At 39.6% G+C, this 72,089-nt stretch overlaps 1 protein-coding gene across 3 annotated transcripts; it reads left to right on the top strand.

Annotated features, from left to right (window-relative positions):
• The first annotated feature begins 28,723 nt into the window (after nucleotides 1-28,723).
• Nucleotides 28,724-58,068, top strand: CAX11 (cation exchanger 11). Of its 3 annotated transcripts, XM_089420501.1 has the most exons (4): nucleotides 28,724-29,921; nucleotides 39,968-40,044; nucleotides 54,687-54,754; nucleotides 57,194-57,530. In XM_089420501.1, the coding sequence occupies exons 1-4, from the start codon at nucleotides 28,890-28,892 to the stop codon at nucleotides 57,328-57,330; spliced, it is 1,314 nt and encodes a 437-aa protein (XP_089276627.1). In that variant the 5' UTR covers nucleotides 28,724-28,889; the 3' UTR covers nucleotides 57,331-57,530. The 3 variants fall into 3 exon arrangements, with proteins under 3 accessions (XP_089276627.1, XP_089276628.1, XP_089276626.1); XM_089420502.1 differs by lacking the exon at nucleotides 54,687-54,754 and having other exon boundaries at nucleotides 28,725-29,921; nucleotides 57,194-57,462; XM_089420500.1 differs by lacking the exons at nucleotides 39,968-40,044; nucleotides 54,687-54,754 and having other exon boundaries at nucleotides 28,725-29,921; nucleotides 57,194-58,068.
• Nucleotides 58,069-72,089: the final 14,021 nt, after the last annotated feature.

Below are 72,089 nucleotides of genomic sequence, written 5' to 3'. Positions count from 1 at the left end.
CAAGCACTGATGCGTTGTGGTATTTAGCGCATCATGTTTTTTCTTTTTTTTCTTTTTTTTCTTTTTTTTTTTTATAAAAATAAAAAATTGTGTTGCACCATGTTATATGTAGCACCGGTGCTTGTATGGATAGTAAAGCATCGGTTCGTTTGTAGATTTTAGACGCACAGTCCAAAAAACATTCGCCCGCCCACCTCCGCTACAAACGAATTTTTGGGCTATTTTTATAGGGGCTTCTGCAAAAACCTCTGCTAAAAGGTCTTTTCCTTGTTGTGTATAAACTACCAGTTCTTCATGGGGATAACTGCATAGCTCCTTTTTTCCTTTGTATATCATCATATTGAGTTTTATTTCTTCCTATATGTTGTAGATCCATCTTCTTTCTTTGATATTGTGAAAGGATTCAGGCCATCAATCTTGCATATCACTTTTCTATGGTCATCATCAATGGAGGCATTATATTGAGCCTTATTAAACTTCAAGCTAGTCATAGCTCCCTCTAAACATGAAAGTGATCTTTGTTGATGTAGTAACATGAACATCAGGTTATCTTCTTACACTGCTACCTTCTAATTCCAAGATGATGATATAAACATCTTGAGTTCACAGTCCTTTAAGGATTAACAAAAAAAATCACTCAATTCATATGTTCTTTGAATCAAGTTTTTAACACCAACATTTGAACTTGCCTCCACTGTCATTATTTATTTCTACAACATCTTTCAAGGTAGCAAAATGATATGTTAGCCAGATAACCAAAATCAAAATATTAATATTATACTTACCTTATCATGATGGCCTCTTACTTAAATCCTTTGAGATCAACATTCTTTCACATAATCCATCTCCATAATATTTTTTCTCCAAGCATTCATTTTAATCAGGGTGCCCATGGATCGAACTTGATTACCAAGGTACAACATATTCCTTGGAGTTGTCATTGTTAACTCCCTTTCTTTCTTCCAGAGACTATACTTGATTTTCATCAATATTTATGCCATGCAATCTTGTGAGAGAATCTTGATCTCCATCCATTCAAAAGCATATCAAATTTCTTATTTCAAACATCATGTAGCCATATGAAAGACTTACCGAGCACACTTTTATATCCAACTCTTTTTTTAAGGTTCTTGTAGATATGAACCTTACCCTAGAGAAGAGTTACTTAAAATATGCATACCTTTACTTCCATACAATCATCTAGCCATCCTTTCTTGAACGAGCTTGCTTCTTGTACTTGTCGAACATAGGTCTTTTCCCAGGAGTAGAAATACCTTCATTATGCCCTTGATACAACAATTTGACCATCTGCATTCCTTCATCCTTCAGAAGTATTGTTTCCATACTAAATGGAAAATATACTAGTCATCTCACAATGCTCTTACCAAGAACCTTCCAAAATTATGGTTTTTATAGGATCTCATTGATCCCTCTTTGCAAAATGACTACATCTAACATGACATTAATAATATGCAATATGGTTCAAATATTCTCATTCTTTTTAAACTAGATGATCTTTCCCAAAGCAATTAATCAAGTATATTATAATTTCTCTACTCTCGTATTCTTTTATCTATGATGCCATGCTTTTACAAAAATCAAGACTCCTTCTAGAGAATGTAACAATGCATGCTACTCTGCTTTCTACTTAATAAAAGAAATACAATTTTAATAAAGAACCCAATGTAGATGGAGCTTCCTTCAATAATAAGATCCTTGGGATCTTCCCCTTTCGGTTTCTTCTCAAGTTCTCCCTTTTCTTCTGCTATATGGGCTTCACTTCTTTCCTTTCTTTTGTTATCTTTCTTGATTGGACAATCCCTCTTAAAGTGTCCATACTCATTGAATCCAAAGCATTGAACCTCGTACATATATGTATTTTTCTTGGACTTTCCAAACTACCCTTTCTTCAATTTATTAGACATTGCAATAAAGGCTTGAGACTTTTCATTTGATTCGGTGTCATCCTTTACCTTGATCCTGGATTCTTCCAAGATACATTGAGCCCATAACTCATCAAATAGTGTAGTATCCTTCTTAGAGTAGATACTAGTTCCAAAACTTCTCCAATTAGGTGGCAAAGCATTTAATACACAAATGGTCATTTCAAAATCTGAAATAATTTCCCCAAGCCCTTGCAATTGATCCCTTATGTGTGATATCTTCATGAGATAAGTGGCCATGTCTTCATCCTTTGACTTCCTTATTCTATATAGTTGATGCCTTGAGGAAATCTTTTGACCTGTTGTGCTTATAGAGTATAACTTTACCAACTTATCATACATAGCCTTGGTTGTCTTCAAATCAACCACAAAGGGAACAAGATGATCTTTTATAGATTCAACAATGATTCTTTGTGTCATTACTTCTCTCTCCTTGTATTTTTCTAACTCATGAGTCTTCTCTTTGTCTGGTACAACTACTTCACCAAGGACATATTCCATGACTTCATTTTTTGCGAGTGCCAAGTCTATCCTCTTCTTCCATGCAAGGAAGTTTGTTGATCCAACGAGTTTGTTTCTTTCCTTACAAAACGTAGCCATATGATTTGCATATTGAAACATAGAAAAAAATATTATACTTACTTGTCAACCAAGAGTCTTTCCTTTTGATGATGTCTCCAACTATCTTGATGCTTTCAATACCTTCAAGGAGACTTCAAATATGCCTTAGAATGATGACTTCTAATATGCCTTCGCCAATGTTGTCTTCGAATAACTTCAAAGATTGAATGATGATCCCAAGTTTCCTTGATGCTTCCTTTTCTTTAAGATGATGAAGTGCACTAGAGAGCCTTCAACAAGAGCTTTATTCTTCCTTTCTTCAATGAGAGCTTGATCCTTCTTGAGATAATGAGGTATTGGATATAAACTTGATGTAGTAACCCTCCTTCTAGATCAATAGGACTTCTTCTTCTTTGTGTCTTTTTGTAAATGATTCCCCTTGATAAGTGATCCCTTCTTATGTCTGTTGAAAATAGCATCAAGAAATATCATGATTTAATTTTGTCCTTGAATTATATTGGGAATAAAATAGTAATTCCACATCTCATGACAACTTGTATTAGTTAAATAAATTAATTTAACTTAGTTGGCTCAGTTAATTCAAGTCGAGGATCTAACTAGAGTCATGTAGAGCGTCTCCTACATTATAAGAGCCCTGGTTGAGTTTATTTTGAGTTGTAGTTAATTAATTTAGTCTAACTGAGTTAAAGTCAATTAAACTAGTTCCAACTGCCGGAGGAACTAGTGAGAGGTCTAGTAGTGTGGTGTTGCCTGCAGTGGATTGTGGTGCTGCATGAAGTCCAGTGGGGTGTTGTCTGCAGTCGAGTGTAGTGCTACCAGAAGTGTAGTTTGTTGTTGCCTAAAGTGCAGTGTGGTGATGCCTGAAGTACAATGTGGTGTTGCCTGAAGTGTAGTGTGGTGTTGCCTATAATGATTAACCAATAAATTGAAGATTCACTCATAATTAACTCATGCATGTCAGATCAGAGAAAGACCGAGTTGAGATTGGAGTTCAGGGGCAATGTACTATCAGTTGTATAATCATCTGAATTATACAAATGGTGCATGCAAGCAAAGGAAGAACCAAAAGGAACTGCGCAATCAAATGGAGGAAAAATTCTATTAAATAAGGGCCTAATTCCTCAGTGAACATCGCAATGAAGTAGGAGTTTGGAAGGCGGGGAAATTGGCTAAGTGTTTTTCAAAGTCAACCTAGGAAGCAGTGAGACAGATATAGATAGTGCAAAGGTTTCTCAGGCTTGAGAAAAGCGTTGTAATAATCTCATATTTTCTAACTAATGCAATATACATATAGTAGGGGTTTTTAGTTGTGGCTTTCCCAAAGAAATCATTGTGTAATGTGTTGATTTAATTCTTTCTCTTATATGCTTCATGATTTCGCGGTCGTTTAATTGTTTCTGATGATGAGTAGAGTAGATTCAAGTCTATTGTTTTAGCATATTACAATTAGTAGTTTGAACCTACAAGGAATTTCCACATGGTATTGGAGCTAGATTCATAGCAATTTCTACATGGTATCAGAGATGAAATCACAATACAAGAGAAGAATTCAAAGTTGTCCTTGTAGATTGATGGAGCTCTAGTTTAGGGCAGATCTAGAAGACATTATGTGCAGAATTCTTAATGGAGAAAAAAGGTTTCTAGTGGGTAGAACAATGAGAAAATGTTTAGCGACACAAAAGGAGTTATGATCATTAGTATTGGTAGATTGAGGAGAAGAGAGATTTCCCACGTGGAGATTGAGACTCAAAGGGAGTCTAGTTTCAGAGGGAGCAACTCTATGGAAGCTAGTGCTTCAGGATCTAGGGAGATCAGTGTAATATCCCTAGTGAAAATTCCATGTAATAAAAGTTAATAAAGGAAAAATAATAACCACGGTTGATGGGACACTTATTCCAAGTTGAATGTTGAGCAAGTCATCCTAGTGTGGGTGTTCATTAGGTTCTTAATGGCTAAGGAAATTGGCAAAGGCAATGGCTAGGGCTTTGGAAAGAAAAAATGGCATTTTTGGCACATTTATTTATGAAAATAATGGAAATTAGGAGAAAAGGTCACATATTGCATGTGAGGAGGAAAATAATGGAAAATGAAGAAAATAGAGGCCTCATTCATAAAAAGGCTTCTGAGGATCAGTACATAGACTTTTGTTATTTTAGTTTTGGAGCTCTCTCATTATTCTCTCTCTCACATACTCTTGGATACTTAGAGTTTTCTTGGAGCACTCTTGGAGGGTGTGGAACACTTGGAATTTTGGAGCAAGAAGGAAAAGGAAGACCAGGAAAGTGCAAGAGGACATTGGGATCCGAAGCTACAACGGGTTTTTCTTGCAGGTACCGAGTTGCATGTATGTTTTCCGCACTAGTTTTTGCATGCATGGCATATGCATGTGGTTTATTGGTCATGATATGTCATTGTCATGGAGGATGGTCGATATTGACAGTGGATTTGCGTAACCTTGCCATTTCCTAGATAGCCATGGTGATTGTGGATTTATTTCCTTTTTTTGTTTTGGTTGGTTCTCATGTTTCCTTAGCTTGGGTTGAGTTACTGATGAGCCTAGGTATTGCAACAAGAATGCTACAACTCCCAGGGCTACCACCTTTACTTATCAACCCAGGGTTCGTACAAACTTGGAGGTGATAGTGCTATATGCATAAGTAAAAGTGAAGGTCCTGCCTGTTGTCATTGTTCATCTGGCAAGAGACCCCAAGGGTTCCAAGCCAGACTTCTATAGGGTCAGAAGAAGCTTAATTCTTTGATGGAAGAAGAGAAAATCTATTCTAAGGGAGAGCTCCTCTACTGCAGTAATGAAGAAAATAGCATGTAATGCTAAACCACACCATAACCTAATTAACCAATTAAATAGTTATGCTAAACAGAATTGCTAAATCAATCATTAACCTAATGCTGCTATCTAAGTTGCAGAAGTAAAGGGCATCAAAACAAGATGAAGGAGTAAGCGAGGAAACTAAGATAACTTGGTTTTCAAGCGGAAAAAGCAGTCAGAGATCAAAATTGGTGAAAGGAGGACATAAGGACGCAGTAGTGCATAGGGACCATCGGATCAATCAACGAATAGAAGATGGACGATGGAGATCTTATCGCGGGGGCTTAAGCGAATAAATGGATGAATGGGGTTAATGAATAGGATGAACGATAGAAATCTTATCACGGGTGATTTAGTGAATAGGTGAATGAACACGGTAATGAAGCAGATGAATGGCGGAGATCGTATCGCGAGGAATTAATTGAATGGATGGACGAACAGGGTAATGAAGCAGATGAACAGTGGAGATCTTATCGCGAGGATTAAGTCAATGGATGGATGAACAGGGTAACAAAGCAGATGAACGGCTGAGATCTTATCGCGAGGATTAAGTCAAGAGATGTACGGAAAAGATTAACCGGAGGATGGATGGCAGAGATCATATCGCGGGAAGAAAACATGCGGAAATGATGGAGCGGGTTTCGAAGCGGTAAGTAGTTTCTCGTGCGCCGAGATAGCATCACAACTTGGGCTTAGATGCAGCAAATTTTTAACAACAAATATAGGGACTACTGTAGGTCAAAGGTTACTAAAGAAGAGATTTTTAGGATGACCATAAGCCAGGATGAATCCCTAGAAGACTATGAAGAAAGATTCCAGCTCAGTTACAAAAGTGCCAGGTGCTCATTTCCATGGCCTGACCACAGAGGACCCTGACACTTTCCTATTTGAGTTTGATGTTATATGACGAACCTATGACTATACAGATGATGAGAAAAAGTTAAAATTGTTTCCATTTACACTCAAGGATGCATCATTGCGTCAGTTCATGGGTTTACCTAGAGATAGCATCACAACTTGGGCTCAGATGTAGCAAGTTTTTAACAACAAATATAGGGACTATTGTAGGTCAAAGGACACTAAAGAAGAGATTTTTAGGATGACCATAGGCCAGGATGAATCCTTAGAAGACTATGAAGAAAGATTCTAGCTCAGTTACAAAAGGGCCAGGTGCACACTTGACCCTAAGTCACTAAGCTGGTCCTACCTAGAGGAGTAAGGGAAGATCTTCTAGATACCTTACACATGCTAGCAGGAGGAGATATCTACCAATTACCCTATGAGGATATCAATACTATCTTTAGAAACCATTATAGGGAAGCCAGGAAAAAGGGTAGGGGTATTCAAGCTATGGCTAGTACATCATCCTCCAACTTATCCATCAAGGGTGAAATTGGAAATATGTTGGAAGATTTCAAAAGTGATATGCTGCAAAACCTTGCCTTGCAATTGGACACCATGAACATCAAAAGGAAGCAAGAGGAAGCAGAGAGAGCCTTGGCCATCTTTTGTCCTAGATGCACCAGGAGGCATCCTAGGAACGAATGTCCATTAAACTGTATTAAGATTTGCTCAGTCTGTGAAGAAAACCACTCCACAGACAAGTGCCCTTCTTTACCTGGACTCAAAGATGTATATCAAGGAGCTGAAGGGGTCACTGAGTAGCTTTGCTACATCAACCAAAGGAGACCTCATGGGCCTAGACCATACCAGTAGGGTATGCAAGGGTCATCCCATGCATATTACAACCCCAACCAAACCACATCTATACCTTCTTGGGGACCCCCTACTCATCTTTCCTGGTCTACACCCCCTCCTTGGTACTATACATTTTAGTATCATTCCTAGCTAGCCAGCCAGTCATTTCAACCTTATGTTCAGCCACAACATTAGTGGAATACCCCACTCCACGAGTGGAGGCCCCAATTCAACAATGTTCCAGCCCTATTGCCTCCACCACCTACCCAACCACAACTCCTGCACTCTGCTCCACCCAAGCAACCCCAGATGCTTTCCTAGCCAAATCCAAACCCAAAACATAGGCAGGCTCAACAAGTATACAGTGGAGAGACATCATACCCAGCTTATGCTATAGAAATCCAGGAGATCAACCTAAGATCTGGGAGAATTCTCCCAGACAACCAACCTCCCTCTCCACATGGGGAGGTTGAGGAAGAAAGAGAGGAAAGCAACCTTAAAGTAAATCCACCCTTTCCTGAGAGATTAACCCAACCACTCCAGCCTACCTAGAAGAAACTGAACTTCTGGGAGAATTGAAAAGTCTATGTGTAAAGATCCCTCTTCTCCAAGCAATCAAATATGTTCCCATTTACAATAAGTTGATTAAGGAGAAGTGCTTCAAGCATCCAGGAAGAAGAAAAAGGGATGCCCCTACCATTAATGTCATTGGACAGTTGTCTGACTTAATGCTGGGGCAGGTAATATGTCCAAAATATTTGGACCCTAGAAGCCCTGTAGTAGATGTGCACATCAATGGTACCATTGTCCCACACACTCTGATTAATATTGGGGCTGCCATTAATGTGATGACCAAGCACACCATGCTCAAGCTCAACCTCTAAGGGTCATTGAGGAAGACCACAACAGTTTTGCGACTTTCAGACCGTTCCACAGTCACCCCTGAGGGAATTGTCGAGGATGTGATGGTCTCCATTGACTCCTCGGAGTACCCTGTAGATTTTCTAGTTCTCCAACCTAAGGCTAAGCTTACTAGTTACCCTCTCATCCTTGGGAGGCCATGGTTGGCCATACCTAATGCTTACATTAGCTGCAGAGTTGGGAATATGACCATCAAGAATGGGCATATGTCCAAGCAATTAGTCTTATACCCTCCTGCTCAACCTTCTCTAGAGCATGATTTACCTTTATAGTTGGAGGAGGAGGAAGAAGATGAGGTTTATTCTACCCAACTTTATGCTTCGGAAGCAACCATAGGAGGAGGACAACAAGATGAGGATGAATTAATTGAACACCTGCTCCAAAGTCCAACTCCTAGTTCATTACCATTAGAAGAAGAAGTAAGGGAAACCCAGAACAATCATCCAATTGACTTATGCTTGGCCAATTCCAACCCACTCCATGTCAAAACCATAGAGTTTGGCCGAGAGAAAACTTTGAAAATTAACCCATCTCTTTCTGCTTTAGAAGAGGAAAAGCTATGCAACATGTTGAGAGAAAACCTAGAAGCCTTCACTTGGAGTTACAAGGAAATGAAGGGAGTACACCCCTCAGTGTGTACTCACCACATATACATCAAAGAAGGTTGCAAGCCAGTTAGGCAACCACAGAGGATGAATCCAGATCTTAAAGACATAGTTAAAGAAGAACTGCAAAAACTGCTAGATGCAGGATTCATTTACCCTATCTCCTATAGAGCAGTATTGAGTATTTTTGCGGAATTAGTACATGATGTTATGGAAATATATATGGATGATTTTACACCTTATGGTTGTGATTTCCAAGAAGCCCTGACTAACCTAGGCAAAGTATTACACAAATGCATTGAAATGAATTTGTCTCCCAGTCTAGGAAAATGTGAATTCTTAATGACTGAAGGGACTGTGCTAGGTCATTTAATATCTCAGCAAGGACTACAGGTGGACCCAAATAAAATAGCAATCATCCAAAGGGTCCCACCTCCACAAAAGCAGAGAGATGTCAGGAGTTTCTTAGGGTTAGCTGGATACTACCGAAGGTTCATAAAGGACTTTAGCAAGTTGGCCTCTCCTTTGTTTGGGTTGTTGGCCAAAGATTCTGAGTTTATATGGTCAAAGAGCTATCAAGAGGCCTTAGACATTCTAAAGGGTAAGTTAACCACTGGACCAATTCTTCGAGTCCCAAACTAGTCCCTCCCTTTTCATATTCATGTTGATGCCTCACACAAAGCCATAGGAGTAGCCTTAGGTCAGGAAGAAGAGAAATTTCCCTATGCCATCTATTTTACCAGTAAGAACATGTCAAAGGTTGAGCTAAATTATACTGTGATCGAAAAGGAACTCCTGGTTGTTAGGCATTACATTACAGGCTATCAAACATTTGTGCATATTGATCATGCTACAATCAAATATTTAATGAACAAACCAGATGTGAATGTTAGAATTATAAGATGGTTTCTTTTATTACAGCAGTTTGATCTAACTATTGTCAATAAGCCTGGTAAGGAAAATGTTGTTGTGACTTTCTATCTAGGATGAATCTGCCTGCAAGTGAAGAAGGAATGGCGGATGACTAGTTACCAGATGAGCATTTGTTTGCTATTTCGGTTATCTCCCCATGGTTCGTTGATATAGCAAACTATTTGGTATCAGCACAGTTCCCACCAAACTTGCCCTCCAAAGAAAAGAGCAAGATAGTCAGAAAGAGTGCCCCCTTCACCTGGATTGGGGGAAATCTATTCAAACTTGACCTAGATCAAATCTTAAGAAGGTGTGTAAGGGAAGAGGAAGTCTTTGACATCCTTCTGACCTGTCATGATGGGCCTTGTGGAGGTCACTTTGCAACAAAGAGGACAACATTCAAAGTGTTGCAAGCAAGCTATTATTGGCCTACGCTTCATCAAGATGTGAAAAAGTACATTAGTCAGTGTGATCGGTGCCAGAGGATGGGAAAGCCTACTCCAAGAGGTGAAATGCCCCTACAACCTCAAGTGACTTTCGAGCCATTTAACAAGTGGGGCATGGATTTCATTGGGCCTATCAACCCTCCTTCAAAGCAAAAGCAGTACATTATTGTGTGCACTGATTATTTGACTAAGTGGGTTGAAACCAAGGCGATTAAGGCAACAACAGAAGAGAAGGTGTCTGAGTTCCTAAGGGAGAATGTATTCTACAAATTTGGGTACCTTAGAGAGCTAGTCACAGACCAAGGTAGCCAGTTTACCTCCAACATGATTGAAGAACTACTCAGCCATCACCAAATCAAGCATAGGACCTCCACTCCTTATCATCCGTAAGCTAATGGGCAAGTGGAGGTGACCAATAGGGCACTGGAGAACATCTTAACGAAGGTAGTGAGCAGCGACAGAAGGATTGGGCAAGAGACTAGTTGAGGCCACCTAGGCCTATAATACAACATGGAAGACCACCACTAAATTTACACCATATGAGCTGGTCTATGGGAAAAATGATTTGTTGTCCATTGAGTTTGAATATAAAACATTGAGGATGGAAGCCCAACTAGATTTGGATCTCAATCATGCACAGAAAGAAAGATTGTTCCATTTGAATGGCTTGTATGAATTCAGAATGCAGGCCCTCCTACATACAGAGATAGTTCATCTTTAGAGGAAGATCTGGCATGACAAACATATTAAGGAAAAGCAATTTCAAGAGTGAGACTGGGCATTGTTATATGATTCTAGGTATAAAGACTTCAAGGGCAAGCTAAGGACAGGATGGCTCAGACCTTATGTGGTGGAAAGATGCCATGACAATGGTTTAGTGCAAATCAGGACTATCGATGAAGAAGCCATTCCATTGCTAGTTAATGGACATCGATTGAAAATGTACAAGAGGCCTTTATCAAAACAAGAGTTCATTGACAATATCAATAAGACAATGATGATGGTGGGGCAAGTTCCAGCTCTTCCCTGATCAGGTCACTGAAAAAGAAAAAGAAAAAAAGGATTCAGGTGAAAACCTCCATGAGGCGCCTGAGTCCCATCTTTGGGTGGAAAACCTCGTGAGGCAGCCCAAGGATGAGAAAAATGAAAAGAAAGAGAAGATCCCTGGGTGAAAACCTTCCTTGAGGTGCCCAGGGTAAATATCTAGGGTGAAAACCTCTCTGAGGCAGCCTAGGTGTTGTTTTTTAAATATAATAAAAAAGAAAAAAAACATAATTGTTATTGGCAGGTGGGTGAGAAAGACAATCAAGGAGCAAAGAGAATATCCAAAGGGAACCCTGCCTCACATATATTCATCTCCTCCACTCCTTACCATGCATCCCTCCATCAATTCCATTGTTTTTCACTTCATTGCTTCAATTCAGGTGAAGATTGTTTTTCTATAGGATCCCTTGAATGGTAGATTGGTTAGGTCCCCCAAAATTCATACTAGACATGATCTAACCAATCACCTCAACCATTACCGTCATCCTTGCATCCACACACACTCCTACTCCCTCTGTCCATTCATTACAACATCCTCACAACACCAGCCAGTAACATGATCAAGAAATTCTAATGGAGACACCAAACATTGCCAAGTGGTAATCCAGAAGCTCCACAGCAACAGCAACATCAGATCTCCAGTCATAGACACCTCCAAAAGCCAAGAAACCATCAACAGACAGCAGAGGAGGAAGAAGAATGACCATGCACCAAATAGACAATGCAACACCTCTGATATTTGAAAACTGCAGCATGGCATCGAGACAACAGGTAAGTATCCCACTCACTCACTCATATGCATCATTTGATCAAAAGTTGTAAAGGTTACGAGGTAGTTGGTTTGTAAGTGAAAAGGTGGCCAGTTAACTTGGTCACCTTCGTTCAGTCATCACATACAAAGCAAGTTTTCCTCTCACACATGGTTGCAGTCAACTCAAAGAACAGAGGAGGAGTAGGACAACAAGTGGTTAACTATGGATTTAACAACTGTGGGAGTTGTTGACAAGGAATGGGAATGATGAGGTGGTATAAAGGGAAACAAAACATCGTTTGCATGCATTCATGCATTCTACCTCCTTGAAACTCCCTCACTCAAGTAGCTCTCATAACTCTGGCCACCTACTGGAAGCAAGGATCCATCGTTCTGCAAGAGAATTCCTACAAGAATAGTGTACAAGAGCGGTCTACAGGATACACAAAGGCAATCTACAGGATAGACAGAGAGGGGTTCAAGAGGGAATATCAAGAAAATTGTCCATTGTCACCATTATAAAGAGGTAGGTTCTAAAAATCCATCCCCATTTACAAGCAAATGAACTATAAGTCCTCTAAAAAGCTAGTGGATTACATACACAGGAAACTCTGTTTTCTCAAGAATTTGCTCATTCCACACTCCACACAGCAGAATCCATGCCACTGTTATAGTTAGAGGGCTCACTATAGATCTCACCCCAGAGTTCATCATTAGGGTCACCACACTTCCCCTAGGAATTGCATGGAGAAAAGAAGACAAAGAAGACAGTCGGGTGGAAAAAAGGAAATTCTTTTTAGAAGGTGAAGAACCCCCAGAGGATAAAAATGGAGTAAAGAGGGACAGTCTGCCATACCCATGGAGTGAGGTAGGCTACCAACTCATCAAATATATCTGTTGTTCCATAGATACAGTGTTGTTATGGAAACCATTTGAGAATGCTTGAAGAATTAAGACTTGGGGTAGAAACACTAGTTCACCAAAGACTCAGCATACCCTATTTCTTGATGCAATCACTCATAGACTCCACCAACAAAGTAAAGGAAGGGAATTCCCAACAGTTGGCTCACCATGGTTTGATAAGAATCCTCATTGATGATGCCCTCCAAAACCTTAGGATCCCTACAAAATGGTCAGTCTTCAGAGACTTACCAGCAGAGGATGACATCAAAAACCTCATCTATGATGTTAGTCCTTCTGTCAGAGAGGAAGAAGGCATTGAAATAGAAGGGGAAGAACACAAGGAGGAGTCACCTAGGATGTCTCCATAGGCCCCTGAGAGGACAGTTGTAGGAAAAGGAAATCCAACGAGCATGTATGGCCAGCCTCTCCTTGGAGGCCATCTAGTGTAGGATGCCAACTAAATCCTATGCTCTTTACCTCAGAGAACAATGCCTGCAATTTCAGATTAAAACACTAGCACAAAGGGGCACCATGCCATTTCAGGACTATAAGCAGTTTATTGATCTTTGTGATCAAAGTACACTAGAGGATAGGGCCAAAATGGCTGAGTTTTACTTACACAACATGGCCCTCACAGACATGAATATTTGGGATCCTAATGCCAAGCTAGAAGATCTACAATTAATGGCTTTGGCATCATCGACGAACCATGATAAGTCAACGGTTGCAGAGATGAAAAGAATATTGGCCAGAGAGCAAAATGAACCTCTTTTCATCGGAGTCGAACAATCAAATCCCATGGCCCTAATCAACACCCATAATCTAATTGCAAATGATTCTCAACTGGCACCTAGATATCTTGTTGCCCAAGAGCAAGCAATTTCACATTTTATGGATATGTTTAGGCTACTAAGCTATGATAATATACATGCCTGCTAAAGGAGGTGGAACACATTGCCACACAGCTTGAAGATCGGAGATTATCACTCCCCCCAAAGGTTGAGAGAGGCACTCAACAGGACACCTATGTATAAGCAATCAATGCAAAGGTTGAAGTGCAATTGGATACGCCTAAAACTTAGTCCACCACTACTCCTAGGGATGCTAGAAGGGAGAAAAGAAGAAGAGGAAAAGAGGTAGTGGGAAGAAGTAGAAAGGAAAGCAGGCTTCTATAAACAAGAAGAAGAGACCACAGCAGAAGCATGGGATGTCAGCGAGGCTACCAAAGCCATGAAGGACATGGACATTGACTAAGTTGCTCATAGGATGAGCAACACTTTCAGTAGGGGGGTGATGACGAGCCTCATCATTGGGTAATTATATGGGCCTTAATTAGCTTTAATTCACCTCCTAGCTTAGTCAAACCAACTATTCTCACAACTTATTGCATACTTTTGATTATATCTTTCTTATGAGAGGAGTTAGAGTTGGATATTTTACTTTGTGGTCTAATGTGCATGTAATGCAGGAATAAAGGATGAAAGAAAGGAAAAATGTAGGAATAAAAGGTAAAAGCAAAGAACTGTGGCAAAGACCTTGGTAAAAACTCGAATGGGACAAGGGAGAGTAATTATAGGAGGTAAATCCTCCTCATTTACTACCCCTCCATTCGAATATTCCTCCATCAGCTCGGAGTGCAAACAACCATCACTTTGAAGACTAGAAGACAACGGAGCAAATGAAAGGGACAGAAACCAACTTATCTTGAGTGGGGAATTGAGCCTCCCTAATGGGAAGGAAGTCATTGGAGACTTCAGATGTATAAGTAGAGAGGCTTAGGACCTCAGTAGGATTTGGATTTTTATTGTAAAACTCTACTTTATTTCTGAGCTGCAAGACTTGTGACAATTTGTTCTATAATTCATGGTTTTGATAATAAGAATGAGTTTCGTTTTGAGCCAGCTCTGAGTTAACTCAAAGGGCTAAAGCTCTTGGGTTAGGGCCCAACCTGAGTAGCCAAAGCTCCTCTTTACTGTACATGTATGCTAGCATAGATTTCTAGTTATGTTCATTTTCTTAAGTAGCTTCCTGGTTTTCTGTTCATTTGCTTAAGTAGCTGCACTTTCATTACAACAGTATAGTGTAGATTTATGGTCTAAATGTTCATTTTCTTAAGTATCTACATTTCGCTTACAGTAGTGTAGAGTAGATCAGTTGTGCTTTCGTTTACTTCCATTTGTGACTTCTTTCAGTTCACAGGTTAGCTAGGAGGAAAAGATCACCACAAGGTTGTCCACAAGTGTCTCGGCCTCACCTCCTCCCTCTGGGACCATGACTTGAGGAAGAGACCCTTCAGCAACCCCAAAAACACAGGTTTCTGGTTCTCACATGAGCTATGGAGTTTTTTGTTTGATGCAGTTACTTGTTCACCCTCACTGTTTTTTCTGTCATTTTCATTTGAAACCTCCTTCAGCACATTCTTCATGCATTGTTTCCTCACCATTTGATCCACAACAAACCTGCCCAATCACCATCCGATTCATTAGTTTATCCAACTGTCACCTCGCGTGAAGTCTTCCACCAACTTTATGTGCTTTAAATCCCCACCGTCAATCTGCCTCCCCTGATCCGACGGCTATCGCATCACCTCAACACTTTATGCACCTTGAACCCCCACCGTCGATTTGCCTCGCATGAACCGATGGCTATCGCATCACCTGGTCGCCAACTAGCTTGGCCAATCTCCACCATTGATCATCCCCCCCTGATCCAACAACTATCGCGCAATATCACGCAGATTCTTGCATGACCGTTATCCGCCCGAGAGCATGCGAGAAAAGTGGTTTTCTCATGCTACGTGTCGCACAATTAGGCTAATTACGTGAAATTTCAAAATACAGCTTACAGCTTTAAGGGCGCACGAGAAACTACTTACCGCCTTCAAAACCCGCTCCATCATTTTCGCACGTTTTCTTCCCGCGATACGATCTCCGCCATCCATCCTCCGATTAATCCTGTTCATCCATCTCTTGACTTAATATCCGCGATAAGATCTTTGCCATTCATCTCATGTTAGCCCTGTTTGTCCATCCATTCACTTAATTCCTCGCGATAATATCTTCGTCGTTCATCTGATTCATTACCCTTTTCGTCCATCCATTCACTTAATTCCTTGCGATACGATCTTCACCGTTCATCTGCTTCGTTACCCTGTTCGTCCATCCATTCACTTAATTCCCCGCGATAAGATCTTGGTCGTTCATTTGCTTCGTTACCCCTATTCATCCATCTATTCGCTTAAGACCCCGCGATAAGATCTCCACCGCCATCTTCTGGTCATTTGAATGATCCAACGGTCCCTATGCACTACTGCGTCCTTACATCCTCCTTTCACCAATTTTGATCTCCGACTGCTCTTCCATTTGAAAACAGATTTAGTTTAGTTTCTTTGCTTGCACCTTAGTATAGTTTGATGCTCTTAACTTCTGCAACTTAGATAGCAGCATTAGGTTAGTGATTGTTTTAGCAATTCTACTTAGCATAGCTGTTCAATTGGTTAATTAGGTTATGGTGTGAGTTAGCATTACATGTTGTTTTCTTCATTACTGCACTAGAGTAGCTCCTTCTTAGAATAGATTTGCTCTTCTTCCATCAAAGAATCAAGCTTCTTCTAACCCTATAGAAGTCTGGCTTGGAACCCTTGCGGTCTCTTGCCAGATGAACAATGAAAATAGGTAGGACCTTGACTTCTACTTGTGCATATAGCACTGTCACCTCCAAGTTTGTATGAACCCTGGGTTGATAAGTCAAGCTAGTAGCCCTGGGAGTTGTAGCATTATTGTTGCAATACCTAGGCTCATCACTTTCTTGACTTAAAATAAATTATTTTACATGGTAATTCTAGCCCAGATGGGTCTTATATACATGACATTGACTTTCTTGACTCATGAAAATAAATCTTATGACATGACAAACCCTTGAAGCATGAAGAACATGCTTTACCTAGAAGACTAGTTAAACAAAGCATGAAACCCATGCCTGAAAATAATATTTTTTCTTTCTTTGTTTGCTTGTTACATAAGATATACGTATTGACACGAGTATAATAAAAATTATGAAGACTGAAACTAGTTACATTTTCCAACATGGTGGCTGACGACGGAAGGGAATCTTGAGCTGCATAATCTCAACAGTTGCTTTGATAGTTTAAAGGAACCCAACAACCTCACGACGATTGATAGGGGCCTCGAATTTGGATTGGAGGAATCAAAGGTGGGGAATCCAACACCAAATGTAAGTGTGATCGTCAGCCATATCCAACAAAGGAGGTTTCGTTTCAAATACTAGTGAAAACCCTAGATTGGAAATCGGTGCTCGTAGGGTTTCGGGTTGTGGATTTGGTGATTGATCTAAAGCTGAAGGTTCAAAAAATGGTGGGAATCTCGATAGAGTTTCAAAGTATAATATATGTTGGAAAATATTTGCAAGATTCCCTTTAGCTGCATGAATATGGAATCGAATCCATCTTCATTAATTTGAGATTAAGGGGAGGCTACCTAAGATTCAATATCCCTAAGGAACCAATTTTGTTAAAGGATGTTGTGAAAAGGAAGGCTAAGTCACAAAACAAGTCTAAAATCCCTAATTCTTGTTGGTCTTTACATGGAGGAGCAAATGAATCAAGTCCTGACTATGGAAATTAACCTTCGAGAGGTTACCTATCTCTTCTCTAGCCTCCAATCACGAGCCTTTATTTGTAGATTCAATGGTTTATGACCCAAATCAACAGATCTACATGAGTGGGTTTGCACCAATTGGACTTCAAACTGTGAGATTCATTTATGTTTCAAGGGATTTTTTGTTGTACAATTTGATACATTGAAGGATATAGAGTTCATTTTAAAAGAGGGCCCATGGTTTTGGGGTAGTGCAAGCCTCTTTATGACCCCATGGTTTACATGTTTTGATGATAATACATTGGTGGTTTCCAAAATGTCGGTTTAGATTAGATTACATAACCTCCTTCTTCCATTTTCGTGTCACCAAGTTCTAGAAGAAATTGGAAATACATTATGGAAGTTCATAAAGACATATTTGGATAGACCTGCAAAAGGAATTTTTACTTTTGCGAGGATATGTGTAGAGGTAGGCCTTAGTAAAGGTTTACCTAATCGAATTCACTGAATTCATAACAGTTTTCAGCGGACCGAACCTTTATATTTTGAGAATACGACATTCAGATGTCGCATCTATCTTCAAACAAGACATTTATAAAATACGTGTCCTCAGGCCAATAAATATCCAAAGAGAAAAAAGAAACAACTCAAAAAGCCAAAGGGATGGCAGCTCCGAGAACAATACCTCTCAGATGAAGAGGATGATGAAATAATGGAGAATCCCACAAATATGGATGTCCATAATCCATAAGGAATATTAGTGAATGGAGGAGTTTAGCAAGTGGGAACATATATATATATATATATATATATATATATATATATATATATATATATATATATATGTACAAAGAGAGAGAGAGAGAATTATTTTAACATCCACGAGGTTAACGATAGCCTATGCGATAGATTGCTTCTTCATCTGGTTGATGTATTCAATAATAAACGTTCTCACCTTCTCAACAAACCCCTCGCTAAATAGAGTATCCTAAGAGCTAGCTGCCAGAATATCTGCATAATTTTATATGTTTTCTTTGAAGGCCTCACATTTTAAAATGAAATGCTTTTCTGTTTCCACTTTTCTGGAAGAACAAAAAATACATACTCTTTCCTCCCACACTTCTTTTGGCCTTTTCCAATGTTCTGTTTCACAACGAAGTCGATGAGAATTAGTCCTTAACTGAATAATAAGAATTTTGGCTCTCCAAGAAATATTGGCCTCTATGTATGATTTATGTTGATGATTATGAGTGGGATTAAACACTTTAATATAGTACCTTTGCTTTCTCCCTAGCTCCTTATCCCAAATACGCTTGTGAAACTTATCCATAACAAAAGCTTTAATATTTTTATTGTTTATGGGACACGTGTTCAAGAAAATACCCCATTTACTAAACCATTAGTTATTTTGCTGCATCCAAGTCTTCTTTCTTTTGCACAATATGTCATTAAAGACAACCTTAGGCCATCTTCCCTCTTCCATTTTTTTTAAATACCTTATGACTCGCACCATAGAAATTGCTTCAATATGAGCAGCCCCTGTTTCACTTAATAATATAGCATAAAAAGATGCACTTTTAATTTTGAATTTGTTTATAATCAAATGCTTCTAAATTTTCTCAATTTGTTTCCACTGCATGTCAGATGTACTTCTAGCCCATAGTTAACAACCAAAGAGAATCACTGGAATCACTAGAAGCCCAAAAAGAGTTTGAGTGGTTTTCCAGTCCCATAACTTTGCCTCTCTACACCTATTTTGAAAAGCATAAAATGCTTTCCAACCCCCCAAAGTTCTTTTCTTTCTACAACCATCCCAGCTTAGATTTTTGTTGAAGTCAATTCCGAGGTATATGTAATCTGTAACTTCTTCCAGAATGTTGCCTTCAAAGTAGAACTTTTGTTGGTTATGTTATATTTTTTAGAGAAAACCACTACTTTTGTTTTGCTAATATTGACTTGCATCCCCACCCTTCTACAAAAATGCTCAAGGGATAGTAAGTGCTCTTGCAAACCAAGAGCAGATTTAGCAATCAGAATAAGGTCATTTTCATACAAAAGAAGCCTTATAACAAACTTTCCCAAATGGATACCATCACCCCCTTGCGAATTTAACCACTCCTCAAGCTTGTCGATATATAAACCAAATAGGGTAGGAGACAATGGGAAACCTTGCTTGACCCCGATATTACTTCTAAAACTTTCAAAAAACCCTGCTGAATTTCTAATTTTGACTTTCACCTCTTCATACAGCCTATGTAGAACTGCTCTCAATTGTTTAGGAACCCTAAGTTCCTCCATTTTGTGCCACAACTTATCCCTAGGAACTGTGTCAAGCACTTTTATGAAATCAACAAAGCAACAAAAGGCTTCTTCCTTTTTCTCCCAAAATTTTTCAATGATGTGCCTTAAAGTTATACAATGATCAACTGTGGAATGTTTAGGTCTAAAACTTTCTTTCCCTTTAGCACACTTATCTCTTTCTTTTGCCCGCTTTCTGATTTTATTTTCTAACGTGCTCCCAAATAACTTCGAAAACAAGGGGTTTATCATTATGGTCCTATAATTAGAGGGATTATTGACGTCACCACTCTTGAAAAGTGGTATTTCCAAACTAGTTGTCCAATATGTGGGGAACCCCTATTGTATGATGTTGTTGAAAATTTTTGTAATGTGAGGTGCAATAATATTTAAGGCCCACTTTAGATACTCTGCTTGAGTTCAACTAAGTCTTTTGCTTTTCCAACAACCAACTTCTTGATATCGATCTCTACCTCTTGCACCGTGAAGAGTTTAGTATCAATGTTGACAAAGGGAGGACGGTCAACCTTAGTATCTTGCTCATAGAGTTGTCTTGCATAGTCAAACCATTTAGAAGTTGTAATATTGTTTTTAGTTTGCATCTTTCTCAGTTGGAGCTCCTTCCAAAATAATTTTGGGTTATTTTTCCGAAGGAAGATTAGTTCTTCCCTCCTTGAAACCATGAAATTGGTCTTTTTCTTTCTTAATATCTGTTTGTAAGCTTTAAGATTTATGTTATCTTTGTTTGAATCTTTCCACATTCTCCTTGCTTTTTTGCATTCCTCGTCAAACCAAGCATTAACCGGAAAGCAATTTGTTTTAGACTTTAATTTTTGCTCTTTTGCACTCTGCAAGTGCGCTTTGAATTGAATGTGTAAATTCGTGACTATGAAGACAGTGAATTGGAGTTTTCTCCTTCTCGAAGAGCCTCTCTAGCATCATTTTGAAGGTATTACAATTTTCTAGAGTCAAAAGAATTATGCCCTTTGGGAGATTTTGTTGAACACACTGAGTTTTTGACTCTAATTGCTTCTTTCTAGTTCAAGAGAAACTTAAATAAATTGGCTTGTGATATGATTTTAAGTCCCAAAGATGATCTCCAATCAAAACTTCCTCCATTTTCTCACACAAACCATGCAAGAAAATTACATAATCTACTACACTTGCTCCATTGTAAGTATTGCAAGTGAAATTACCATACTTTGCCCATCTAGTCAAACCATTACAAATGACTAAATCGAAGCCCCCACATAGAGTAAGAAATTGTTCACCAAAGAGATTGCAACCCTTGTCATATGAAATTCTTTCCCACTGATGATTACTCTCTTCTGTAACCCAAATAGGGTCGCAATATTCTTTACAACAAAGAATGCTAGCTTGCTCACTTGCAGTCCTCGCATTGAAATCACCCACTATAAGGAATTCACCTAGTTGAGAATATTTTGCAATATATGCTTTTAAGGCTGCAAAGGGATCTTTGTGTTTAAGCCCTCTACTTTTGTAGATTTTTGAAACTTGTGGCACAAAATAGCATGCTGCAATTCTGATGTGATTTCCATTTTCTAATATTTTAAACCAAATGAATTGTTTATTTGAGTCTTCTTTTTCTAACTGAATGAGACAACCTTCTTTTTCCCTCACTAATACCATGATACCCCCGTGTCCTTTTCCATTCCCTACTGCCTTGTTCCACACTGCGATCTTCCAATATCCTTCAAACAAAGGTGTTTGGCACCTTTCATGCTCATGTGTTTCAATGAGGAAAAGTATGTCTCTATCTTCCGCAATAGACCCTAACCCAGGTCCTCGTCTCCATGGCTAACCTCTACAGTTCCACCAAACTAAGCTTAAGGAAACCTAGGTATGAATTGATTGCTATTTATTTTGACATACAAGAATCACAGTTGAGTCTTTGTCCCTGCTTTCCCATACTAATCGTGCTTTCTGATTTCCTGTTGAAGAATTTGTTGCCTCTTCTTTATTACCATCTTGATGCTCTGGTTTGGAAGGAGGTCCAAATCGTGCTATCATAACTTTACCTTTATAAATCCATGCTCTTTTTCCTTTATCTCTTGTTGCCCTAACCTTTGACATTTCCTCCCTCTTTTCCTCATGTTGTCTTATAGTTAAATATTCTTCTAGAAAAAAGCGAGAACCCCTCAAGAGATGCTTCTTTCTTAAAATGATATATAAACGCAAGCTAGGCATGATGACTTTTATGGGCCTCTCTTTCTCACCGTTAAACTTACCCACCCTCCATGCTTGGCATCTTTGTCCTTGCCATAGCAACTTGTCCTTCAAGATGTCCCTTGCAAGGTCAAAAGTACATACATTTTTCCCATAGTCTTTCACCCCTTTAATAATTATGTTTGCTGCTCTATTTTGTCTATCCTTGCTTTCTCTATCTTGCATGTTGCCAACCTGAATATTTGTTTCTCTTTTCGTATTAGCAGAATTGCTAATAACTTGAGCCTAAGTTTGTGAAACTTTTGTGGAGTCTCCATTCTTTTCTTCTCTTGTTTTCTCTTCATGATTGTCTATTTGGGAAACCATTTTCCCTTTATCCCAGGATGGTTTCACATTCACCACCTCTGTACTTTATGCTACATATTTCTTTATGTTTTGCACATCCGCCTTCACGCGTTGCCATTCTATCTTCCCTACTAGGAGAGTTTCTTGTAGCAATGCCACTTGTTCTTTTAAAACTTTATTACTTTCTGCTAAAGCCTTGTTTTCAACTGTTATTATATGAATTTCATGATCTCTTTCTTGCTCTTTAGCTTCTAAAACCTCCAACCTCTATTTTGCATTTAAAAATTCTTTCACATAAAGATCAAATGACTAGGTGAGAGGTGTGGATGTAAGACTATAGAAGGAAGAATCATTAATGAATTTTCCTCTGGGCTTGTTGTTGCCACATGCTTGCAGAGGGGACTTGTTTGAATTCTTATTGCGAAGGGCCTGAGTACTTTCCCTTTGAGACCATTTTTTCCTTGTCTGCTCCCATTTTAGATGGGCTAGTCTTCGTTTTAGAATGCCCCAATACTGTTTGGCATTGACCCAAACTGATTTCCCAACTTTGGCGGATGAGGCAATTTTCACCTGTCCTAGATTATTTCTTTCCACAGGTTCTTAAATTTCTTGTCCCGTTGTCATGTTTGAATGCATTTCTAGCTGATTCGATTCTCTGGTGCTTGAAACAACGAATTTTAAAATTTTCCCCAAAAAATTGTTGAATGCATAAGCTTGGTAGTCAACAACTCACTGCACTGGTAATCAACGACCCATTGCACTGGTAATAAATACACCTTACAACTCACTGCAATGGTAATCGAACCTCATGTTATTCTGCTCATGGCTCACTGAACGGAACTCGAAGTTTATTTTGCTCACGCCTCATATTATTCTGCTCATGCTCACGACTCACTGAATGAAGCTGAACTGAATGGAACGGCTCACGCTCAAGGCTTCGGTTTCCCACACAAATCTGGAAGTATAGACCCTACTGTATGTTGATTTGTGGTAGCATCATAAGTGCTCTAGCCATGAAAATTGGTGGAGAGGCTAAAGTACATGGGATCTCCAATACCCAGAAATGGTTTGGGCAGATTCTAAATAGTTTGGGAGATATTAAAATAATTAATATTTTTAATGGAGTCCCTAAGTCTAAACTTAGGGAAAATAAAATATTAATGTGAATTAATATAACACTGTGTTAGAAGGGCCCAATAGTCATGGATCAAGCCAAAGTTAATCTTAGCCGTTGATTAGCGACTTAATATTGGTCGTTGAATTGTCAACGAGAAAAGTATAAGAGGAGGCTTGAGGGTCACTTGGAGAATACACCGAGTTGATCAAGAATTCGATTTTCTGGGGTAGGGCTTGCTGAGGAAATCGAAGGAGTGATCAGAGTTGCAGCTGAGGGGCAGTGAATACAGAAGCAGAGAGGCAGAGAGGGTATCGGGAGCATCAACACAGAAGCCGGGAGAGAGGGATGCAGAGCCAGCTAGAGGCCATGCAGAGCTAGTCAGGGCCCACGCAAAGGCAGCTAAGAGCTGCACAGTGCCAGAGAGAGCTAGCGTGGGTGACACAGAGGCTCTAGAGGGTAATGAAGTGCCTCAAGAGGTTGACGCAGGGCGAGTTGGGGTGACGCTGGGCCAGAGAGGTTAACGCAGTACCTAGAGGCAGACGCTGGAGATTTCATGGGGTAGATTGGAGTTGAGAGCTGTGGGATTGTTCATCCGGGGTTTTAGCCGAAATATCTGTCTCCAACTGAGAGGTACTACTACGAGATCATCCTATGTTGGGTGAGTCGGTTTGGCACCCAAATTGTATTCTAAAACTACTTAATAATAAAACCCTCAAATAGCTACACCGGTTTTCTCGCATTGGGTTTTTCTGGGGACATTAGTCCAAAACAATGGTGTCACTTGTGTGCTTGTTTTTTCCTTCAGTTGATGCTCTGTAATGTGTTGAGCATGTACTTGTATTTATTTTCAGTATTTACATGGTAAATAACTTGTTAATTAAACATAACAAGTAGGCAGAAATAAATTAGAAAGTACATGAAGGATTTTTATCAGTTAGAATTAGAAATTCCAAGATGGTATCAGAGCATGGTTGTAGATCACAAGAGAGTTGAGGGCATCAACTAAGCAGAGCAGCAGCAGCAGAAACAATTGTCCCGAGTGACAGAAGTTGTTCCTAGCGGAGAAGCAGCAAGGAAGGGGTGACACAGTGCCTGCGTCATCAAGTTTGAGTTGGGAGGAGGATCAACACAGTGGCAAAAGGGAGCAGACCTGACCTACGCAGTGCCTGGTCATCTTTCTCAGTCAGGAAGGATTGACGCCCGTGGCCAGGAGGTGTGGATTTTGCTGGTGCCGGGATTGCGCAGAGCCTAGAAGCTCTAACCTTCAGTTTGCTGAGGCATAGGAGGCTGTGGGTAAGTTACAGAATGAAGCAAGTGGGGTACTATGGTTAGAACAATATCTAATAGGGAAAGACCAAGGAGGAGGGAGTTGCTACCGAGGATTTCTAGCCAAGAAACCCGGATCAGTGGTGCAGCTGCACTAATGATTGGAGTGGGGGCATCTCGACATTAGCAGAGGGCTTTTCCAGGAGGGAAATCGAGGTTCAAAGGGAGTCACATCGAGAACTTCCAGAAGGGAAGTAGAGGAGCAGCGAAATGGAATTGAACAGGGTAAGAGACCAGGATAGACTGGACGGAGCCTCAAACTTCGTAGTCAGGAAGGCCAAAATCTTGTCCATTCTAAACAGGAATCGTCTCAAGCACTTCGCATTGAAGACGATAGCAATCTCAGTTGACCCGGTTGAGAACGACAAGTATGAGGAGGCAATGGCGAGGGCCAAGCATCATCCTTGACGGGGTCAAGGACCAAGTAGTAACACATATTGCCGAAAAGGAAACGACAAATGTGGTGTGGGAGGCCCTGACGAAATTGTATCAGCATACTTCCGTGCAGAGGAAGATGCTACTAGAAAATCAGCTGCGATCATACCAGATGCAGAAGGGAGAACAGATCGACACCTTCCTCGATCGATTGAAGGAGATCCGGGATCCGCTGACTTCCATAGGGGCCACACGGGATCAAGAATTGATGGTGAGGACAACCCTGAACGCAGTCTTAGAAGACTGGGAGGTGTTTGTCTATAGCATAATGGGTAGGTTGACCCTTCCAGATTGGGAGGAACTGTGGGCAGATCTTTGCCAAGAAGAGATCAAAAGGCTGACCAAGGTAGGAAGCAGCAGTAAGGGGGTCAAAATCAAGAAGGAGGAAGAGGAGGATGCTGCCCTAGCATCTGAGGGAAAGTAGGAGAAATAGAAGAAGAAGGACCTCTCCAAGGTCAAATTCTTCCACTATGGGGAACTGGATCACTATGCGAGCCAGTGTTCGAGGAAGAAGAGTAAGGGAGAGGCTTCCGAGACTAAGGCTGAGCCAGCAAGGGCAGAGAAGGAAGTGGAGACAGATGATGACTGTGCCATGAGTGCTCATGCACCTCGTGAGAGGAAGTGGGAAGACATTGAGCTGTAGTCAGACAGACTATAGGTGATGAGGGGTAGGATCCTCAAGGTACCCAACCTCTTGGATTATACCTTGCTACGGGAGCTCCGAAGAGGAGTAGCAGAACTGGTGGAGATGTAAGAGTTGGAAGATCAGTTAATTACTTCTCAATAACTGAGTTACAGTGCAACAGTTAGCAATGGCAGTGCTATGGGCAACACGATGCAGCATTATGAGAGGGATTACAGTGCAGATGCAGTAGGGGCAGTGGCAGGGCCATGGGCGACAGCATGGATACAAAGGGAGTTGTGTACAGATGCAGCAGTGGCAGTGGCAGGGCCATGGGTAGCAGTGCATGATGTAACAGTGCAGAGAATGCTGGGCATCAGGCTTAGCATCAGCACAAGGACCGATGTTGGATGATCAGGGTGATGCTCAGTGAGGAGTATTACTAGAGCACAGTCCTCGCTAAGAGAGAGTGTTGATTTCGGGTAGCATCATATGTGCTCTAGCCACGAAAATTGGTCGAGAGGCTAAAGCACATGAGATATCCAATACCCAGAAATGGTTTGGGAAGATTCTAAACAATTTGGGAGATATTAAAATAACTAATATTTTTAATGGAGTCCCTAAGTCTAAACTTAGGGAAAATAAAATATTAATGTGAATTAATATAAAACTGTGTTACAATGGTCCAAAAGTCATGGATCAAGCCAGAGTTAATCTTAGCCGTTGATTAGGGACTTAATCTTGGGCTTTCAATTATCAACGAGAAAAGTATAAGAGAAGGCTTGAGGGTCACTTGGAGAATACACCGAGTTGATCAAGAACTCGATTTTTCTGGGGCAGGGCTTGCTAAGGAAATCGAAGGAGTGATCAGAGTTGTAGCTGAGGGGCAGTGAATACAGAAGCAGAGAGGCAGAGAGGGTACCGGGAGCATCAACGCAGAAGCCGGGAGAGAGGGACACAGAGCCAGCTAGAGGCCACGTAGAGCCAGTCAGGGCCCACACAGAGGTAGCCAAGAGCTGCGCAGTGCCAGAGAGAGCTAGCGTGGGTGACACAAAGGCTCTAGAGGCTGACGCAAGGTGAGTTGGGGTGACGTTGGGCTAGAGAGGCTGACGCAATCCCTAGAGGCAGACGCTGGAGATTTCGTGGGGCAGATTGGAGCTGAGAGTTGTGGGATTGTTCATCTGGGGTTTTAGCCGGAATATCTGTCTTCGACTGAGAGGTACTACTGCCGAGATCATTCTCTATTGGGTGAGCCAATTTGGCACCCAGATTGTATTATGAAACTGCTTAATAATAAAACCCTCAGATAGTTGCACCGATTTTTCCGCATTGGGTTTTTACGGGTACATTAGTCAAAAAACAATGGTGTCACTTGTGTGCTTGTTTTTTCCTTCAGTTGATGATCTGTAATGTGTTGAGCATGTACTGGTATTTATTTTCAATATTTACACGGTAAATAACTTGTTAATTAAACAGAACAAGTAGGCAGAAATAAATCAGAAAGTACATGAAGGATTTCTAACAGTTAGACTTAGAAATTCCAACACTGTACTCCTCTTTTTTTTGCTTCACCCAAAATGTTGTCGCTTTATCTCACCACTGTTCATAGCCCATTGTTTGATGTTCACTTGACTCCGAAACACTCTGCCAAAACACCATACTCACGTTGTAACCTCTGTCTATGATAAACCCTTTGTGTATGAACGAAACGACTCACGCTCAGATCCCTAGAGATACAAAATTTTCTCGATCTACAAAAATAAATGAACATGCACCCTAACCGAAGTAAATTGCAAGAACACGTAGAATGTCGGGGTCTCATGGCTCAGTTCAGGCCCAATCATCGCTGCCTTGGCTCACGTTGACATTTAAATGAAAGAGAATTTCTTATAGAAAGCTTCACGGTGTGAGTACGACAAGTTGATTGTTTATGATCGTGTATATACTTGTGATGATATACACATATATATACTACAACAACAACAACTTCAAACTTTGAAAAATCAAGTACAACTATTTCATAAATGCCACAAACAAAGCAATTACAACATATCTGCATAAACTTGAACCCATACAAGTGGGGAGACATTTATTTACCAAACCACTGGAGCTACAATATTTTGATATTTTAATAAATTTAATAAACAATTTATATAATATTAAATATTAAATCTACATTCATTTTAATTTAAAATTTATATAACATTAAAAAAATAAATTATAATATTTTAAAATTTAGAAAAAATTACATTTCAATAACTTTAATCCAATTAAATATATCATAAATTCAAAATTAAATAAATTTAAACTGCTAATTAATCATATGTAAATTTCACTTGCAAATTTACTTTGTCTCATATTTTGGAGTGAAGAATCCATTTATCTTCAAAGACATAAACTTTAAGATAATATGAACCAGTACAATAAGAGGAATAAATAAAATTCAAAAGAAAATGACCGTTTTGATAAAAAATCAATTCATTATTAAATATTAACCGAAATAAGTAGAAAATAATTCGGTGGAGATAAGATAAAAATAAATCAAAAAACGATATTAAAAGAAAATATTAAAAATAAGATTAAACAAAAAATATTTTAAAATATCAAAAATAAGATTAAAAAAATCCAAAAAAACGACAAGAAAAGAAAATATTAGAGATAAGATTAAACAATTTTTTTTAATAAATATTAAAGATAAGATTAAAGAACTATCAGTAAAAACGATAAATAAAATATTAAAGATAAGATAAAACTGAGTAAAAACTCGCAAAATATTAAACTAAATTTATATTAAAATAAATTTTATTTATAAAATTTATTGAAATATCGCACTTAGTTGTGGAAAAGTTGTGAACGATACCCAAGTCTCGGTGTTTTTTTCCACAAACAACGTTTCTGGACCGAGATGGGTGGAACATCGGTGCGAAATTCAATTTTCAAAGTATTTTTCGCCCTAAAATTTCTCACAACATGTACCCATAATATCCCCAAAACAAAAGCAAATAGAAAAATAAATCTTTAAAAACAAAAGAAAATCCTGAAAAAACAGAAGCGAATAATTTTTTTCGTTGAAAACAAAAGCGAATAATTTTTTGTCGTTGAAAGCAAAAGCGAATAAAAATTCACTTCGCTAATAAATTGACAGTTGGCTAATTAGCCTGTGTTATTGCTGTCATGTCTAAAATACCGCAGCAAGAAGTTACACGAGATGCACCCTGCCACAAAATAGCGATGGAAGAGGCCATCAGCATTGGATCGAAAGGCGCTATGTAAGTGAACGAATTGAATAAACTCCTACAGATGGGTGGGCAATGGCTTCTTCGAACCTACAAACAGTTAAAAACCAGTACAAATTCTTCATCAAGTCCATCGTCATAGTTCTATTTTTCACACTCTCCCCGGCATTATATTCCCACACTCCCGAATTCGCAGAGGAAAGCAGTAACAGTAGCAGTGCCAGGAGCAGGAGCAGGGCACTGACTGAGGTCGCTGCCACTGCCAGAGCAACGCAATGCAGCAGCGTGCACCGCCTCCCCCGAGCGGAGCGTTGTTCACATGCACGCCAGCACTGCGGTGGCAGCTCCAGGGGACTCTTCAATTACGCCTCCCTGCACTTTTGCCATCTCGATGAACGCCGCTCAGTGTCCGTTACAGTCCTGGTCGGGGCCGTGGTGCTACAGTTCTACGCAATCGCGACGGCCGCGGAGCTCCACTTTTCGGCCGTGGTGGGGCGCATGGCGGCACTCCTGCGCCTGTCTCCCAGCATGGGCGGGGTGACGTTGCTCGCCCTGGGCAACGGAGCCCCCGACGTGTTCGCATCCATCGCGGCCGTCGGCGGCGACAACGCGCGGATAGGGCTGGGGGCCATTCTCAGTGCGGGCACCTTTGTCTCGGCTTTCGTCGTCGGCTTCGTGGCTCTGACTGCAGCACCGTTCGCTGTCAAGCCCTCGCCGTTTATCCGCGACGTGTTCTTCTACATGGTGGCGGCCACAACGCTGTTTTATATTTATTTGACGGGCGTGATTTTTCTGTGGCAGGCCGTGGGATTGGTTATGTTCTACGTGATGTTCGTTGCGGTGGTTTTCTGGATGGATCGGGACGCCGGTGAAGGCAAAAGCCTTTCTGCAATGGAGATGGGCGCAGGGTTTGATGGTGGTGGGGGTTTTAACAGTGGGGTTAGGGTTGAAGAGGGTTTCGACAGGGGCAATCGGACGGTCGATGACATGGCTTATAGGAAGCAATTGGCCGTTGCTAGGGCTTCTGTTAAGCCTCCCAACTTCGCGGAACAAACGCCCATAGCTGAAAGCCGGAAAACTGGTTGGCGCTACGGCAAAATGGCGAAGGTAAGAACTTTGGCCGAAAATATGGTACGCATTATGTTGGACGGTCAGATATATAAATTAATTTCAATAAAGAATAAGTCAATCTAGTTCTGTTTAGGTTTTATGTTTTGCCTTATATATTTTTTTAAACCAAATCAAACTAAGCCTGATCTTCAAAAGTAATTTCAATGTTTGTTTACTTCTTTCTCGCTTCTATCATTGTTTTAAAATGTGAAACCCTCTCACTTGGAGCAATACCGTAAACCCCGAAGTAACTCATCCATGATCCCACCTTCCCAAACTGTCGAATCAGAGAAACCCAAAGCAAGGAGGGATCATGGTTATCAAGATTTGGACCTGGGTTGTTGTCACAACAGCCATTCCAAGTTGCCACTAGACCACAGCCCGACAAACCTCTCGCTCTTCTGTATACCTGGACATTAGAATTCTGTTCACCTCCTCCTTACTATTTGGTTAACCTGGAATTGCCTTGCAAAACACGTCGTCAATTTTGCTTATTTGGAATTGCCTTGAGAAACGCACCATCAATTTTGTTTATTTGGAGTCGCCTCGAGAAACAGACATGGGCTACATTGCCCAGAATGGACGGACTTCCTTCCACCTAGATTCCACATCTGGCGGATAGTTATTCCCAAAATTGCTTGGCCATTACATCTAACATTATCCCTTTGAAACTCGTGCAGCGTAAATTGAGAACGGAACCAGTGAGCCAATGCCTTGTTTGGCCCTGCTCATTACATTGAAAAGGAAGAACTGGATTCCATTACATTGAAAAGGAAGAACATGGGCTACATTGCCCAGAGTGGGCGGACTTCCTTCGGCCTCGATTCCACATCTGGGGGATAGTTATTTCCAAAGTTGCTTGGGAATTACATCTAACATTATTCCTTTGAAACTCGTGCAGCGTACATTGAGAACGGAACCAGTGAGCCAATGCCTTGTTTGGCCCGGCTCATTACATTGAAAAGGAAGAACTCGACGACTTGCTTTGGTCCCTTCACATTACATTGACTAGGAAAGGCGAAATTTTTTGCTTTCTTTTATGGTTGTAGTAGCGAAATTGTTGACATGATATATTTATATTTTTGGGTAGGAAAAAGACGTCTTTATTTATTGATACGAAATTGACAATATACATACACTTCAATAGTTCTGCCGTAATAATCAGGTATTGGTCCTCTAAGTGGCATCTAAAAAATGATTGACTTCATACTGCCATAGGTGACTAAATATTTTGCGTCATCATTGATAGATGACATAATACATTTCGCAAAATAGAGAAAATGAAATAAAAACTCGTACTGCCTTTTATAAAAAAAATTAAAGGCTAAAATTGAAATAAGATTCAACACTAATTCTGCATATGAGTAACAGATTTCACTGTTAATAGAGCTAGAGACAATCCACGGCACTTTGTTAGTCAAAGTAAAAAATGGGCAGAATTTCACCTATGGAAAGATCTTACGATTGTGTGATATTGTTTATATTTTTCACAGTGATCGCCTTTCCCTAATTTTAGTTATAGTCTTGTTTGTAATGTTTTCTTCTTGATAACTTTTAGAGTTTTTTTTCAACTCTTCTTTTAGCTGTTCTTCTCTTCCAATTATTCCCTTTATGGATAAGTGTTATTTAGAAGCTATATACAAACCACCCCTGGCGGCGGTTCGGGGAATCGCCCCTGAAAGGAAAATTTTGAGAAAATTGCCTTGTAAAATATTGTAATTTTGCAGTCAATCTGGACCATTCATTAGGCGGAAAATCTGATGGTAGAAGTTATGTTAATTTGTGTTGAAATTAACAACTAGGGCCAAACTTCCATGTGGGTCATCTTATTTATGGCCGCTGATATTTTTCGTTGATTCCTCTCGTCGAGAGGTGTAGGATTGATCTAACGACCATCTGATCCGACAAGTATTTATGGAGATATGAATTTATTTGTATTTACTTGACAAATTGTCAAGGTCGGCCAGTAGCTAAATGTGTGGCACACATGCCCAACACATCATATAAGTACAAGTCATCTCATCTCAACTCATCTTCTCTCTCCTCTTCTCATTGGGCCAGCGAAGGAGCAGCTTCTCTCACACATGCCAGAAGAAGGACACATTTTTTGTTTAGGGTAGCGTTGACTTTTCTAGGGTTGCGTTGACCAAGTGCTACGCTGTTTTGTGAAGCGTTGACCAAGCATTGACCAAGGGCTAACTTGCGCATGCTGTTTGAGTGTTGCGTTGACCAGCATTGACCAATGTTGATTTGTTAGGGCTGACCGCAGATTGCTGATCTTTGACTGCTGTTTTGACAGTTGACCAAGGGTTGTTTTGGGCTGCCGAAGTTTGTTGTTGAAAACCGAGTTCTTCAAGGTTGACTAGAGGTTAATCTGTGGCTGTTTGACTAAGTTTGACTTTGCTGATTTAGGGTTTGCTGCTGCTGTCATAAAATTACAGATTTTTGAATTTGTACTATTTCTCTCTGCTGAACTATTGAAGATTAAAGAAGAATTGATCAAAGGGTTTCTCCGCATTGGGGTTTGTCCCTGGTTAGCCGCCACATCTTGTGTCTCTTGTCTTGGCTTGTTTTCTGTTGATCTATTAATGTTCTATCAACATTTTACTTTATGTTTATGTGATTGCTAAACAGTGGCTAATAAGAAGAAACTGAAGTAAATTGCACTAAGCATAGAACATACCATAAATTGACAATTTAGGGATTCTTTCTCTAGAAAGCAACCCTTAGTTTTTATGAGGGAATTGTATTGTGGCTGGGTATTACAGTAGAGCGTTTTCTCTTTTTGTAAAGAAAAGAAATTTGTTTCCAACTCTTATAAATGTAAGGCTCCATCCTCCAAATTATCCTCCTCTAGGTTGTTCTCCCAAGTGATATATGCTTTATCAAATTGAGACCGCTCACAATAATGTGTCAACAACTTCAAGTTGTAGTATACATAAACCGAGCTTTTTGTTTGGTTTTCATTGAGGCATTTTCTTTTAACATTGTGGATAAAGCTATAGGTGCTCCAACACCTCTTTGCAAATGAAGTATTAACCACCTATGAAAGCACTAGGGAGGGAGCAAATTTTTTTTGGCGGGAGCGACTAGGGAGATATTTTTTTTTGGTGGGAGTGCGCTCCTGAAAATCGTTCCCAAAGGGTACGATTTAGGAGTGTGCTCCCTGGGTCACTCCCTAAGCGCTTATGTTCAGGAGCCAGTGTGAGGGGGTGGGGAGCGGGGGCAGTCCCCTGCAACCCTGCACGAGAGCTTCAAGTCCTGTCGCGAGCGGGTGTGGGGGGGGGTGCAGTCCCCCGCAACCCTGCATGAGAGCTTCAAGTCCTGGAGCTTGGTGAAGAGTAATCCAAAGAAATAATATGTTTTCTTACCCTTATGCAGCTTAGCTAAACTTACCATTGAAAACTTTTGTCAACTTTCTAAACTTTTTTAAGAGGAAACTATTGCAAGCACATGTAAACCCCACTTTGCACTAGATGGCATGATCTGAGTAGTTAGAGGAGAACCATAGTTTGAGCTAATGTAAATCGATTTGATGCATCCAAAGTGGCCATGATCCAAGGAATCCCTTTTGGGTCTCTTCCATGAGTTTTTGCTCCCTAAACATGATTATAATGATCCTTGCCCTTAAGATGTTGTCTCAACATAATATAAAGGGTTTGCAATGCAATGCACACAACTAGCTATAGAGGAAAAAATGATTTACAATGAGTTGCATTATTGGTCTTTGTGGCTCCCAAAGATCCCTCTGTGAAATATCGTGCTTATTTTTTGTCCCTAGGACTGAGCTTAGCGGCTTAGAGAGTGATTCATCTTTTAACTTGACAAAGAAAAAAACCAATGGTTGAGGAGAAGCATGTATAAAAGCCTCCTAAAATGAATAAGATGCTTTTGAACACTCGATTTGAGGGATCTTGGTTGGTGAACATTCACTACCCAATTTTGGAAAGGATGGGATTTGTAGACTAAACATGGTTCTGTAGGAACTACTGCTGCAAAATTTAGTAGGCCTTGGAGAGGGGCACCCTACAAGGCTAACACTAGACCAAGAGACAACAATGGGGTAGTCGCCCACTGTCACCACAGCCAAAACCCCTTGCTCTTTATGTATTTTCACCGATGGGAGGAGTCCTCGTATGAGAGAGGGTCATTAAGGATATTTTAAGGTTAGGATATAAGGTGACACAATGAGGCTTTCTACAAGAAAGTCACAATTTAGGTTCAAAGCTCCAATAGGAGGCAACTTGGTTTCTTGACATAGGCCTATTAGATAAAGCATTAAACCTAGGGCTTGTGAGCTTTGTTGAGTGTTGGGATGGCTAAAGGTTAGGGCAAGGAGAAAGGACTTTCCACATCATAGATCCATCACGTCTGACTTTCCAAAAACTCTTCTAAATTTCTCTATCTTCTCTGTTGTAGTTTGGGCTTCCCTTAAGGTTGTAGGCTCCTTACACCATAGTTCATATTGATACTTAGTATTAAAATATTCAATGTAAGAAATGAGGATATATTTCTCTGGGGGCTTGATGTCTTGGGGTAAGCACTTGACAACATCATTGAATCTTTTATTGAACTCAACTATTGTCTTTCTCTCACTTTGCTTAATCCCATTTAATGCCTCCCAAAGGTGGTGATCATCTTTCCTCTCACCCCACTTGTTGTTGAAAGCAGTTATTACTCCATCAAGGGTTGTGAAAGTATTAGCATTGTGTCCCAAAAACCAATCCATGGCATCTTCCTCCAATGAAAGTACAAATAGCTTGATCTTTACATCTTCATGTTTGAAGTTCTGTTCGCTGCACCACTTGGTGACACAATTGTTGAAATTCCTTATATGTATCTTGGCACTTATGGCATTGTTGTCTTGGATTGTAGGCAACTTTTCAATGGCCTTGTCAAGCAAGGCATAAGGGTAACCTCGTATGTTAGAAAAATCAACAGGATTGTATACATCATCCATTTCTAAGACTACTTGGTCAATGTTAGCTTCAAACAAGAGATGGATGTTAGAAAGTGCTTCCTATCCAAGATTAGCAAGGAACCTACTAGAAGAGAGCTTGTTTAACCTCTTCCTATAAGCCCTTTCAGGTTCAAGGATGGGGCTAAGCAAGCTACTTGGATGTCTTCTAGTATAATAACTTGCAGTATTTAGATCTAGTGGAGTCGCCACTTGGACACAAATCAACTGCTAAGACCAAATCAAGTAAGAATGTCGTAATCCAGGCCTAAATAGACTTATGCCTGACAATAGCACCAAAAATGTTGCCACCTTAATCCACACCTTGGATTATCGTGGAGAAAGCCCTTAACTCCACTTGGTGTGGCCTTGAGAGCAAGTATCGAGTTGAGATTGTCACTCAATTCTCAACTCCTATGTCTAGGGCTTACTCCTAGCGAAGCCAAGGGAGTGGACCCTAAAGATGTCTAAGGTTTAGCTAGCTTCAAGCTAGCAAGTTAGTTTTCCTAAGAGTTAATTACAAAATTGATAAACTTCAAGATATAACATCCAAGTAAATGTACAAGTTCAATGAGTACATAAATAAATATAGATTCACAAGTATTGAGATGAGACCAGTGCCAAGGAGTAGATGCTTTGCTAAAGATTCCAATTAAATATACAACTTTGCAAAACAATTTGGAAAGTAAACAAAAAGCCACAAGATAGATACTTTTAAAGATAATGCTGACAAGTAACAACTTTAGCGAATGCAACAAATGAAACAAGTGCTCATCAACTTCAAACAAATATTTGAATGATAAATAGAATGCTTGCAAATCAATAAGATCTATCCATGTTAAAAGCCTAATTCCAAGTATGAACACATGAAACCAAACTTAGATGATGCTACTTTGAAATGTACCTACTTTGTGATGTGTGATGAGATTTTCTTGGTTAATTTCAGTTAGTCCTAATCTAAAACAAATTTCAAAGAACTCTGTTCCCCAGATCTCACCCTCGCCTATTCACGAATCTTAGAGTGAGGAGTCAATAGGGGTGGAGGATCCCTACTGTCTACTTCAACCAACTTATGTTGGATGTAATTTTTAGGATTGCAATTGCCAAACTTGTGATACAAATGCCTTACATAAATAGATGATGTTCTGAAAAAAGAACAAGAGCAACTTATGAGAAACTTCAAGTAAATAGATAATGTAATTGCAAAAGAGAAGGTTGTGAACAATAGTTAATTGCAAGGAAAAGGAATGCACAAATAGATGAAATCAAAAGAGAGAAATTAGTCCATAAGACTCATTCAAATACTTTGCATGGGAAATTTAGAGAACGCGAACCATATTGCATGAAGTCTGAAGTAAATGAAAGTGAAAGCAACAAAGATAAATCACTCAACACATTCAAGAAGATACCTTCCCCAAAAGGAGAAGGGGGGAATGCATATGCGAAAATTCCTAGCTCCCAATAAAAAATGTTAAATTTTATAAGTGAGGTTTCCCTTATATGATGAGGGAGATATGGATTTCTTGCTCTTTGGGAAAAGTTTACTAATGTTTCCCTCCAAGGGGAATGGTACTCTTTCCCAAAGAATTTATTACAAAAGAGAGAGTTTAGTTGAATAGAAGGTTACAAGTCCCTTTTGAGTTTGGCTCTTCAAGATCCACAACCTAAAAGAAATAGGAAGAGAGACTCCCTTAAATGTTACAGAAGGAAAGAATTTCCTCAAACCAATAAAAAATGTTAAATTTTATAAGTGAGGTTTCCCATATATGATGAGGGGGATATGGATTTCTTGCTCTTTGGGAAAATTTTACTAATGTTTTCCTCCAAGGGGAATGGTAATTTTTCCCAAGGAATTTATTACAAAAGAGAGAGTTTAGTTGAATAGAAGGTTACAAGTCCCTTTTGAGTGTGGCTCTTAAAGATCCACAACCTAAAAGAAATAGGAAGAGAGACTCCCTTAAATGTTACAAAAGGAAAGGATTTCCTCAAAAGGATTCCCAAGAAAGTTAGGTTACAATGCTCTAATTTCAAGTCTCCTTTGATGAATCTTTGGAGGTGCCAATGCTTGAAGGAGAAGGAACACTCCAAGTTTGTCCAAGAAAATGCCTTTCGGTGCCCCAAAATAGCCAAGGAAAAGGTGCCTGAAAGGTGATCAAATGAGTCCCTAAAGAGGCCTCTTTCGTTGCCCCAAAAATCCTAATTTGAAATTGTCCAAAGAAAGCTCAAGAGGAGGTTTTCCTTGCTTGCAAGTCAACCTTATGAACGTGTGAATAAGGCAGCAAAGTAACAAGAATTAGTGGGGCTCAATGTCTCATGGAAAATCCAAAAAACAAATGTGAGCAAAGTTAGAACCTAAGCTTTGGTAAATTATCGACTTTAATTATCTAAGGGAAACAGTTTCGTTTGTCCAAGGAAAACAAGGGAATCTTGGTTTCTTTGGACAAATGGGACTACTATTAACACAACAATCCCTTAGAAGAGACTGGAAGTCCTAAATCGTCAATGTAAGTGCAAACAAGTAACCCAAGTCCGTGAAATTCCTTTGATGGAAGAAAGCCAATTAGGGGCCGTGGAGCCCTCTCGAATATTTCTCTAAGATCAAAACTTGGCAACCCTTTGGAAGTGTTTCGAATGAATACTCCTAGTTTGCATGTATATTGGGGATAACCTGCAATTACACACCAAAACTTCTCCACACACTTGTTAGCAATAACTGGAGACTTTGCAAGAGAACAAGATGATGGTGTGCTATTCACAAGTACCCACAATGATTAGCTCAAATGCAAAAGTCTACCAAATGAACAGTAAACACTTACTAGTCACTCCCCTGAGATAAAAACTATCCCTCCAGGGATCTAAGCATACAAGATATGTGACGTAAATTAAAACATCAACATGTTACCTCCATCACCAAGCAAGACAAAGCACCTTCTGACCTCCAAAGTCTTTGATATTATTTAGAGAAATGATAGAGTATAGATGCCAACAATGTTTTCCCAAGCATAAGGTTTCAACAATGCAAATGATAGAGCCCACTGGGTCTCTTTATACAAGTATGGGTCCTGGGAGCAAATCCCAATGCTAATTCGAGTTTCCAAGTGGCAGCATGAATGAGATTCCCATGAGGTCGAATTCCATATGTGGCAGAGACTGCTGAAACGAATTATCCTTGTTGGCCTGTGTGTATCTCCCTTATGTTGATGCGAGTTTAGCTTCTTTCCATGTGTGAGGATGAGTGGAAGTAAAGATGGAGCAGACCTCCACCAAATCTGGGCTAACTCAGAGCCCTCAACGAGTGTCAACCATAGTTCCAATCAGAATTGCTTGTAGGTTGCCAGAGAGTTGTGCTTGGACTGTCTAGCTGATTGTGTGGAGGTTGGACTAGTACTGGCTGTGAACTCATGTAGATAAGAGGAGCTCATAGTGGAGACACACTCCACTTCAACTGAAGTATCAAACCTTAGCTGATCCTCCAAAATCTGCATGCCAACACGGGATCTCACCCTGCTGATATGGCAGTATGTGGGCCTCTAACTGCTAGTGATTTGATCCACTTGGAGGCCCACAAACTAAGTGATGATAATGTTTCTCAATCTCCCTTCAAACTACACTTTGACTTGAGTTTGATTTTCCACGTCATTTCACGTGTCCCTTTTGACTTTTGAGAGCATATTTAATGTGTCAATATTTATTTTTTTCGAATTTTTGCCACTTAATGGCATTAAGCTTAAGAAAAGTGGATTTTGAGGGGGGATTATTGATTTTTTGACCCTCAAAGTGGACCTTAGAAGAATGTTGGGATGAAGAGCATGATTTTCAAGCACTTATACACCCCCAACATTTTCTAGGCTCACTTATTTACAATTTTACATGAAAATTAATTAAAAATCCTGTCTTGCAGGAATTTGTAATAATTTTAAAAATTCTATAAAAACCTTGGTTACATGGGAACCACTCCCAAGAGGTGGGAAACTCGTTCCAGTGGTTCCCATGTTCCCGGGAGCTTTGGAACTACAATGGAGCATTCCCTTTTTAGGACGAACGACAACGGGAGCCAGGGACTGTTTTCAGAACTTTGAGGACGCCGACCAGGGAACTCAAGAGTGGAGTTTGCGAAGTTCCCAGCTGTGGGAATGCTGACATGACAAAAATTGGCGCAAATTTTCTCTTTGGTGCTAAAAAAATCCTGAATTCCCCTGGATTGGCGTGAAACCGACTCTGCCTCTGCTCCCAAACATCCATAATTTTTGGTTCATCGGGCCTTATCACTCATGAGTCATTCCATTATTGAGGTTTGTTGTTGAGAGCCAAAGGAGAGATCTGTGTTCACCCTAGCTAATTGTCAGACAGTGGGTTGAGCAGCGAACAGTGGGTTGAGCAACTAGCTGACCTAGCGCAACTGTAGAAGGAGGCTTGTGGGCGGCTGCTTGGGGTAACTGTTAATGTGTGTTTTGATGTGTAATTTTTTTTCTTGCATCTGCTCCAATGGCCTTTTGGGTTTTGATGTCTTTTCAGCTCCGGAGTGTCTGGTTTCCCTAGTAGAGAACATGGACAGGACTCTATACTTCTTCCTTGACTGATTTTATGGTTATTCCTGCCCTCCCAAAACTTCTACGAAGTGAAGAAGTAGGCAAGGATTTGGCCAGAAATCATGTGCCTATCGTGGCTGTAAGGAGGCTTGATTCTGGAGGAAAAGAAGGGGCCCTGATCTAGCTTCTTGCTAATCATTTCCTTGTTCAAGTTTTCCTTTTTCCAATTTACCTTTGTATTGTGTTTTCGAGATTGAAGATTTGGATGCAAATACCCAAATTCCCCCTCTCATATTTGCTCACAGAATAGAGCTTCGTCATTCATGTGTCATCTATCACTTATATTTGTTTATGGGGACGAATGTATATAACTTTGTGTATATTAGGTACATGTTTAGCATTTTTGACAGATATATATATATATATATATATATATAGTTTTTTTTTTTTAAGTTTTTGGTCGGCACTACACTATGTGAGTAAGTACGTTTAGGGATCCTCTACAACCGTTGCAAATTTTGTTGCTCACTAATTTGATTAATCCTGTATAATTGCAGGAACAGTCTGTTTTAGAAATTTTGCCACACACTTATTGCGACACATTAATATTTGGTGCAAGTGCAAGAAAAAATCTGTGAGTAATATTTCTTGACAACTCGTCGTTTTCACAATTTGATTTGATAAAATTGTAGTGGTAATTGATTTCTGTTTCAAATCAGTAAATAAAAAAATGGAGAACTGACTGTTAAGTCAATTTGCCTATTCCCTATATTAACTCTTTGATCGGCTGAGTGGGCCGTTGTTGAATTCTGTGCGTAAATGTTGGATTGAGGGATGTATGTGGCCTTATTTCATTAATTTAAATTAATATAAATGAATTAAATTAACCTAAATAAAAATAATTAGTTATATAATTCTAAACAATTTACACATTCATTTTCTTTTATATAATATAAAACACATTTAAATATAGGATTTCAAATACACTGTCTCATTTTCATTTACCATGTATTTTTATAAAAGCATTCTTCTATACTATTATCTAAAATTAAGAAAATATATATTACTTATTTTAAATACTTGTGTGCAGGTGATGGATTAATAATTTAAGTAATATATACGGAGGATGGGGATGGATTAAGTATATTAGGTACATGTTTATTTGTGTATATAAGTGCATGTTATTTTTTGATTTCTCATTGTACATTTTGTTTATAATGTGTTTTTTGTCCCTTATATTAATTAGGGAAATCATGGAGGGTGGTAGTTCAATACCAACAAGTGGATATGAAATTTTTTCTTTTCCTCCAATTCCAAGTGGCCAAGTCCAACAAAGCACAAACCCCAAGAAACCCTTGTTAAAGTTTGTGAAGAAAATTACTAAAAACAAGAAAAATAATAGTGGTGGTTGTGAAGAATGGGTGTGCACATTGTGTAACCATGTGTTTAAAGGAAGCTACACTAGGGTGTGGCATCATCTTCTATCCCTCTGGTGATGGGGTAAAGGGTTGTACATGTACTATTGAGAAAATGATGGAGTTGACAAAGCTTCATATGGATGCCCTAGGATCCAATGTAATGAACTTGGACAATGATTGTACTTTTAAAGTACCTAGATCTTCTTCTTATGATATGGAAGATTCGGTGAATCAAAATTTATCAAACTACTTTGAATCTGTGGGGGGGGGTCTACTTTTGGGAGGCGTAAGAGGTATGCTAGTTTTGCTCAAGAACAAATTTCTAAAATCTACAATTTATTACATAGGGATGAGGTTGATGATTCTATTGCCGATTTTTTGTTGTTATTGTGGCAAATGGAATTTCATTTAATGCTACTCGTTCTCCACATTACAAAGAAATGGTGCAAAAAATCATAGCTGTGGGCCAAGGTATGCACCTCCAAATTACAACAAAATGAGGACATCATTGTTAGATAAGGGGCGATAAGAATGCAGGGGCTTATGGCCCCCCCTTAAACAGTCTTGGATTTATTCATGATGTTCAATAGTCACGGGTGGTTGGACAGACATTCAACAAAGGCCATTGTTGAATATTATCGTTACATCTCCAGCGGGGCCCTATTTTTTAAGAGCAATTGATTGTAGTGGGAAACTAAAGGATGCTACCTTCATGTTTGAAGTATTGAAAGAAGCAATTGATGAACTTGGTCCTTCAAATGTAGTACATGTAATCACAAATGCAACGCCTGTTTGCAAAGCAGCGAGTTTGATGGTTCAATGTCGATATAGGCATATCTTTTGAACTCCTTGTTGTGTACATGCCTTGAATAATGTCCTCAAAGATATTGGCAAAATATTTTGGATTGCAAAACTCATTTTAGATGCAAGAGATGTACAAATGTACATTTGCAACTACCATGCCTCTTTAGCAATCTATAAGATGTATTCAAGGAAGAGGTTTTTGAAAATCGCAGAAACACGATATGCTACATACTTCATTCTTCTTCAATGCATGGTTGAGGTGCATGCATCCTTACAAGCCACTATTGTTTCTCAAGGGTGGAATGCATGGTCTGAATCTAAATCAATGCAGGCAAAGGAGATAAGAGAGCAACTTCTCAATGATGATTGGTGGTTGGATTGTAAATATGTTGTTTCAAACTCAATACTTCTCTTCACATGGTTGCTTATGCCCGTAATCTAAAGTGGTATATGGAGAGACAAAACAAAGTTCTACCCATTGATGATGAAGAAGTGAAACAAGGCTTTCTTGATGCCATAAGCAAAATCTATACACCTAATGAAGCAAATGTAATGCGGGAACAATTTATTGATTTTGGTACCTTAAACTCTTCCACATTCTCTCAAGATGCAAGGGTGGACATCAAGAGCTTTGGAATCTTGCCTCACGCTTGGTATCTCAGGTTTATAGTTCATCAACAACTGAAAGGAATTGGTCCACTTATAGTTTCATTCACTCTGTTAAGAGGAATAGGCTTACCTCTAAGAGAGTGAAGAAATTGGTTTATATGCATAGTAGTCTTCGACTTTGCTCAAGGAAGCTACCTGGGTATTTAGAGGGCCCTGCAACAAGATGGGATGTTGATGCTGAGGGTGCTTCTCAGATTGATGATGATGAGGATAACCCTTCATACCTTTGGATAACATTCTAGGTGATCTTGATATTGATGATGGTGATGATGGAATTGGAGTGCCTAGCGAGGCTCAAGCCTATATGGATAGTCTTGATGCCAAAGATTACACTCTATGATCATTTTCAACTTTAATGTTATATTTTGGCCTTTGAGCATTGTTGGACCATATATTACTTTGCCACTTTGGGCATTTGCCATTTTTTTTGACTATGTATTACATTGGGCATGGTAGCAATATGAATATTAATATGACGAGTTCTTTGATTTTCACTATGTTTCTTAATTTCAAAGGTGTCCCTGGAATCTTTTACAATTTTTGATTTTCAGTTTTGAATTTGACATTCATATAATGAATTAAAATTTTAAATTGATTTGAATATTTTGATTTAATAGTAATTTTGATTATTGAATGGATATTATTAATAAACTTAATATTATTATATTAAAATTTTAAGAAATATAAGAAATTTAAGTTATATAATTAAAAAATATTTTTTTTATTTTAATTTTTTTATTATATAATATTACCACTTCGGATTCGCTGTTTCCTGTAAATTTTGGGGAAACCTCTAGCTGTTCCGGACACCCATACCCAAGTTCCCAATATTCCCTCGTCCCAAAAACTTGTGCAACATAGATAAAAACGTAGTCAAATTTTGCGACACTTTAGAATCTAGATATTTCCTAGCATGGTAATATACATTGAATCTAGGCATTAGGATAGACCCAAGGCCCAATTGTCAAGCTGTACTCCAGTTTTTGAGGTGTGTGAGTGAAAATACTCGGCTAGTTATTCATCAATGAAAAGCGAGAATAATTAGCTTAGTGAAAAAAACACTCTAGAGTGGACTCACTTGATGATCGAGTCCCAAGTCGCGTAATCCTATTACAATAGTGCATAATGTTAAAACTGGCAACTAGGGCCAAACACCACATGGGTCATCTTATTTATGACAGTTGATATTTTTCTTGGATTCCTCTCTCTAAGAGGTGTAGGATTGATCTAGAGATTATCTGAGTCCGACTTGTACAAATGAAGTTATGAATTTATTTTGATTATGGACAAATTTCAAGGTCGGCTAGCAAACTCATGTAGGCTCAGAAGCCCAATAGTCACGTCTATTCATCCTCAACGTTGCATATAAATAGAAGGTGACTTAGACTCATTTCGACACACTCATCTTCACACATCTCTCTCTCCTCATTGATTGGGTACGCATTTCTGGGCAACATCTCTCTCCACACGTGTGAAGGAAAGAAGGATGAATTTTCTGTTTTGGGCGTTGACTGCGTTGATCGAATTTCAGGGGCAATTTGACCAAGTGTTGACCAGTAGCATTGACTTCTTTGATTGGGATTTTTGGTGGAGAAATTGTCCCAGCAAGCCGCATTTTTAGGTATAGAAATTGAGGCAATACATTGACTTTGACCAGCGTTGATTGTAGCTAGGGTTGACTGCAGGTTGACTATTTGACCAGATTTTGACTGGGTTGATTTCAGACTATTTTGAGGGTTGATTCATCTTGCTGTTTGGAGGCCGAAGTTGACCGAATTGTTGAGGGTCAAATCTGCCCTGTTGACCAACGTTGACTTTTCTGGTTAGGGCTCTTTTGTTGCTGTTATAAATTATCAGATTTGTAAATTGTACTATCTCTCTCTTTGCTAAACTATTGAAGACTATAAGAAGAATTGATCAAGGGTTTCCCCACATTGGGGTTTGTCCCTGGCTGGTGCCACATCTTGTGTCCTCTTGTCTTAGCTTGTCTTCTACTGTTTATGTTTATGTTCTATCTGCATTTTACTATCATGTTGATGTGATTGCTAAACTGGATATTGATATTGGGTTAATAAAGAAATTGAAGTAAAATTGCTCTTAAGCATAGAACATAGCATTGTTATCCTAAAATTAACAATCATGCTAGTGACATTTAATACAATTCGCCATAGAGTTACTGAATTTGAGAGAGAGAAAGTAGAGAGAGGAGAGAAAAAGGGTCAATAGGTGCCCTGTTGACTTCTGGACTTGTGAAAATTTTGATGAGTGCCTTATACATTGGGCCATGGGGTCTTCAGATTTTGCTTGGTACAACCTAGCAGATAACACTTAGCACTCCAAGACATACGACAAAATATAATAAAAAAGAGTAGTACAAGTAGAGAGAAAAGATGTGCTCCACTCCTCACATCTCTATTACAAGTGAGTGATGGATGAAAGAATAGAAAATTCTCCTCTTCCTCTATTTATATGAGAGATAATGGAGGCCAACAATGTCAAGTAGACCCAGTCCACTACAAAGGACCTACTTTACACACGTAGGTCCACACATGTGAAGTGCTACACTTTAGAGGGGTGTATGTTAGTTCAAAGGTGATGTTGTCAACAAGCAAGGCTTCAGGGCATGAACACTCCACAATATGGGTCCAATGCTCCTCCTCTACAAGCCTCCAAAACTCCAATACTTCAATACTCCTTACGCCATGGTGCTCCTTTGTCACTCCCTTAATCCAAGCTAGCACAAGTCTAAGTACATTCCTCCTGCAAGTTATCCAAGTGTGCACATGCTAGCTAGGGCTCTCAATGCTCTCTTGAATGCCCAATGCTCCTCCAAAGCAACCAACCTCTATGTGGCTAGCATGAAGAATGTCGCCAAAGTTCTCTAAAGGGTCTCCAACACTCCAGGGAAGAAAAACACACAAGCAGTCGTCAAGGGTCTAGCAATCAAAGAGCAAGTCACTTTCATATGTGCATATTCATCATGGAACAACTATAGGTCATCCATACATGTAGTTTTTATCTTTTATATCTAATTTTGGTCACTAATTCTTCTACTTTAGTGCCCCTCCATTTTTGTGGCATAGAGTACTTTTTAAATACGTTATATGCACGTTATCCTCAATTCCAAAATATTAATACTTCAACTAATTCCATGCAAGTTTTGCATCTTTACATTTGGAAAATGTTTTATCATAGATTCGGTGTTTGGCAAAATTAAAATCAACAGGGTCTTCCAAATTTTGTGATGAGGTTCTGATCTGATGTAGGTTTGGTTTCTGTCCTGCTCATTATTCCTTATTAACAAAAATGATGTTTCTCCATTAAGACGGTCCGTGAACCATAATTTTTGCCATTCCATTTGTGAGATTCTGAGAGAGAATATTTGACCACTGAACACTTCAAAAAAATTCTGCAGAAATTCTGAGTATATGCTGAGGTATGGATTGTCTCAGAGTTGACCTTTGACATCCTCTGGCCTTCTTTGTTCTGCGGTGCTATCATGAAACTCCAGCTGCCTAATTTGCTGCTTTCAAAACTGGCACTTTTTACAATTTGGGCATTCTCTTTCAGTGTGCGAATGTGTTAACTTTAGGTATGTTCTATGCTTAGAGCAATTTATTTCAATTTTACAGTTAGCTCAATAACTTTTCCAGATTAGCAATCACATCAGCATTAAAGTAAATTGCAGATAGAACATAAACATAGATCGCAGAAGACAAGCCAAGACGAGAGGACACAAGATGTGGCGCTAGCCAGGGACAAACCCCAATGTGGGGAAACCCTTGATCAATTCTTCTTATATGTTCTTCAATAGTTCAGCAGAGAAAGAGAGAGAGAGATAGTACATTTACAACAAAAGTCAACATTTTGACTTATAATAGCATAGATCATCTCTAAGAAAATGATACATGAGGTAGGTGAACTCAGTTGAAGACATGCTGCTTCAACTGATTCTCCAAGGTGACTCCATCACCTATGTTAAATTTGGACAACTAGGTCCAAACTCCATGTTCTGATGCTCAGATTAAGAGGCTAATATTTTTGTTGGATTCCTCTTTCTGAGAGGTGTAAAATCCATATAAAAATAGTCTTAATCCGATGAGCAGAAGTTATATTTTGAATTTATTATTCTTAATAAATTATATGTGCAAGGTCAGCCAGTTTTGTAATGTAGGCTCACATGCCCAACAGATGTGTCACACACCCTCATTGATGGATATATATACAGGAAAAGTTGGAGAGAATTTGATCACAACTCAACTCACATCTTCCTCTCTTATCTTAGAGAGTACGCTACCTGGAGGACGAATTTCAGCCACACGTGGGAAGGACAAAGAGGACAGACCGTACGGATTTTCTGCTGCTAGGGTTTCTGCTGCTAGGGTTTCGCAGAAAGTTTGACCAGCGTTGACTTTGGTCAACGCTTGGTCCAATCAAGCTGAAAATTGGTGGAAAGTTCGATTTTTGAAGGCGTACTATCTGGCACAAAAATCGAGGTCAAAGGGTTGACCGTTTTTCTGCTGCATTGACTTTTAGCTTGCTGCCCCTGCGTTGACTTTTCAGGACAGCGTTGACTTTTGTAGAACTGACTTGGGTTGACTCATCTACTGGTTGGACGGTTGTTGTGACACATGCTGGGCTGGCTGACCAAAGGAGACTTTGCTGGTTGAAGCATCCTGTTGACCGCCGAAACGAACACATACATTTTTCTTGTTTCTGATTTGTCTTCTGTAAGATCTGCTTATATGTTCTATCTGCATTTCGCTTATCTACTTGTATGATTGCTGTGAGAAAAGTGAAATTGCTCTTAGCATAGAACATCTTCAAAATTTAACATGGTATCAGAGCTGAGGTGAAGACAAACTCTATCTATAGCAATCATCATCGAAGGAAATGGATTCCTCTAAGCTTGAATTCAGGGAGAATGACAAGCTGACTGGAAGTGATGACTTCCATGCCTGGAAGATGTTATTAGATCTCAAATTAGAAGATCATGATCTCCTAGATCATGTGACAGGGAAGATTCAAGAACCTCCATCAAATGCCTCTGCTGCTAAACACAAGTATAAGAAGAGAATCAAAAAGGTTAAGAACACCTCTACGTTTGAAGTGTGGATCTGAGGCAAGGATGAGGAGAGTGCAGCCAAGTTTAGGAGAGGTTCTTCTCTGCGTTTTGGTGCAGATTTCTCTGTGGAGAAAGCCACAGCTAGAAGGTACCTAAAGAGCAGATGTGTGGACAGTTTGTGGCATGTCTCCCTTGCTAAACAAAACCACAGATCAGCGGTAAGGTTAAAGGGTTTTCTGTGCATAATTACAGTATTTGGGTATTCTGTTTTGGGCTGCAGGTGATGATGTTACAGCAGCATGCGTGGAGGTCTGTTGAGAGGCCGAGAGACCTAGTAAGGGTCCTCTCGCCTAGCCGCAGCTCCTAAGGAGACACCGCAGCCCAAACTAAAGGTGTAAACCCTTGTCTAAATGTCAAACTCCTTGCTGTAGCAGATCCGAGATCTGTAGGGTGCCTTGAGGTGGTTTCTTTGGGACATACAACAGCAGATTGGAAGCCTAGTAGGATAGCAAAGGGTGACAAGGGAACACAGTGGTTGGAGGACTGTTGTGGTAGATTTTTGGAGGGTTTTTGGATGCCCTAACCTGAGATAAGAAGATACAGCAGTAAAGCACAGAAATCATGACAAGGAGGCAACAGCAAGGTGGTTGTAGATGACTCCTTGGTAATGTTTTGATTGATAGGTCAATCAGCTTGGAGGATAGGAGCTTATAAAAGGGAGGCAGCAATAGAAGAAGGCTTTTCTGGGATAGTTATGGCTGGGAATTCTTCTAAATAGGAGACATACCTATGGTGAGCTTGCTGCAGTCCTGTAGCAGTTGTTTAGAGGTCTAATCAAGCTTAAAAAGGGTGCAGGAATAGTCATCTAGGAGAGCGAGTTCCCAGATATGATAAAGGGAAGGAAGCTGCATCAAATTATGTAGTGGGCTGCTGTAGGTTTCAGTTGAAGCCCTAACCTGTAATCAAAGCTCAGTCCATGAACAAACAGTGACAGGATGGAAAAGTATCCCAATTGGAGCATGTCTTTATTCGAGGCAGCAAAGTCAGGTTTATGGTTATACCTGATATGCTTAAGAATGCTCCTATGTTCAGGCGTCTAGATGCAAGGAAGGTGTATGTAAGGGCTGTGCTGAAGGAAAACATACAAGGGGACCTTTCCCCTCAAGTGTCACAAAGACATCTGAGATATTGCAACTGGTCCATTCTGATCTTTCCGGTATGTTGCCTGTAACATCCCTGGGGGGATGTTCTTACTATATGACATTTACTGATGACTTCTCTCGCAAAACCTGGATATACTTCTTGAAGAAGAAGGATGAGGCTTTCATGTGGTTCCGTACCTTCAAAGCCTTGGTGGAAAATATGACCGGAAAGAAGATCAAGATTTTGAGGACTAACAATGGCACTGAATATGAGTCAAATGAGTTCAAAGACTTTTGCAGAGAAGCTGGCATTAAGAGGGAGACTACCACTGCACTCTCTCCACGTGTTTGGGTTTTGTGGACAGAGAGATCTAGAGGAGAATCCGCAGCTCTAAAGAGCCCTTATACGCTGTCCCAAGAGGCCCTTACACGCTAAGAATAGGAGCCCTAAATCTGCAGTATATTGGGCCCTAAATCTCTGTTTTATTGGGTGCAGGTAAGGGCATTTCCAGTGAAGGAAGAGGGGACGTTTAGGTCACTCCTATGACTGTTTCGGAGTGAAAATTAACCAGCAGAAAGGCCTCAATAAAGGAGACAAAATTCTGGGTTGATTTGAATATTATGTGCGGGCTGGAAACTCTGTTTCAGCAGGCCGTGGGTACAGGAAGCCACCTGTGGTAGGCCGCAGGCCCTTACCCCACTGAAAAGGCATTGCGTGGGACTGTTTTGGGGCTAGATTGAGCCCTAATCAACAGCGTGGATGCAGAGGACTTATACAAGGGTAGCACATAGTTTTTTGAAAGCTGTTTGGTGACTTGGTTAAGGGCTGTTGCAGCATATGGATGCCCTAACCAGTCACAATTAGGAGCAGCAGCGAAAACAGATTGGAACAACAATTTATGCCTTGTGTTGGGTCAAGGAATTTGATCAGTTTTGGATCAGATGGTTGGGCAACCTGTGGGAGCAAATTTGGAGGCTTGATTGGGTGATCGTAAGCCTCAATTAGTGCAGATCTGACAGTGTTGTAGTGTTGCAACGTGATGATGCAAAGGCAGCATGGGTAGCATGCAGCGTGATGATGCATAGACAGCAAAGAAGATATGAATCTCCACTAGGAGTATATTACAATGAAAAGACCAGATCTGTCATTCTTGTTGATTTGGGGTAGCAATGTGATGCTGTATAATGAGAGCAACATTACAGTCATTGAGGTGCAGATCCATGATGATTGAGAATTGACTATGACGGTATATTTGCACCTGTGGCTCGATATACCACCATCCGATCCATCTTAGCCCTTGCTGCTACGCAAGGATGGAGTCTTCATCAGATGGATGTCAAGACCGCTTTTCTGCATGGTGCAATAAAGAAAGAGGTGTATGTAGAACAACCTCTGGGATTCGAAGTTCAAGATCAAGACACTTATGTCTGCAGGTTGAAGAAAGCCCTCTATGGGTTAAAGCAAGCACCCAGAGCTTGGTATGAGAGGATGGATAGTTACTTGATGAAGCTGGGCTCCACTCGAAGCAATGCTGATCCAAACCTTTACTTTAAGGTTGTGGAAGGAAAGCCTCTCATTCTAGTGCTGTATGTGGACGACCTCTTCCTGACAGGTGGTGACCCTCTCATTCATCAATGTAAGAGGGAGCTTGCTGCTGAGTTCGAGATGAAAGACCTAGGACTGATGCACTATTTCCTAGGCCTGGAGGTCTGGCAGAGACCTGGAGAGATTTTCCTTTCTCAAGGAAAGTATATTGTGAAGCTTCTGGAAAGATTTGGGATGGTGGACTGTAAGTCCGTATGGAACTCAACTTTAAGAAGTTGAGTGGCAGCGCTGCAGGGCCTATCTTGGCCAATCCTACTGAGTATCGTCAACTCATAGGAGCTTTGATGTTCTTAGTGAACACCCGTCCGGACATATGTTTTGCAGTGAATACTTTGAGCCAACAGATGGTTGAGCCTCATCATTTTCACTGGGTTGGTGCCAAGAATCTTTTGAGATATCTTCGTGGCTCGATAAACCATGGGCTGAGATACACTGCCGGGAGTGTGATACTCCGGGATATACTGATGCCGATTGGGCTGGCAGCGTGGTGGATCGTAAGAGCACATCTGGATGCTGTTTCAATCTTGGTTCTACTTCGATCTCATGGATGAGCAGGAAGCAGAAGTCGGTGGCTTTGAGCACCGCGGAGGCCGAATACATTGCTGCTAGTATGGCCTGTTGTGAAGCAGTTTGGTTGAGGAAGCTCTTCAATGAGCTGTTCCAACATGTGCTAGATACCACTGTAATACTCTGTGATAATCAGAGTGGGATTCGTATGACTGAGAATCCTGTGTTCCACGACCGATCCAAGCATATTGATATCAGGTACCACTTTATCCGGGATATGGTACAGCGAGGCGCCGTAAGGCTCGATCATATAGGAACTGATGAGCAGGTCGCGGATATTCTCACTAAGCCCCTGGGGAAGGTCAAGTTCCTAACCTTCCGTGAGAGTCTTGGTGTCGTGGAAAGACCCTATGATGTGGGTCTTGTTGGACGATGAGCTCTGGGAGCTCTGGGGGGCTTTGGGGATAGCTTCTCGGAGCTATAAGCACTCATAATGCTTCTGCCCCACCCTTGTGATTATTGAGCTGGTTCGCCACTCTTTTAATCTGTGCCCCGTATGCATCCTACCCATTGAGTTCAGGGCTCATGGGAAGTACCTCTCATTTGGCCAATGAGGTGTGGAAAAGCTAGAGACTATTAGCAAAGACTGATGGACGCATCAAAGATTGCCGTACTCTCTATCTAGGATGGCATGGTCCAACCACTTGATCTGGGATCAAGATTTGTGAGGTCTGGGACCTCTAGACTGATTATGTCAGTCGGGGAATGATGTCTTTGTGACTGACCCACTTCTGTTCTGAAATAAAGAAGCCAGCAAAGCAAGTTTCGGCGGGATGACTCACGATGTTAATTGCACTAATAGATGGAGTTCTCCCTAGTTGAGAGGGAGTGTTAAATTTGGACAACTAGGTCCAAACTCCATGTTCTGATGCTCAGATTAAGAGGCTAATATTTTTGTTGGATTCCTCTTTCTGAGAGGTGTAAAATCCATATAAAAATAGTCTTAATCCGATGAGCAGAACTTATATTTTGAATTTATTATTCTTAATAAATTATATGTGCAAGGTCAGCCAGTTTTGTAATGTAGGCTCACATGCCCAACAGATGTGTCACACACCCTCATTGATGGATATATATACAGGAAAAGTTGGAGAGAATTTGATCACAACTCAACTCACATCTTCCTCTCTTATCTTAGAGAGTACGCTACCTGGAGGACGAATTTCAGCCACACGTGGGAAGGACGAAGAGGACAGACCGTACGGATTTTCTGCTGCTAGGGTTTCGCAGAAAGTTTGACCAGCGTTGACTTTGGTCAACGCTTGGTCCAATCAAGCTGAAAATTGGTGGAAAGTTCGATTTTTGAAGGCCGTACTATCTGGCACAAAAATCGAGGTCAAAGGGTTGACCGTTTTGCTGCTGCGTTGACTTTTAGCTTGCTGCCCCTGCGTTGACTTTTCAGGACAGCGTTGACTTTTGTAGAACTGACTTGGGTTGACTCATCTACTGGTTGGAGGGTTGTTGTGACACATGCTGGGCTGGCTGACCAAAGGAGACTTTGCTGGTTGAAGCATCCTGTTGACCGCCGAAACGAACACATACATTTTTCTTGTTTCTGATTTGTCTTCTGTAAGATCTGCTTATATGTTCTATCTGCATTTCGCTTATCTACTTGTATGATTGCTGTGAGAAAAGTGAAATTGCTCTTAGCATAGAACATCTTCAAAATTTAACAACCTATCATTGTGCTGCACCTCACTGTGTTGCATCGTGCTGCACCCATCATTGCTATGCTAGACCTCATTATGCTTCACTAATCATGACTGTACCCATCACTGTACTGCATCTCATTGTAGCATTTAATATCATTGTACTATACTAGTAAGTGTTGCACATAACATGCTACACTTTACTTTGTCATGATGCACATCATTGTGCTGTAGCACTTTACATCATGCTGCCGCTTATCACAATGCTGTCACTGCTCATACTGCTGCACCATGATTGCTTGCTGTTCCATGCAAGCACCATGTCCTTGCTGTCCCATCTACCTTTACTGCACCATGTGATCTTGCTGTCCCATCTTCCTTTGCTGCACCATGTGACCTTGCTGTCCTATCTTCTTTTGCTGCACCATGTGACCTTGCTGTCCCATCTATCTTTGCTGCACCATGAGACCTTGCTGTCCCGTCTATCTTGCTGCCAACACACCATACAAACGCTGCTGTTTGTCACTTCATTTCTGCTGTAATTTCTGGGACTGGTTAGGGCACACAACAGTCCCTAACCGTCCTCAAATCTGGCCCAGAATTTCCCTTATGAAATGCGGCATAGGCAAGTGTAAACCCTCTGCCTCCACGCTGAAGATGAGGGTATAACATGACCCCAAAACAGCTCACGCTGTCCCATGTATCTTTGCTGTAGCTTATGGCCCACACATCAAACCAAAACAATCCTCCTCTGCTTCAGCCCTCTAGGAAGATAACTTGGCCCTCCTACAGCAACTCGACCTTCACATATGACCCTGAAACAACCTCCAAAAACCCACGCTGTTTGGTCTTCCTTACTGCGGCTAGGGCATGATAGATCTGCGTATTTGGGCAGCGTGAATAGGTCTTCTTCACTGTGCTATGTCTCTCCTTTAGGCAGCGTAGAGGGCAGGTTGGGCAGCGTATAGAATCAGGGGTCTTCTCCCTTGGACTACGGCTAGATCTTCCACTTTAGGACTGCGGCTAGGGCATCCTTTAAGACTGTGGTTAGGGCATCCTTCTCCTAGATTTCTCTTCCACTAAAACCCAAAGCGAGTGGAGAGAAAATGAAGAGAGAAGTGTGTGTAAAATGACTCTCAAGTCATCTCCTTTTATACTAAAACGTTGAGCACATGTGGGGGTTATTTGGTTGCTGGCCGACCTTGACGAATTGTCTTATAACACAAATAAATTCACAACTCCATGAATACTTATCGGAATAGGATGATCTTTAGATCAATCCTACACCTCTCGATGAGAGGAGTCCAAGACCCACATGGAGTTTGGCCCTAGTTGCCAATTTTAACAGAATGCTAGGCACACAAACATGTTTGCTTGCCCCTTCAAATCTATGCTAGGCCTAGGTCATCGCGTTCATGTCCATGTTTGAGTTCATGTTCATGTTCGAGTTCGGCGGCTTTGAAGTTCGAATAAAGTTTGGCAGTTAAAATTTTGACAATAAAGTTCAACATTAAATTTGACATACCAAAAATTTGAAAATATATACGCATATGACAGAAATAAATAAATAAAGAAAAGACATGCCTTCCTTTGCTATTCAACTGAATGTTTATCCAATAAATAAGGAAATATTTTTATTTTTCAAGCATGAAAATAATGCGAGAAGTGCCCTGGATGGCCATTTTGCAACTTCTCCGAGGACATGGGCACTTTATAAAAATAGATTAATGTTTGAGGCTGGCTCTTTTCTGACCCAAAATTAATTATAAACATAAATAAAATTAATATGTGAATGAAAGGAGTCAAAATCTACTTCTTGTTAGATAATAATTATGAACAATCTCTGAACAATCACTGTAAGCTTAAAACTAAAGTAAATCAAGTTTTGCTATCTATAATTAATATATGTTTTTTTATTAAGAAAAATGCCTTACTTTCATGCGTATTTTTCTTTCTATCTGCCAATTTTGATTCCATTAAATAATTCCATGAAATGTGATGACATTTATTTTGCAATTTTAACAGTTGCAGTAGGAAATTAAATTCAATAATATATCATCCTGAAATTACAAATCTTTACATCAACCATTTTCGACACACAAAGGGGAAATTTTGGCTTAAACAAGCCCCGCTATGTCCACTGTTCAAGACATATGCATAAAAGATTCATCTACTTATACATCCACATTTTGTGAACTTGAACAAATAAGTCCGAAACAGCGGATGCTGATTCAGGATTCGGGAGGCTGGGAGATAGTAGCCGCCCATTACTAGAAAATTCTCAGATTAAGCACTGTCATATTGACTTGGTAAGATGCTCCTTTGACATTTATCTTGATGGCTTTTCGATCTACAGGCGGCAGGGGTCGACAGTGCTGATAGGAGTGTGGACACAGGCAGCTGGGGTCCAGAGTGGAGCATTAGGTTGCCAGCGCAATCACTGTTTATAGTGTTTTGATTCTTAATTTCATTTAATTATTAACCCGAACATAAGCTGAATTTATTTGAATTTAAAGCGATTTTTTCTTCTTCTTCATATTCACATTTGTGTTCGCGTTCGGGATCGAGTTCGGGTTTGTGTTTGGCAAACTGAAACGAATTTATTCGACATGCATTTAAGTTCGGCGAACTTCGAACCTGAAGGATTTTGTTCGCCGAACATAGTGAATTAGGCTAGGGCAATATTACTTTGTTCTTTATTCTTTAAGGACTCCAAAACTAAGTCTTGTGCCTTTCCCATTCTCCGTTTCTACCAATGACCCTCTTTCATGGATTTAAAAACAAGCACGCAAGAAAACCTACCAACCCCCCGACAATGTATTAATGCTGTGCTATCACTACACTCCGACTGCCTGCTTTGCTGCTTTTAAAACTTGCACTCTTTACAAGTTGGGCATTCTTCTTCAGTATGCAAATGCTAGGCACATAAATATGTTTGCTTGCCTGTTCAAATCTATGCTAGGGCAAACTTACTTTGTCCTTTATCCTTCAAGGCCCCCAAACAGTACTGCTTCTACACAAACTGTGTCTCTCTTCTACTTCAGTGTCTTTCCGGTTCTCTGTTTCTACCAACGACCCCTCCTAGATTTAAAGGACAGCAATCAAGCATCCTAACCCCCTGACAACGTATTGATACAATGTCTGGTTCAACTTCAAACTTTACACGGAGAAAAGTTACTGCCTCTCTAGGGAAGAACTACCCTGTTATTCATACAATGTCTGGTTAACTCCTGTGGTGAATCTACTATAACATTTTTCTCTCTACAGAATTACAAATGGCTGCTTCACAAATTTACAGGTCACAAACTTACTGGTGGCTTCACAAATAGTCTACTTTCTTTTGTTATAATAGTCTACTTTCTTTCGTGAGTGTCGAACTTTATGAAATAAAAATATATTAAACACTATTGGAATAGATATTCTAACGGATTTTATTTACTATACCTTGGTATGCTTTCCACCTTGACTTTTCTCTCTTCTCAGAAAACCAACACCTTTGCCCTTTTCAGTTTCCAAACAGGTGCAGTCTCCGTTTCAGTGGCTCCAACGCCTTAGAATGCTCTGATACTATTACGACAAGAAATTACAAGCGAGGTGCATGATGGGCAAATATGATTCGTTAAGAATGAGGTAACAAATACACCATTCTAACATAACCCAAAGAAATGACGAGAGAATTGTGCATGATAATCAAAGAAATAGGTAATAAAGACACCATTTCAACATAACTGATTTAATACCCGGTGGTGTGTTTAAATAACCAAATACTCACTTTTTTACACGACTTAAGACACTAGTCGGAGTTGCATTTTCATTTGGATTTAAAGTTTTTGGAAAGTAAATACTAGTGCAGCCATATAAATTAAATGGCTTGTAAACTCGGATAGGCATCATAACATTTACCTCATGATAAAAAAATCTAAAAATTACAATTTTATTTTAAATTATTATTATTATTAATTATAAAAATAATTTATTTTAAATTATTATTATTATTAATCATAAAAAGAATTAACATATGTTTTAAAAGTTAAAACATATATACATTAAATAACATGTGAAAATAATGGAGATTCACCCCCACTTTACCCTGTAGATACAAAGAAATTTGCTCTGGACTTGCACTTGACACTGATTGCATGGCTGGGAGGGGAGGAACATCCCATACACTGAACCCTGAACTTTGAAGAATAGTGTAACAAGCCATCATCATATCTAGTGAACCAACAGGCCATTGGCCATGCAAAATTGTAAAGTTTCTCAGTACTTTCAGCCTTTTCAATTAGCCCTCTATTCGCTCTGTCAACCTCTTTGGGAGTGATTAACCTCCTTTAGTCTACATCCGTATGATCGAAAACATAAAACACTTATTTGGACTCTCCACAACTTGCAGCTCTATCAAGGCCGTAGTTATGGCATGGAATTATGCCATGTCTGTTAAGGCAGGATCTTGCCCCAGATTTCCTAGCAGATAGTGGACACAATCATCTTGTCAAGCAAATAAGACAAACTCTTGCATTGTATGGATAGTAGACATTGCTAGAGTCTTGCTTATTTTGAACGATGGAAATATCTGCAGTATATCAGGGGTAAAGACAAATACAGTTACGGTAAATAGTAAATGTTAAAGAGTGAGACATTGATTGTTTGATTTACATAGATCATCGAAAGCCGTTTGCTGTCTTTGCGTTTTTCTCTTTTTGTGATATCAGGAAGAATACCTGATATGATTCCAAGGAGATTGCTCTACAACATGGGTGCTATAATGCTATTTGATACCGTATAATTTAATGTTTTCTGAGCTGAGCTGTATTTATTGTGAGATGACGATTGACTAATTCACTATTTGTTTACATGCACCAGCTTACAAAAATTTGGGAGGTGCCGGTAAAGTTGCTGCTGAAGTTGACAATCCCATCCATACGTTCCACAGAATGGAGCCGATTTTATGCATCTGCCAACATAGTACTATGTCCACTTGCCCTTTTATACTTCTGTAGCTCTTTCATCCCTTACCACTATCCTGTGGTATTTCTAATACCAAATGTGCATTTTCCTTTGTGGATGGTGGTGCTAGCACAAAGCTGTTCCATAGGGGTTGCACATTATTTAATTGTGAGTGAGCCACCGGATGAAGAGCAGAAATTAGCAGTCGTTGTGGCATTTGTTATGAGTGTATGTTGGATTTCATTTATAGCTGGAGAGCTGTTGGGTTGCTTAGCGGCACTTGGTGTCATATTAAAGTTGTCACCAGCTTTATTGGGTCTGACAGTATTGGCTTGGGGAAATTCCATTGGGGATCTAGTTGCAGATGTTGCAGTTGCAAAAGCTGGGCAACCAGCCATGGCCATGGCTGGTTGCTATGCAGGGCCTATGTTTAACATGCTTATTGGGCTGGGGCTTGCACTTGTAATGCGCACGGCCCACTCATATCCGTCTGGCTATTACCTTAATTTTCACATGAGTATTGTTGTTGCATTTGGTTTTCTGTTTTTGAGCTTACTTGGCTCATTATTTGTAATAACATGGTCAAGGTTTCAGGTCCCTCGATTCTGGGGATTTTTCCTTATTGCTTTGTATGTTCTCTTTGTTGTTGTGAGTTTAATGATTGCAAATATAACGTGAAAAAGAGAGCTATTTCTTTAATGAGCTTTATTTGACAATTTGAGACTAAATCTTGTATGTACCTTTGCATTTCTGTTGATGAAAAGGAGTTTTAATAGATTATATGTCATCAATCACTGTTCTTCGTTGGCAAGTTTGGATGAGTTGCATTTTTTATCCTCCAATGCTGTTTATCATTATATGGGAAATGCTGGTTGGAGTGATCTCATAGAGTTTAGATGGCCCCATTCAACCAATATTTGGATTTCTCTTGTTATTTGGCACTGATGCTTTTGCTCTATCTTGCTCTTGCCTATAATGTCCTATACTGGGGGGTTCGAATGGTTGTTTATATCGTATAAATAACTGATGTGCTGCATACTGGACTCCAGAATGATGGGATTATAAATTTGGTGGGTTTATTTCAATGATCTCCATTTTGTTTTGGGATTTGTTAATTGGTATTTTGATTTACAAATCTGGCATGTTTTCATTGTTTCCTATAAAACACATTTTCTGGCTTGTATGATGTGATTGACTTTAGTGGTCCTTTTTGTATCAGCATGGATTTACTTCAGTTCTCTGCTTTAATGCCACTGATTAAACGCTAATTTTTGCGCAAAAAATATCAATGCATAATGTTTCAATGAGTGGAGAAAGTGGCAAGAACAACGTGGGGGAAGAAAGGGTTAAGAAACCACATCGCAGAATGAAGTCATCAAATGGAAAAATTTAGCATTAGGTACATATGCATTTTCCAACAGGTTTTTGTCTTGTCTTGAAGCGATGGCTGATTGATGTGAAAACAGGTGTTCCTGTATCAAACAATCGGACAGCGACTGAGTGGACGATCTTGACGACACATCGTTTTTAAATGGTCCTTGGTATTGGTTTTAGTTAATTGCTTTATTGGTTCTAAATTGGGTCGTTTTCTGTGGTTTTAAGGAAACACTCTCTCGTGAAATTTCGCATTGTGGGGGAGGGTAACGTGCTCACGAGAAGTTCGTTCCAACATTGTCGTATCTCTTTGGAAAAACTGTAATCAAGTAGTTTCCGATTTGGTTATTGAAGGTACAAAATCCCATAGTCAGTAGAAAATTGCTCTAAACAACATCTCATATAGTGCGTTCTGGATGGAGAAATTTGTTCTAAACAACATCAGATGATATTTTGTTTGAGTTGAGAATTCTTACATAAATATAAACGATCTTTGTACCATAATGAATCATTTTTTCAAATAAATATATCATATGCATTGGGATCTCGCTGCAACTTTTGAATGAGTGTCCATACTTCTTTGTCATTCTTCCGTTCATCCCTTGTTTCAATGATGTAATCATGTTCGATAATAGAAATAGAACAGAGCATTGCTTCCACATCCTTATCCTTTTTTGAGAGTGCATCTGTAATAACATTTTGCTTCCCTTTTTAATACATGGTTTCAAAGTCATAACCCAACATCTTTGTAATCCATTTTTGTTGTTCTTTTGAAGATCATCTTTGTTCCAAAAAATATCTAAGACTATCATGGTTTGTTTTTACCTTGAAGTGAATTCCTATTAGGTAAGTTCGCCATTGCTTTAGTGCATGTAGTATTGCCAACATTTTCTTTTCATAAATAAATTTGTATAAATACTTTTTGTTTATTGGACGACTTTTAAAAGCAATGGGTATTTCTTTTTGCATTAAAACACCACTATTTCTATTTCTTGAGACATGTAGAAATTCCTTATAGATTCAAACTGCAGATTGTAATATGTTAAAACAATTGACTTGAATCTACTCCACTCATTAGCGGAAACAATAATTGATCGACGAAATCACGAAACGGAAAAAGAAGAATTCAATCACACAACACAATAATTTTTTTGGGGAAAATTATAGCTAAAAACCCATGCTATCTGTATATTGCATTAATCAGAAAATTTGAGAAGATTACAATGCTTTGCTCAAGCTCAAGCAAACTTTGCACCATCACAATCTATATCACTGCTTCACAAACAAGCTCCAACCAATACTTAGCCAAATCTAATGTCTGCCAAACTTATTTCCTTGCGCAGTTTCCTAGGGAATTAGCCCATATTTAATTGGGAAATTCTTCATTTATGAATTGTGCAATCTTCATAGGCCTTCGTCTGATTGCATGCACCACATGTACAGTTAAGATGATTATACAACTGATAGTACATTGTCCTTGAACTTCAATCTCAACTCGGTTTTTCTCTGATCTGACATGCATGAGTTAATTATGAGTGAATTTTCAGTTTACTGGTTGAATAGTGTTGGTTACACCTCACTATTGTATCTCCCACAATTTTTTCCATTAGTTGGAACTAGTTTAACTGAATTTAATTCAATTAAACTGAATTAAATAATTGCAACTCAAAATAAACTCAACCAGGGCTCCTAAAGAATAAGAACCACTTTACATGACTCTATATAGACTCCCAACTCGAATTAACCAAGTCAACTAAGTGAAATTAACTTAGTTAACTATTATAAGTTGTTATGAGAATTAGAATTACAATCTAATTCCTAATTTAATTCGAGGACAAAATTGAATTAGGATTTTCTTCTTGCCTTTTTTCAACGTTCCCTCTCAACAAAAAAGGGATTATCAGCTACCCCGATTCTGCCTCTGTGAAACTCGAATTTGCATCTTGACAATGTTTTTATCAAAATATTTGCATCCTGCTACTTTGTAGGAATGTATTCCAGCGACGTGTTTCTCCTTTGCACACAATCTCGTAGATGGTGATATTAGATGTTGATATGTTTGGACCGATCATGAAAAATTGGTTTTTCAAGAGTAATACAAACTTGATTGTCACAGTAAATCATAGTAGGATCCATATGTTGACCAAATAACCCAACAAGGATCTTTCTCATATAGATAACATCACAAGCTGCTTGACTAACAACCATGTACTCTGTTTCTACTGAACTGAGTGCAACTGATCTTTGCTTCTTGTTGTACCAAGAAACTGTTGCTGCCCCAATACTGAAGATTACACCTGATGTGCTCTTCCTGTCGGATAGACTACTTGCCCAATCTGCATCTGTGAAGCCTTGAAGCTTCACTCCCTCTGTTCGTCTGTACCAAAGACCAAATTGAGTGTTGCCTCCAAGGTATCTCAACACATGTTTAGATGCCTTCCAATAAAGTTTGGTTGGCTTAACCATGGCTTGACTAAGCTGGTTAACTGCGAAACACATGTTTGGTTGTGTGTTCACCAAATACGTAAGTGAACCCACAAGTTGTCTATAAATATGAGCCTCCACTATTTCACCTGAAGTAACATCCTCCTTCCTCTAGTTACCTGCTAGAGGAGTTTCCATGGGTTTGCTACTCTTCATGTTGAACTTCTTCAATATCTCGTTGGCATACTTGCCCTGAGAGATAAACAATTCTTCATCTCCTTGCCATACTTCCAGACCAAGAAAGTAATGCATGAGCCCCAGGTCCTTCATCTCAAATTCTTTTGCAAGATCCTCTTTGCAAGATTTTATCAGCGTCTCATCACTTGTTTGAATCAAATCATCGACATATAATACTATAATCAACAATTTACCTTCAACCACAATATGGTAAAGGTTCGGATTTGTTCACTTTTGGTGAAGCCCAACCCAGTGAAATAACTGTCAATCTTGGTGTATTAAACATAGGGTGCTTGTTTTAGTCCATACAACGCTCGCTTGAGTCTGTACGCATGCGACTCTATGTTGAAGGTCTCAAATCCTTCTGACTGCTCAATATACACCTCTTCCTCAATCATGGCATTGATGAATGCCGTCTTCACATCCGACGGATGTATTTTCCATCCCATTTGCGCTGACAATGCAAGAATAGATTTGATTGACGAGTACCTTGCTACTGGAGCAAAGGTCTCATTGTAATCAAATCCCTCCACTTGAGAGAACCCTCTGGCCACAAATTTGGCCTTGTGTTTCTCCACACTCCCTTCTACTTCTTGCTTTACCTTGTAAATCCATTTGGAACTCAACACTGACTTGTCTTTTGGTCTTGGGACAACTTCCCAAACACTGTTTCTGATAATGGATTTATACTCCTCAATCATGGCATCAAACCATACTGGTTGTTGCACTGTTTCCTTGAATGAGGATGACTCAACCTCTACAATTTCGATCATCAGAGCCATGTAGCCAGTGTACCGATCTGATAACGTCCTCTGCCTGAGTTGTGATATGGGTGCTCCCACATTCTCTCTGGCATCATGCATCAATCTGTCAGCCTCTCTGGTGCACTTCTTTCTATCTTTGGAAGTCTTTGCATGAGTGGGTGCTTCCACTTTATGCCCCTCTGCATGTCGCTGCTCTACATCATCCTGAGGTTCCTCCTTTGGAGCTAAAAGCTCCTCTTCTGCATGTCATTGAAGCTCTCTCTCAAGGAAACATCTCATGGCCTTCTCTTCATTGAACTTCACATCTCTACGAACCACTGTCATCTTGTTGGATGGTGGTACACCCGATAGTTGTGAGATGTATCAGTCTACTCCACAAATATACTCAACTCAATTGTTGGCTCTAGCTTTTTCTGTGCATCCTTGGTAACATTACAGTAGACTGATGAGCCAAAGATTTTGAAGTGTGCCACATCTAGTTTCTTACCTAAAAAAACTTCTTCGGGTGTACTCATCCCGAGAATTCGATGAGGGCTCCTGTTCTGTAAATAAACCACTGTGTTGCATGCTTTAGCCCGCAAGTGTAAAGGTAGGCCCTGATCATGTAACATCACCCATGCCACTCCCACAATACTTTTGTTCTTTCTTTCAGCCACCCCATTTCACTGCGGGTTATGAGGTTCTATTAACTACTGTTAAATGTCTTCTGATGCACATAATTTCTTGAATTCATTCGACACATATTCTCCACCGTTATTGCTTATGAGAGCTTTAACTTTCCTGCCAGTGTCTTTCTCGACAAGTGCTTTAAATTCACAAAATTTAGCGAACGTATGATCTTTCTTCTGCATGAAGAAAATGCAACGCTTACGAGAAATCATCAACAAATATTACATAATACCTGTGCTTGGCCGTGGATGTTGTCGAAAACGGTCCACACACATATGAGTGAACTCGATTAAGGATCGCTTGCACTCGATTGTCTTTATCATGAAAGGAAGCTTTGGTGTACTTCCCCAATGTCCACCCTTTGCATGTGTCTCTCTGCTCTAGTGTACCCTTGGGAAGTCTTGTAGAAATTCCCTGCATGATTTTCAAAGCTCCGTGGTGCAAGTGACCCAATATTGTATGCCACAACTCATTGACGTCTCGGCTCTGCACCTTATCTATTTTAGTGCTCAAAGAAATGCAGTGTTCTACATCCAATTTGTAGAGGTTCTTCACCTGAACCCTGATATGCTTCACTTGTCTTGAGGCTATGTGACAAAGGAAAACTTTTCCCTTGCTAAATATCACATTGTAGCCATGATCTTCCAACATGGAAACTAAAACCAAATTTTTCTTCAAACCTGGAACATACATGACATTTTTTAATGTGAGAGGAGTACTAGACTCCATTTGAAAGGTAACAATACCGATGCTGGTCGTGCTATACCTCTCATCATCTCCCATCTCGATGTGCATATGGAGGTCCTTCTCCTCCAAGTCATTGAAGAACTCTTTGTTGCCGGTCATATGGAATGAGGCTCCACTATCTAGGTACCACACACTACCCATCACTGATGTCACCATGCAAGCGATGAGGGTGAAATCCAGTTCGAATTGTGAAGCAAAAGCTTCACTTGTTGCTCCTCTCGAGGGCTTCTTACCGGCCTTCTTGTGCAGATACTTTGTGGCATGGTGTCCTAGCTCGTGACAGTGAAAGCATTTAATCTTCGACATGTTCTTCTTGCTGCCCTGATTGGAATATGATTTGGAATGGGATGACTTCCCCTTCCCTTTCTTCGCCTTTCCAGCTAAGGCACAGTTCTCCTCCTCATCATGCTTGGATGATGATCCATCTCTGGGGTTCTGTCGGATCTCTTCTTGTACCAAGTCGGACGACAATCGCTCCCACTTTGGTAGCTTCTCCCTCCCATTAATTGAGTCCCGGTAGCTGTGCCAACTCTTGCGAAGTCCTAGAAGTGCTAGGCTCACCAGATCGTCTTCAACAAGTGTAACACTAAGACTTCCAAGCTCATCCTGACATTGGGTGAACTTGGTCAAGTACTTCGATATTGTATCACCCTTCTCCATCTTGATCTTTCTGAGCTTTTCCTTTAGTGCCAGCGTCTTGTGGTCATTACTCTTTGAAACATGTCCGTCAAGGCCTTCCACATTGAAAATGGAGTTTCCTTACTATGGAGATTCGAGACAATATGATCTCAAACTCCTTCTAGGATAATCCTTCTTGCCTTTGCCACACACTTTCTCCACTCTGCCAGATCTTGAGCATCAATTGTTGGAGGCTTAGGAATATCATTTTCTATGAATTCCTTAAGCCCGTTGTCTTCCAACATTGCCTCCATCTTGTCCTTCCAAGCAATATAGTTCGAACTTCCTTCAATGGCATATTCTAGCCTCAATCAATAGAACGACATCCAGCTGGCTCTGAAGTATGACACTGCAAATTCGATTTCTCCTGCAAAAGACAAACTCATATTCTGCTCTTCTATAGCGATTTCAACTATGATACCATGTAGAAATTACTTGTAGATTCAAACTGTAGATTGTAATATGCTAAAACAATTGACTTGAATCTACTCTACTCATCAGTAGAAACAATAATTGATCGATGAAATCACGACACAAAAATAAAGAATTCAATCACACATAACACAATAATTTTATGGGGAAAGCAACAGCTAAAAACCTCTGCTATCTGTATATTGCATTAATCAGAAAATTTGAGAAGATTACAATGCTTTGCTCAAGCCTGAGAAAACTCTGCACTATCAAAATCTATCTCACTACTTCACAAACAAGCTCCAACCAATACTTAGCCAAATCTGTTGCTTGTCAAACTCCTATTTCCTTGCGCAGTTTCCTAGGGAATTAGCCCATATTTAATTGTGAAATTCCTCAATTATGAATTAAGCAATTCTCATAGGCCTTCTTCTAATTGCATGCACAACTTGTACAATTCAGATTATTATACCACTGATATTACACTGTCTTTGAACTCCAATCTCAACTAGATCTTTATCTAATCTGACATGCATGAGTTAATTATGAGTGAATCTTCAGTTTACTAGTTGATTAGTGTTGGTTACACCCCACCACTGGGTCTCCCACTAATTCCTCCATTAGTTGGAATTAGTTTAACTGAATTTAACTAAGTTAAATTGAATTAAATAATTACAACTCAAAATAAACTCAATCAGAGCTCTTAAAAAATAGGAACCACTTTTACATGACTCTATATAGACTCCCAACTCGAATTAACTCAGTCAACTAAGTCAAATTAACTTAGTTAACTACTACAAGTTACTATGAGAATTAGAATCACAATCCCAACTCGAATTAACTGGGTCAATTAAGTCAAATTAACTTAATTAACTACTACAAGTTGCTATGAGAATTAGGATTACAAATTAATTCCTAATTTAATGCAAGGACAAAATTAAATTAAGATTTTCTTATTGCATTTTTTCAACCATACATCACATTCCATAATTAAGGTTTTTGTGAAATCCGATGTATCTAAGACTGAAGCCCAGTACATTGCCCATTTAAGATGTTCAAAGGCCTTAGTTTCTTCTAGGGTCCAAAAAATGCATGCTTAGGCCTTTATAAGCAATACACATGCACAACTATTGGCTTATTGATCACAGGGAATACTCGCACACCTCTACAGGCCTCCCTTATCGCATAGATCACATAGACGATCATACCAGGCTGTGTAAACACATGAGATACATAGTCAAGAGAAAAACCAATTCCTCATTCTCTTGCTGCTTCGTGCACTCTCCTCCCTCCTTTGCCCATAACCATTTTTCTGCTGTTGCTCTCACATCGTTCTTCCTTCTTTTCTTCCCTGTTCCTTGACTCCTCTTGCATGTTGGCTCTATCAACCTGGTCCGCGAGGTAGGCTATGCACTCGTCCTCTGCTTAGGAGCCCGTTTTCTCCATTAAATCCCTGCACAATAGGGCCATCCCTTCCAACAGGGATTTAGGTGGTAACTTAAATGCAAGGCATGGTTACAAGCAACTTCTCCTCCTGCAGAACTTTGAATTTGTGTCCCATCTCAACTAGTCATCATTTTTGATTAAGCATCATTTACACTTCATAATAATATTTACAATGATGGTTTGACAAAAAGGCTTGTCACAGAAATAGAAATGTAATTTTATTGATGTTTAAAGATAAACTTAGTTTCTTTGTTATATGTTTTAGAGGCATTTTGACCATATTTTCTGTTGGGTTTACCTGAAATTAGGTAAGAATTTGTTGGAATCACAAGTTTGACCCGTGAAGTCTGCACAATCCGAGTGGCCCAAGAGTTTTCCAAGGTGTTGACTTCTTTTATGCATTCAAAATTAGATTTTACCCTGCAAAAAAAACATGAAATGACAAAAAAATGTTTTTCCCATTCCGACCAAAACCTCAAGAACTAATTAAATAAAGTCTTAAAGGTATGGAGTTAAGGAGAATTTATGCTAGTTTGTTTTAATATAAATTTTTATTTTTATGATCCATCTTAAGTTTTGACATCATTTGTCGGGAGTGATCAATATTTTAGGGATGAGTATAAAATGAAAAGAGAGTAGGTAGTCCTTAAAACTAAGAACTCAAAAATCCAATCTATAAATAGGTAAAGATAAAATTGTGTTATTGTAGGGAATATATATATATTTTTATGTGTGATTTGTATTTCATCGAATCTATATAGGAGCTTTTGTGTAAATGTCATATCTTTCTTTCATTTGTATAGAAATATTTTCATTTTTATTTGCATCTAGGTATGTTTTTGTACACTTTCACAGTCACATGGTGGAGGTGGGTCAATATAGATTGCGCTATAAAAGTACATTACCATAGGTACAATGGAAATATGTAGCAAATCTTTTCCTTAAATATTATTCCATTTTATTAAATCATATTTAAATAGTAATTAAAATGGAAAAGTTGGAGGTGGGTCAATATAGATTGCTCTGTAAAAGTACATTACCATAGGTACAATGGAAATATGTAGCAAATATTTTCCTTAAATATTATTCCATTTTACTAAATCATATTCAAATAGTAATTAAGATGGAAAAGTTGAAATATATTCTTGCTCTTTGCGTATCTACTCTTTAAATATTGAAGACAACTTGTCTAATTTATGCCATTAGGCCATCTTTGATGATTGCAAGAAAGGTAGCTTCAAATTATTATTCAAGGATTTAGATTATATATATATATATATATATTTTATAGGCTTCTTCTTCATTATGCCTAGTTTTGTAAAATATGAAAACAATATTTTTGTATAATATATGAGAATTGCATTGTGTAGGTTACACTAGAGGCCATAGTAATAGTAGTGGAACTTATATGACACAAGTTAGTGGGATGTAGTAGTGGAACTTATATGATACAAGTTAGTGGGATGAAATGGGTTGGATTCATAATAGTGCCCAAACATACAAATATTCCTACAAATAATAAAAGAATAGATAACCTTCAAACACAATATATTCTTGCAAGCCATAAATGATTGCATGTCAATTAAACATACAAAGATTCTTCTAAGTCATAAAATATTGTGCACCCATCTCTAGCATGATCGACACTGATTCTCTCATTATATAATGGTATACGATAAGCCTTAGGGAGATGAATAAATAAGGCTAATCATATAATAAATTAAATTATTGAAAACCCATAATATGGGGAGAATGGAGGATGAAGAAAAGAGGGAAGATGGATAGGGATATGTAGAACTTTGAGGTGGTAGGGGACACTGCAAGCCTATAAAGATTTTGCATTCATCCATAGAATGACTAACATTGATTATCTTACTATAGATTAGAATACGAGAAGCTTTAGGGAGGTAAGTGAATAAGGTTAACCTTGTATTAAAATAAATTATTCAGGTGCATAAGGGGAGCAAAATGAACAACAAAGAAGAATGGAAGTATAGGGCTAGGTATGTAGAATTTGGAGGTTGTAGAGGACATTATAGACCACTGAGAGGATCCTTGTGAAGATAGATCTATCGTCGCTAGGGAGATTTGGGAGGATAAGACCTTATGAGAAAACAAAGTGAGTAGTTTGTGAAGAGTCCTATGGACATATTATAACAAAGGTGCAAGTGACGACTCATAGAATAGTTTCATAAGTTACACTAAATGCATAGTGCTATGTGTTATCACCCCAAGAAACTCTCCTAGGTTGTATATCAGAGATGCTCGGGAACATTACAAACTCAACAAAATGTTGGATAAATGGTGGATGAATGAAAGAAATGCTGCATATTCAAGCCAGATAACCACTTCTACTATGCTTAAACCCAAACATGGGTGAACACTCCCAAACTACAAGGCTTTAGACTACCAATTACTCACAGTTTAAAGAAAATGTGATGATGGAGAATACTGATCACACCAGTAGATGCACAAGACCCTGTGATGGTCAGCTGCAACCAGTTAAAAGGTCTGTAAATTTGTTTCCTAATACACAGATAGGATGACAGCTCTCTGGCATTAAAACAACAGAAACCTGCATACATATTCAATGATACATGCTAGATTATAACACAGAGGTGGGATGACAACCCCTCTAATGCTAAACATCTACAACACATGAATAAATGCATAACAAGCACAGCCTGGAATAAAGAAGAAGAAGTGGAAAGTGAGCAATTAACAACAAAAGAAGCTTGCATTAGTTGAAAATGAAGACCAAACGCTGCAGGTATCACAGTAGTTACAGTCTCCAGAAGTTGAACCTTACATCAAGCTAACATTCATCAACCTATTACATTCTGTCTTCTGGATATATATTGAGGTTGGTTTACAAAAACAATCTGCTAAACTATGCATGGAGGGGTCATAATGGACCGCCAACCACATTTACAATCTGAAATGGGCCTCTGCTGCAATCTCAGTGTCTTAATGAACAAAATCGACCTTTCTGATATTCTGATGTCCTTCTCTGAGTAGGTGGGATGCTGACTAAAAGAAACCCATAACTGATAAATGATTTAACTACTCGAGGCTGTCCTTTTTGTCCTTCGGCCATGCTGTTTTTTGAATGAGGTAGTTTGAAGATTTAATATAGGTAGTACAGGGATTGGTAGCCGACCATCTTCGTGTTTCGGGAGCACAGAGCAGGCAATGGGCATAGACAGAATGACGGAGGCATAAGTAGATCAGGGAACAAACAACATCCGTTAGATCAAGCAAATGAACGACGAAGATCGTTGGCGGGAGGAATCGGGAGGCAGACAGGCGAAGACAATCGTCAGCGGTCGGATCGCAGTCGAGTAGATCCGACGACGGTTGGGCGCGAAAGGTGCGCGAGGTTTAAATGGCGGGGATGGCGGTTTTGCGCGGAGGGCGGTATTCCCCGCACCGCCCATCGGAGGCGGGCGGTTTCCATATAACCCCATGCGATCCAACAAAAATGCAACACGTGGCAGACGAAAACCACCACCCCTGCGGCGATCGGGGAAAGCATCCACCGTCGATGACTCGACGGACGGTCGGATGGCGGGAAACATGCACGATGTTTAATGTGCGGGAAAAAGACGAAGACCGTTAGATTAAAGCGCAACAATCAACGACTATGGTCACGGCGGAAAGTTATATGAGCGCGGGTCCATAGGTTAAACGCCCGGGAACTAAAGAAAAGGGTTAGTAGAGTTTATAAAGATAAAACAGAGGCAGTGGGGTAAAAATAAATTAAGCAGGGAAACATGGATAAGACGAGGAATGAAGAGGTTTCAGGAGGAAAACAGAGAAATAGAGGGCTAAGAGTTTATGAGAAAATTGAAGGAAGAGAAAGTGAAAAAACTGCTGGGCGCTCCTTTTCGGCATAAACCCATCACCAGACCCAAATTTGACCTTTTAAGCACTGAAGTTTATAGTAGAGCTAACATTAGCTCCTTCTGGGATGAGATCCTCCCTGTGAGGTCTTAAGAACCTGCAGACCAATGCCTTCGTACAAAACCAGCTTAAAAACATTTGCCTAGTATTCATTGGGCATGGAGTCAAACTAAGTCTCTACTAAAAAGAACATAATTACAATAATAAGGCTTGAAAACTTAAAACTTCAAAAACTGCCCATCTGTTGGGCCACCCAAAATTGTTTCTCCTGCTCTCAGCGCCTTTCATCATAGAGCTGCACAACATGATTTATTTGATCCTCTACCTCAAACAGTTTAGGACATTTGAGTTTAATAGGTAGAAGTGGATCAAATTTCATTTCCCTTCTGTGTGCACTCCTCCTTGGATGTTCTTCATGGGAGCCTTTGTACACTTGCTGAATAGTCATGGTTGCTGTGTACTTTTTTGTGTCATCCGTAGTCTGCATAACTAATGTGAATGATGAACCATCGATTTCTTGTGTAGGGGCCACAGAGACATCAACTGCTCCTGCATCTTTCTTAGAACAGTCCTCATCCAAGGAGGGATTCCAATACTGTGCACCCTCTTCCTCTGTCATCTGAAAAGCTACCTTTTCAATCTGAGTGGAGGCCACCTGAGCAGGTTTCAGAATATCAAGACTGAGATGATCAGCTTTAGCCTTGAGCATTGAATTTTGTTTTGCCTCAGTGTTTAAGGGGCAACTTTGAGGGATTGCTACTTGAGCAGACAGAGAAGCATAAGATGATGGGGAGCTTTCTTCTCCCTCTTTGATCACTCAGCTGGGGATGATAGCAGGCTAGCTAATTTGCAGATCTACATAATTATGGGAAGATGGGCAGGCTTCAAGCTCAGATTCTTCAAGGATGAAGGGATCCGCTGTTGGCTGCAACTGCTGGTTAACTTTTTGTTCTGCAGCTACAACAAATTGTTGAGCAGTGCCTTTGGATAATGCTTCTTCATAGGTAGCTCTGGTTAGGAAAGGAGCACCTTCCAAACCATGGACCTCCTCCTCTTCTTCATATTGCACTTCTTCCATGACTATATTCTGTAAAAGGGTCTTCACTCCTTTATCTTCACTTGTAGCTTTATTTCTTTGCAAAATCTGCAAATGCTCATTTGCTCCACTGTATAGATTTGGAGTTGAAAAAGAAATGGAACAATGTACTCCTGCTTCCACAAAATACTGCTTAGCCTTTAGTTTGGAAACTTCAGAGGCCAAAAACTCAATCATCCTAGCTAATTCATCTATCTCGGGTTCTAAGGGTGATAAGGATTCACCTCCCTGACTTCTTCTTTCAGCATCACCTTCGAGTCTTTCTGCAGCAATGATATTTGCTTCTACTTCAAAGGCTGCAACTTGCATATCAGCAAATAAGCAGACCTTCTTTCTCTTAACAGCAGACAAAACTGAGAATCGAAGGCATTAGCATAAGTTAGCATGGCCGAAGCAGGGGTGGGTCTTACTTCAACTGGCATTTGCTGTACATAAGATTGAATCTGATGTTAAATTCAGACAGCAGCTCATCATCTTCTCTCTGCAAGTTCCCAAATTCATCACGATAAAAGAGCAGATCTTTATTATTCCCCCAGTGCTTTAAAAACACATCATCTAAGGCCTTAATGTCCGCAATAGACCTAGGGGGTAATTTTCTAAACCATTTTCTAGCTTCCCCATCTAGGCTTTGGACAAAAACCATCATCCAGACATCCTCTTCATTGATATCCAGGTTATCAACATAGCTATAAAAGGCCTCTAAATGCTCCTCAGCTGTTACTCCTTCTGCACCAGTAAAATTAGGCATAAATTCTTGATAATCTCCTGTAGGCATGGCATTTAAAGGAACGGGCAAGACCAAGGGTTCATACCTAGCAACAACTATTCTTTCTGTCTTTGTAAGGGCTTGCTGACCTGCCATGACTAGGGTATATGAAAGGATACTGCTAGACAGAGTGGTGTAAATCAATGAAAAGAATGACAGAAACAGAGGAATATAATGGACAACATGGATGCTTCTTTGAATTGAGTTCCGAAAGGGAAATGAATAACAAGGAGCTGTATGAATCTCTGAAGGTATTTCTACATTAGTAGAGATACATAAAAATTCCAAGGCTTACCT

Source organism: Pinus tabuliformis, chromosome 4_1 (assembly GCF_031772625.1).
Source record: "Pinus tabuliformis cultivar Carrire ecotype Pingquan chromosome 4_1, CPIR1, whole genome shotgun sequence".
Classification (NCBI taxonomy): Eukaryota; Viridiplantae; Streptophyta; class Pinopsida; order Pinales; family Pinaceae; genus Pinus; species Pinus tabuliformis.
The sequence above is the reverse complement of the archived record's forward strand: the minus strand, read 5'-3'. Positions and strand labels throughout refer to the sequence as shown.

Coding starts and splice junctions, on each gene's coding strand:
- CAX11 (XM_089420500.1), top strand. CDS start 28,890: ATGGCTTCTTCGAACCTACAAACAGTTAAAAACCAGTACAAATTCTTC. Junction 29,922..57,193: donor GCTACGGCAAAATGGCGAAG/GTAAGAACTTTG, acceptor TACATGCACCAG/CTTACAAAAATTTGGGAGGT.